Below are 72,089 nucleotides of genomic sequence, written 5' to 3'. Positions count from 1 at the left end.
TATCGCCCAGCCCTAGAAACAATGTTTTTGTTATCTTAATTCTTAAAATGAGGAGGAAAGAGTAAAGATCCATAAACGACAGGTGACTTTGATTTAAACGTATTGCAAATAAGTTAAATAAATGGTGTTTTTCAGCACCTGGGGGGCCTGCTTTGACATGATCCAGAGATTCAGTTTTACAATGGACCATTTCACTTTTAACATGAAGCATCAGGAGAGGATCACCATTCCAGCTGTGCATGGTCCCTCTCCGCCCACACACACACACACACACACACACACACACACACACATCCTGGTTGATTTCATCAGGCCCGTTTTATGACCCAATAACTGTGTGTGCACTGTCATAACAGTCTTGTATCGCATTATCAAAAATCACAATGGATGATGAGCTAAAATTAGCTTGAAATTTGGACCTGATTGGATGGCTACATGCCAGCTACAATTGGCCACACTAGCAGTTGATGGTAGATTGAACCATAGACTAATGCATGCTAAATTCAGTGGACATCATTTTGAACTTGTCGACCTTCTATATTTGAGAGGTCTTTTGCATTTGAACTTCAAAGAACATTTGGTGAAAACAAAGAAGAAAATGGAGTCTAAATGAATATGAACCCTCCTCCCTTCAGCAGCCTGTTAGAGGCTTTCTTAAGTTTCCAGTGATGCCGTAAGCCAAAGAGAGGCACAGGCAGAGCGAGAGGGGCTTAAGAGTAGAATTTCCATCTCACCTCCTATGTGGTGCCCTCACCGGGCCCAAGCTTACTCCATAGCCACATTTATCTTATTACACCAATCTGCTGGGATCTACTTCATACACTCACAGTCGGAAAATATGCAATGTGATGACATTGACAAGAAGCCACATTTGTGGTGCATATCATGTCCATGAATATAATTCCAATCGATTTGGCCTGCCAAACATCTCAGACTGGCTTAATACCTTTATATCAAATCCCTCCAAAAGCATATAATTTGTAGTGATTGCTCACACTTGCGGCCTACTTACATTCACAATGACAACCAAGCAGTGGCGTGACTCCAGAGAACACACTCTGTCTCTCTAGTGTTTCCTTATGTTGCCAGCTTATTTATTCTGCACAGTTTAAGTGGTGGCTGTGGAAAAGGCAGGAAACAAAGAGTCATTCTCAGAGCATGTATAAAGTTAATATAGAACTTTTTTCTCACTGTTCTGCTGCTTAGGGGAAAAATCTAGCCTGTTTTTAGTCTTTTTTCAGCTCACACAGCTCAAAGTTAGAGTAGAGAAACTGCAGAGCATTTACATCATCTTTTTAAATGACGAATAACATAAAAAGTGTAAGTGTGTTTCGGATGTACCGATGGATGACAAATTAAAGGAAAAACGTGAGCCCTCTCCCCAGACAAAGCAAAGTGGCTCTTTTACAGTCAAAAGTTTTTTTAATTCTAAAATATCTTTGCCATAATAGTTATTTGCGTTTCAAAAAAGATGAAAAACCTGTTCAGTCTATTCATTCAAAACATGCTATCTGTAACGAAAATGACTAAAATGACTCGAGAGACATCATCGTTAATAATTAAAGCTTCAGTATCATTACCCATGTTTTTATATCAGCGTTACAATTATTAAGATTAATTTTTAAGCAAAATTGATCATGTGTACAAGTAATGTACGAGGGCTCTGTTGTGCCCCAAATGATCAAATGCAAGTGTGCATTGTTGTTCTCTATGTTTAACATTTTGTTGTTTTGAATGGCTGTGAATTGTTACTTGTGTATTAAAATTTTGTGTAGCAGTACTCTGTTTAGATAAAAAAAAAAAACAAAGCTTAAACATTTAGAGATTTTATTGAGCATCAGTAGTGCAAGATTGTGGTAGCCTTTACTACAACTGATGCTAAGAAACAGAAAGCTAAATTGGTCTCTCAGAGCTGGAGGGTTTGGGTTCCCCCACAAATCGTGGAGTGGCCATGTTTGTTTCTATGTCCTCTGTGAAAAAAACCACACATAGTAAGAACTTGCTTTTCTTTCCCACTATGAGTCCTGATGACCGCCCAGTGACCAAAAAAAGGTAACCTGATCTGTTTCTATTTGAACATCCCTCAGTGTAGCATGCAATTTTCGAGAGAAAGGGTTTGAACATGTGCACCAGCATGAGTCCAGTAGCTGTTATCTAAAAAGTCCGTGCAAGAGGTCACAACAGTCCCTGACCACATCTTCTGGGATACTTTTAAAGTGAAGACATCCAAAGTCACAGCCACAACAGCCCATAATGATCACAGCACATCAGGGCACAGTATCTGTGTGTGTAGCTGAGACGTCTGAATGAAAACCACTGATTTATGTTTCTTGCCACTGTATTTGTGTGATTTGGCAGCTTCAACTTTTCCCAGACTTGGAAAGTCAATTAATTCTCATTTGCAGCCTGGACAGAAGCTAGGGAATATTTAGATCAATCAGAATGATTTGTCTGGCATCGATATGTTGAAGGAAATGGAAAAGGTCTTCTTGCACAGATTAAACAATAGCATAATTGGTGAAATTTGGCTTTATTGTGCTAATATGAAACAGGTCCATTCTTTGAAGTCTGTTAAAGGACTTAAATAAATAACGAATGTATATTCGTTGTAAAAGAAAAAATGAGCATTTTCCCCCAAAACACACATGTTTTGAAGAAGTATTTATTTATTATTTATTTATTTAAGTATTTATTTATTTATTTTATTTATTAGAAGTATTTATTTCAAACTTTTTATGGGTGCATTATTTAACCGGCTTAGGTGACATCAGATTCATAGCCATCAGGTGACATGAACAGGTAACATCAGATTTATGGCCTGAATTATTCAGAAGGCATATAAAGGTACAACTTTGGTTGAAGTATGTAGTAGAAATATTCACAATATGTAATTCACTTCACAGACTGTATTGCTTTGACAACAGACAATCAAACAGGCTTCCTCATGATATCAGTTTTATTTCAGACAGATGAAGGACAGAAGCTGCTGACTCGATCTAACTTTTGTATTTTATAAGAGACTAAGCAGATCACTCAGCTCTCTGCCGTAACCATGTCTATTTACTCATCATTATGTTCAGTAGCCATTAAGCAGAGAACTTGTCATGCCGTCACAATAGTTTTTTCCTGTGTCTAATAATCTCATTTAAAGGCTTGTTTCTGTGCACTGATTAACGTATGATTAATTAAAGTACGTCTCCCCGAGCCCTGCCATGGCTGAATGTATGACTGCCTTATGAGGAGGGGGGTGGGGGCTAGAATGACTTCAGGGTTAGAGAAGTCAATGGCAGGCGAACTGCTTCAGCTCCCATTACATCATTCTCCCCACATGCTGAGCTGGGACTCAGTGATGTCACTCAGTTTATTCAGCTTCCAAGCCATTTGTTTTCCTATGAGTAGCTCTTTTGTTTATTTTCATAATTCTGAAGATCACTCTATGCCAGTTTTACATAGACTCTAAAACTCAATTAACCTAATGTGTCTTGCGTTCTGCGGGTGCTGCTGCAAGTCTCAGAAAAGTGCCCATTAAAACACATTTCTGACACTTTGTTTGCTTTGCAGAGCTCAATTATCAATGCACCAGCACCTTTTACAGGACCCTTGGCTGCAAGGTTTTAAGAGCTCCACGAGAGGTTAGATCTGTGATTTTTGTAGGACTTTCCAGAAGGAACCTTTGGGGGCGCTAAACACCTTTACTGCTGCCAATGTCTCCAATTACATAAAAAGCTAGAAAGAACCCAGAGATATAAGATATGTTCACAGAACAACAAGTTTGCTCTTGTTGGTACCAGTTAGCCGCTAGATGATCTATACTGAAATAGTGCAAGTTAAATATATGCCAAGTGCATGAAATGAAAGTATAGATATGGTATCATGACCTGCCTTCAGGGATACTCCAATAGCAGATGGATTGGACTCAAATTTTCTGGCTGTCTTGGCGGCTTAGGATGTCAAACTGATAAGACACTGTGACTGTATCCATACATACACAATAATACAACATAATCATGCAAAGAAGAGGGAAAAAAAGTGCACTTCCTCATACCGGGCCTTTACTTATTACCTCACCCCGAGGTAATTGTTAAACTCTGCAGGGATATATTTTGAGTGAAGGCATCAGCATCATGCTATAAATTCTACCTATGAGCTGTGGAGGGAAGAAAAGAGACTGAAAGTCCAAGTTCAGTGAAAGTGCAGGCTGAAGAAGGGCCCTGGAGCCAGTTCTGGGTTTCATCTGATTTGTGGTGGCAACAGTGGGCCACATGCCGGTCATCTCAGATGTGTTTTGGATTGAAAATAGGATTAATGTGCTAAGGTGTGATTAGAATGGTTAAACACAATTAATTGGAACAGACTCCAGTCGCCAGGGGAGCTGGGGTGGGGGTAGGAGTGTGAGGTGTATATGTGTTTGTCAATGGATGTCAGGGTGTTTCTGGATAGATTCCAGCTGAACCTACTGAACAAAGTGCGCTAACTGTCCAGGATTTTCCATGTCACTCCTTCTGTATGTGTATGCGCTTTGTGTAGGTGTGTGTCCACGAGCGCACAAGTGCCTTTTCCTTTTGCATTTTCTCATAGCCAACTTGTCTCAGCGCAGATTGAACACAGCTGAGAATGTTGGTCTAGGCCTGCAGTGCACCATCCTGGGGGAATAGGCAGGAACCGCAAGGCTGGACTTGGCTAGCTCTGCGACGGCTGAAAACTGCCATGCACCCAGGGCAGGGGTCCAGGTGGATCGGCTGGGGAGAGGGGAGTAATTTGGGGGTTATTTAAAATGATCTATTAAACCCCTGAACTTTAATCAGGGTTGCTACTATACTGACAGCCATGATTTACCTACAAATCAGTAGGACGGGGATGGGAGGGGATGGATAGGCTCAAAATGGGACCACTTCATCTGAATTATTTTCTAGGTCACTGGGGTTGGGGCATTAACATTGATGAGGCCCGAGGAAAGAGACCAATAGGTCTTAACAAATCTGCATTCCTTTCCAAATCCAACAGCTCAACATCATCCACGTCTGGCTGTTGACAAAGAAATTGCTTTATTATCCTTTTCCATCAACATATCCTTCTGGTATTAAAATGTCTTAGCTGGGAGAGGGCTCAGCATGGTGAATAGGAAACCTTGGTCTTGTCAGCGAAAGGCAGAATACCTCACACGGGGAGCAGACCTCACTTGTTTGAGTTATGTATAAATACAAGCCAGTTCTGACAGACACCTAAAGTCAAACTGGTTTACGGAGGCCCAGTGAAGCCAGAAAACAGAATCGAACTCTCACAGGTCATTACCACTGCCTGGTCTGTCACTGGGGTAATTGGAAAACCACGGGGGTGTGATGTAATCCACCGCTAGATTACAGACAAGTACACACATAAATATCCAATCATCACAGTACAAGGACTGAGACAAACCAATGAATGCATAATTGTGAGGATAGTGAACCTGTGGGCAACCCGTTTCATAAAAAGGTCTTGTCGGGTTAATATCTTCTCTGATCAAACGAACCTCAGCTTTGGAAGACGTCCACTTTACAGTCATGACCACCAAGAACCACCACGACCGCTGTTTACTGTTGAAATATTTGTTTTTTCCGTGACTTGCTTCCCAGGCAAACAATTTTTTAAAAACCCATGTAAACATTCAGTAATACTAAAATCCAGACTGTGTATGAAGCAGCCCATATGTTCTACCTACACTTGTTGAAATAGCTGCATATTCAAAATTTTTGTGTATTATTTCAGCCCTGCTTTTATCATCTCTTGAAGGTTTGTATAAACAAGATTTTACATTTAGCATCAACCATGTCTACCAACTACCTAACTGGTGTGCTAGAAGAGGAGCTTGAAGAAGCCTCATTTCTCTCAAAGAGTCCAAATGATGAAAAACAGTCTTTCCCAGTTCAATTCAATTTTATTTATATAGCACCAAAACACCACAACAGTCACCTCTAGGTGTTTTACATTGTAATGATAAAATTGTTTTTCTCGTTTTATATGAAGAAAATAAAGAAAAGTCCCAAACTGACTTAGCTTCACTTCTTTATGCCTTTTTCCTTCCCTGTAATTTAAACCACCACTACTCTCCAAACTTCTTAGGCAGGATTTATGGTCCTACATTGGTGTCTGCTTACTAGGATTTGGATACACAGAAAGAGATATGTATGCAGCAGCTATGGAGATGCACTTGTGCACAGTTTTTCAAAAATGGACTAGTCCTTCAGCGCTGCTATAAATAGTAGGGGTGCAACGATACACAAAATTCACAGTTCGGTTCGGTTCGATACTTTGGTGTCACGGTTTGATATTTTTTCGACACAAAAAAATGTTCATGCTTTTTTAATTTGTCATTTATTAAAATTATAAATATATATTTTAACTCAAAAGCACAGTTTTTAAATTTAATATTGCTGAAACAGCAAGTAATAAAAAAATAAATCTATCTGATCGAGAAATCACTCAGCTTTGGAAAAGAGAGTTTATTACAGAGAAATGTCTCTTTCCAAAATAAAAGCTATACTATACGCTTCTTCTGGGCTATATTCTCAGCAGCATATTAAACATATCAGGTCCCCATATGGAGAATCCTGTGCTAACAGCTGTCTAAATGACTCGGGTAAAGTTTGCAGCATGCGTGCTTGTTGTTTTTGTCTGCTTCCACTTGTCTTTGCACTAGGATGATGTCAGAGTAAATGTGCAGTCATATTCATTTTGTTCCCACTAGTGCTGTCAGCGTTAATCTGAAATGACGTTAACACCACAACACGGCAAATCTCCGTTAACGAGCTACCGCGGATCGTTCCGTACGTGGGGCTGGACGGCGTCAACACGTTAACAAGCAAACTGCGCTAATGCAGTAGTTCCCACCCATGTAATTGAGCATTGCATGGCAGATCCGACATACTGTTTTACTTTTGTCCATGACGCACTTACCTTCAGGGTCATACGTCACATGAAGACCAAAATAGTTCCAAAGGCCAGATCTGAATGAGGGTGGGGGAGGTTCAATTTGCCATGTTGCAACGAGCTTAGCTTCTGTCTTGCTAGCTTGCGCTGCGCTCAGTGGATCTGCGCTTGACAGTGCAGCCTAGGCGGAGTAGTCGAACGCAGATCCACTGAGCTCTCAACAGACAGCATCGTCAGAAGAAAAGTTGATAAAATAAATAAAAAATTTTGTATTGTTCGATACATATGCGTACCGAACCGAAAGCACTGTATCGAACGGTTCAATATCAATACGGGTATCGTTGCACCCCTAATAAATAGTTACCAAAGCGGTTTTACTACAAGCCTTAGTCACACACATTCATACAAGCTCTTTTTTCTATACATAAATGTCTAACACTCATATGGATGCCTCAGGGGCAACTCAGGAGTCAGTATCTTGCCCAAGGATACATCCATATGTAGACTGGAGGAGCCAGGGTTTAAACCACCAGCCTTCCAATTGGTATAGGACCTGCTCTACCTCCCAAGCTAATGGAAAAAGAATGATTCTTTTCTTTGTTCTGTGATCACAAAGAGTTGGTAGAGCAATTTACTAAAAGAAAAGAAAATCATATCTTCTATTAGCATGAACAGGAGCAACAGCAAAGTTCAATAATAAGAAGGAAAGAAAAAGAGAAAGAAGAAGAAGGATGGGGAAGAAAAACAAAGAAAAGCAGAAGCAAACAAACAAATGAGGAGCACAAACAGAGGATATAGTGAAAAGCTTTTTAACAGTGAGTTTTGTGTATTATGACTAACCTAACGTCTTAGCTAGATACAGCTTTGAAAATATAAAATCAAAACAGTTACTTCAATCACATATGATTTTATCATTTTTATTACTTTTTTATTAACTTATAATTATTTTTAATTAATGTAGGATTTATATCTTACAATATAAAGCACCTTGGGGCAATTGCTGTGATTTAGTGCTATATAAATAAAAATGAATTAAATGATTTCCCTTTAGCCACCTGTTCTGGTTGTGAAATGTCGATTTGTATCCACTTTGATTAAGGGCACACATGCGACACACGTTTGTCCTTTTTGCCACTAATAATGTTATATCTTAGCTGTGTTGTGTTTCTGTCCAGTCTTGAAATGTTGAATTGAAAACAACGAATTTATTAAACCATCTGTCAAATTTGTTTAAAAAAATTAATCAAATTTTAATTTTTGACTTTAAATTTAAATCATATTTGCTATATTTGGCATTTAAGAAAAAAAGCTAAACAATTTGTTGTGCAATTTATTTATGTTTTTCTTTAGGAAAATAATCACGCAAAAACTCTTTTTCAGATATGATACACTCGGCATCAAGGGGTTAAAGTTGTATATCTCTCACAAATGGACATCTATGACTGCCCCATTTTTAGGTGCCCTTTTTATTTGACACAATTCAATTGGATTCTACTACAAAACAAACATAGCATTACATAACCAAGTTCAATTCTTCAGCACTGCCGCTATAACAAGGTAAGTTGATGATGATGATGCTGTCTCATAAAACTATACAGAGTCAGGCAGCTGGATCTAATAATCAGCTGCAGAACCCCGTAAAACCTTTATAGGTCCCTGCACAAGGGTGAAGGGAAGACTTTGGAGTAAAAATCGGGATGAAGACAGGGAAGGCACCAATAAATCTTCAAGGATTAGGATTGAAAACAGGGATCATACGTCTACTGTCAGAAAGAGTCAGATGTGTCTTCTGTCATAGTTGCTGGGTGGTTGGACAGGGATTGTGCAAAATGTACAGGCTGCCCAGTCTGATATGTTCAGCCACATATGAATGTTGTAGAAAAGTACTTCTCTTGGGCTAAAAACACCCATCACAAAAAATGAGATGTAATGACAAAAAGACAAAACATTAACCAGTACCTCAGTTCAAACAGCCTTTTTGTACTTGGAACAAGCTTTCACAGTGAAAGAGCCGTACTTTATGAGAGCGTTAGCTGAATTAACAAATTGCAATGCAAACGAAAAACATGTCTACAAGTAAAAACAATCTGATATGTCTGTCAGACTTCCAGTACACCCTACCACCCCTTCAATCTTATTGGAATTTTAGATCCGATTCGGTAACTTGAACTGAGGTGTTTTTCCCTATTAGATTTATAACGTCCTGCTGTTTCTGAGGGAGCCGAACACTAGCAAACTGCAAGGTTTTTGTAATGGCTGTGCCCTGACAGCAGAGTAATATCCACTGTCAGGAGAATTCAGGTGCAACAGGACTTAAAGGGAGGCTTCGCTGATGCCTGTCTGTAATTGGCCCAGGTCATGGCTGTCGTTTCACTGCAGATGACCCAGGTATTATATATTATTACAAAACAATGACTTCAAACCACTCATAAAATGAAGTATCAAGGGTATTTCTCCCAACCTTTACTTCTGCGGGCCTGGATTTTGTAAAAATCAAGATCCCCTCCCTCTTCTGTGTGTATACTTTTTTTCCCCACTGCCTGTCTTTTTTGAACATTAATTCCCAACAATGGTCATTTTCATGTGAGTGATAGCAGAGCAAGTCAAGACTCTCAGCATATGGCTGAGAGTCGGAGACCAGAGCTTTGAGATCGACTTAGCTTTAACTATTATTTCTGAGCAGAATCCAAAGATGACCTGACTAATGGATGTTCACTGGTATGGCCCATAATACAGCCCAAGGCTCTTTCTCTCCTTGCTCACTTAGATGACTATCAAAATAATATCCCAGACTTGGCATGTGGTATCCTGAGTTGCTGCACTGATGTCCTATGAGCCTGAAAGTGTTTGCTTTTTCATGGAGAGCATTAGCACTTGCCAACTGTTTGCTTATTTCAAGATAATCCACCTAAAAAAAAAACCCTGGTTGAAGAGAAAACGAACCTTACAAATCTTATGGAAGCTAATTCATAAAACATATGTTAACATGTCAAAATGTCTTAAAGACTGAGGAATCTTAATGAGGTATTTGGAAATGGCCATCAGGACCAAGTCAACTTTCATTTGATTAATGCTGTCTTTAAATGACCTTCTCCTACCATGGTCACAATCCAGCTGTGTATGAGTATGATATGTGGACTATTCCTGATAACTCTGCTTGTTGAAAAGCTTTGGTTAAGTGGATAGAAAAATCCCAGAGAAAGCTATCGTATATCTTTTGGAAACTGGACCTTTGTTTTTTTTATACAACACTTAATCCCTTTTTCCATTATGAGGCTAAGGCATACACTTAGTTTTCTTCCTTGAGCAATACATTTCTTTTTCTATACATTTCTATAGGAATGTCTGGGATTCATGACAAAAAAATTTAATGGATAACAACATTTAAAACAATATTTATTTAACAGTGCGTTTTCTCCTTTACAGGTCCAGGTGGAATTATCAACATAGCAAGGCGGGTGCAGGTAAGGCGAGCAAATTTGATGTCATGGGACAGCAGTTATAGCATAATGCATAATGAAGCAAAAATGGTGTCCAAATGCAAATTAATTAATTAATTATCCCCATTATGTTACCCATTCACCTAATGAGCAAATGATCCCCAGTTCACTCTCGAAAGGAGACAGAAATCAGGGGAGGCGTCCTGCAGAAAGAAACATGCCTGCATTCAATTTTTTAAAAATAATATTCAGAGTATTATCCTAGATTTTACAGAACTGTCATAGTTAAACTGCTTCCAGTAGGAAATCAGTTTATATATTTGCACTTTAACATAGTCCTCTATTTGGTTTTACATTAGATAAAAGATTGGATAAATACTGGAAATTCTAATAAATCACACTTTGTTTTTCATTCCATCATAAAATACTCTGTAAAGTAGCATATTTATCATGGAGTAGATTATATCATGTATTATGTTTCATGTTATGCCGCCATTAGAATCTTGCAGTTGGAATCCACTGTATTAGGTTCAAACTTCAGTTTAACAGAACGATTGTGAAGAAGAATCTTTATATTTTGTGTGTTTTATATGTATATGTAGTGGCCACTGGGATCAGAAAAAAACAGTTTATATACTAATTAATTTTGTTCATATGTATCCTTACAAAAATATCAGATTGCCAGCTGTTGATCTCTGCTGAGCTTAAAGAGGGAGGTCCGTCTTTAAGATGGTATTTGTCTGTTTGTAATTATCAGTTGGATCTAAAAATTTAAACTTAATTTAAACTCATACCAAAGCGATGCATTTATGAAATGCAGTAACTATAAGAACATTTTGCAAATTGTTAACAAATAGGGCTGTTGCATTTTAGCAGAGCAAACAGAGCAGAAAGCCTTGCAAAGAACAGTTGCATTTGTGGTGTGTTATTCAACAAAGGTAAACACACACATCGCATCTGGCATTATGACATTCAGAATGCATAAGCTTTAGATAAACAGTCCTATACTGTAATGCATTCAGTTCTCGGCTGCCTTAATATTTCACTGCTCCTTTGAAGCTTTCCTGAGCTGTAAGGCCCTTATCTGCCCTAATGCATAGGTAATCACATGTGTCAGTTCTCACCACTTCCCCTACTGACAGGCCAATCGGCCAGCCACTCCAAACATGAAATACATCCTTTTTAAAAAATAACCCCCCTTTTGGCTTTTTTTCTCCTCCAAAGCCTGTGATGGACACACAGGGAGACTGTGTGACACTGATGGCTGGGTGAGGGCATCATTTCCATGAGTAAAATATCAAGCCCCTGTCAGACCTGTCAAGTGTTCCCCACACAATCATCCAAACACGCTCACACATAAACTCAAAGCATGCTAGGGAGCTTGTGCAGCACCCGTGTCAACAGATATTTTTTTTTATTCTTGGATTTTTCTTTTAAGTGCTAAATGGATGTGGCTCATTTGAGGAAAGAAAGCATTCATATTCGCATGTGTGACAGTTGAGGGGCTCATGGGATGCTCCTCTTTGCTCTGTGCCAGGCACTGTACTGTCAGGCTGGCCGGGGGCAAGAGTGGACAAAAAAGAAATGGAAGCACTTAGTACCGGGGCGAGTCTTTTTCACTGGGCACCACTTACAGGCACTCCATGAGTTAAAGAGGTTTGTAGAAGAAAACTCATCTGTCTCTTCTGTTTATGTTTCATTCATTCTGGCAGAATTTTTTGAATTATTTGGGGTTTTTTATATGCTCTACACTGTATGTCTTTGCGGTCTTTGCTGTATGTCTGTGCAGTATCTAGCGCAGTCAAAAAAGCATTTGCCCCGATCTTGGTTTCTCTGCTGTTTTTGCAGATTTTCCACAATAACATGCTTCAGATCATCAAAATTATAATAATAATAATAATAATAATAATAATAATAATGATGTTGAAAAATTAACCACTTTATTTTTCTTCAAAAGCTGAGTTCAGCCATTGTAAAGAAACATAAAAACCTTGGACTTCCTAGGAGTGACTGACCTACCAACATTACTCCAAGAGCCCATCAACAACTCATCCAAGGGGTCAAAAATGGTGGTGGTAGTGTGATGGTCCTGAGAAAATCTTGAATGAGAACGTCCAACATCAGTTTAGTATTATTTATATAGCACCAAATCAGTTGCCTCAAGGGGCTTTATAATGTAGGTTAAAGACCCTGCAGTAATACAAAGCAAAGCCGATGACCCCCTATGAGCAAGGACCTTTGGCATGCAGACTGGAGCAGAAAGACAACCATTTACCTTCCAGGTAGTAGGTTACCTGCTCTGTCACCTGAGCTACAGCCACCCCAATGGTGACAGTGGGAAGGAAAAATACTCCTAGGTTCAGGGAGGGGTGGCCATCTGCTGCAACCGGTTGGGGGCTTCATTCCCTTTATTTCCACGCAGTCGTGTTATGTAGTAGCAGGATAACGATCCAAAACATACCAACATGCACACCTCTGAATGTCCAAAAATGAATATTGTGGGGTGGCCTAATCAAAGTCTGGATTTAAATCTGATAACAATGATTTGGCATTATTGGCATCACACTTAAAAACCCTTCAAAGTGGATGAATTTAAAAAATTCTGCAAAGAAAAGTGGGCAAGGGTACCACAACCAGTTCTTTGGTTTAAGGGGCAATTACTTTTTTAAAATTGTTTGAATAACCCTTTTTCTTTAATAAAAGTATATTTTGATTTTTTTTCAGGTTATCTATTGTCTAACATTATAATTAGTTTTCTGTTTCAACATCTTTGCACTTTGCAACAAATATTCCAGACATGTTGCTAATGTCAGTATTGTCTTTTGTCGATTCTGTTATGCAAAGAAATAGCCAATGTGAACACAAAACTGATTCTGACTGATGAGCTATAACATTTAAGTGGGAGAAATATGCAAAACAACATGAAATAAGGAAGGGGACAATTTTACTTATTTTTGCATTTTATTTTTCAAGTTTTTGAAAAATCAGGAATTTAATAAGATAAGATAAGATAAGATAACCTTTATTAGTCCCACACGTGGGAAATTTGTTTTGTCACAGCAGGAAGTGGACAGTGCAAAAGTTATGAGGCAAAAATTAGAATACAATAAGAATAAATACAGTACACAACTGTACAGAATAGAATAAAATAAAATACTATGTACAGTAGAATAAAATAAAATAAATATACAATAAGATAAAAATAGAATACAAATACAAATACTATATACAACTGAGTAAAAATACAACGATGACAGAAAGGATTATTGCACTTAGTGTTATTATTGTTATTGTTGTTGTTGTTGTTGTTATTATCATTATTATTTGCATTGCAATTGTGTGCAAGTTTTGTTCTGGCACAGAGTAGAAAAGCACTATATAAGAAAGAGTTCATTTACCATTTAACATCTGGGTTTTAAGTACAGTCCACAAATTTTCAATAGGGTTTCAAGGAGTTTAATATTAGCCTGCTTTAGCCATTCCAAAACTAGTTGTGATGTGTGTTTGGTAACATTTAGTTGTGTTTAAGTTTCAACCATTTAGCTGCTGATTTGACATGAAAATCTGGAGATAGTCCTCTTTATTTATTATTCCATCCACTTTCCACTTTGAGCATTATTTTGCTGCCAGTGATATCGCTACGATATCACTGGCAGCAAAATAATGCTACCACCATTTTCACAGCAGCTATAACTATCTTGAATCTGAAAGCCTCACCTTTATTCATCCAAACATACCACCTGTCATTGCAGCCAAAGAGCTCCGTCTTTGTCTCATCTGACCATAGGCTTTTCTCTAGAAGGCATTTGGCTTGTTCGTATGGGCAGCTGCACACGGCATTCATGCCCATGAAGAGTATATGCAAAGTGGAAAAATGTACTTTAACCTGTTAGTAAGACATTTGGCTAATTCATAACATCAAATTAGAATAAAATTCTAACAACTGTCTAGTCTCCTGAAAACTTGACAGTAAGAACAGTGTTGAGTCAGAATACTAACCCAGAACACAGAATACACTGTGAGCAATATTGAGGCGTTTTCTTATTTCTCCCAAAACAGAGGCTTATGCTTCATTTGTCTGCTTCACGTAGGTTTGACTTGAATATTAATCCAGCAATTACAATGGAGAAACAGATATCTATTTTGTGCACCTCTGCTTTGTCCCTTTCCCTCCCTCGGCTCCTCTGTCCATCCATCCACTGCTACACCCCACCCTCCTACCGTGCTGTATGCTTATGGGAATCCACTGTAAAGAGTGTGATTAATTTAGATTATCAGTTGGTTGGGGCTCCTCAGCTGCCTACTTTTGATAAATTTGCCCTGCATCCTGAAGGCTAATAAGGAAAAGAAATGTGGATATTTCTCCTCCTTATTTGAGGATGATAGTTGCTGATGAGTTTGAGGGATAAGGAGAGGAGGATGTGGAAGAAATTGGGCTCTGGGGTTCTTTCTCCAGCCCAGCAGGAGGCAGCAAGGCAAAGCTCAAATAACAAATGAGTTTTGCTGAGGATTTGGCTAATCATCTCAGGCTGCCTCCCCAAGACAACTGGACTTATCAGAGAGAGGGAGAGAGAGGAAAACCCAGCACTTGAACTGTAGACCCTGGGCCCTAATTAACAACGACCACAAATGAAAAGCAGCTGTCTGTAATTACATAATTAAAGTGCCTTTGGGGGGAAGAAAAGCATAATTTCTGCAGCCATCGCCATAAATCTTGTGCTGTCCAAGTCCATACATTTAACATGAACTTTTCCCGAGCAGGTTAATGCATTACTCATATAAAAAACACACGATTCCTTTGTGTTTTGCTTGGACCTGCTTAATAACAAAGAGTATACCATCTCAGAGAACTCATTGAGCTTAAACAACTGACACCTCCACTTACCTCCATGTGTAAAACTTTCACTCCTTTTTTTTGTCTTTTCTCCAACACTAACTGGAGTGAAGCTATTACCTACTGTTCCAAAACTGACTGTTGCTGGGATAAAGCATGTTGAGGAAATCAATCTTGTGAGTTGCATGACTGACAGAGAGAGGAATTACAAGCCAGCTGCTACAAAGCAGGAAATTTAACTAAGGATTTCTTTTCTTTCATGTATTATTCTGTTAGTATGAGAATTTAATTTGACAATAGCCACCTTGGTAAATGGCCTGTATTTGTATAGCGCTCTATGAGCTTGAGCTTGAATGATACCCTGTGTGCGCTGGAGGGGGTGGGGTGGGGGGGCAATCCTACAAACACATTCTCATTTGAAATTAGCAATGAAAACCTCAAAGCGAACATTTGGTTTTACTTAGGATAATTCCCGTGAAACTCAAGTCAGACGGTAACTTTTACCCCCAAAACACCACAGCCACCAGCAGACGAGCAATTAAGCAATTACACCCATTTCACAAAGTAAGCCATAAACACCTCTAAGTGTATTATGAATAGACTCAGCACGTTCCGCTGGAACCTCACCGTGATCTTTTGTCAGACACTCTAGGGAATGATTAATAGTTTAATTTTTGAAAATTATTGAGACACACAAATAATTTGATAGAAAGAGGGGCTATTACCACATATTGTAATAGAGATGTTACAATGATGAAAGCTTTAATTTGTTTTTAGAGCACTTACAGGGGTTAGAAAAGCCACCTCGCTCCCCATCATCAATCATGTGTCACTTAACAGAAGTGTTATGTTATAGGGGAAATGCAAATATGCTGTCTTAAATGCATGCTGTCGAACAGCTGGCTTTTTCAGGCTCGCTGAATCTCTGCTTACAGTTTTCGCTATAAAGAAAATTACAAGTAGTCGTCTGGCAGAGGATTTGTCCGTGCTGAATAAAGACCGGGATTGGCAGGAGGCACGACACTACTCTCAGGCAGTATGTAATTAAAACAGACAGATTTGTCCAGCTCTGCAAATCAGATACTTAAAGATTTCCAAATGCTAGGAAATATTGGAAATATTGATACTGAAGATTGGCCTATTCAAATTCATCAATGAATATGCTGTCTCTGTGTTAATGTTGAAAGTAAGCATATGCGGGATCACAGAAAACGAAACCAAATTCAAACCTTGCATGTGCAGCACAGTGCATGGCAGAAGTACTTCAACAGGATTACAACAGTGCTGCAGTTCAACGTCGAGGAGTGGCCTCAGCTGGGCAGCGTAGTCTCCTCTGCTCCCTCTGTTAGTCAGACCTCTGTCTGTTTTCTTTTCTACAAACTGATGTTTCATTGTTTGCTAGAAAAGTTCAAAAGGTATCACGAGGTATGAAGCTGAAACGGTTCCTGCGTTAAACATAAACACTGGCAGAGCCAAAATCTAAAGCAGATTTAGCAGTTTTATTTCTCATTGGTCTGTGGTGGTTCAAAAACTGCATGTATCCAACTGTACTGTAAATGAGGTTTCTGCGCCTGTTTTTCTAACTGGCCTTGTTGACACATCAGTGTGCTGCTACAGAAATGCAGACCTGATTGGGACCATGAGTGTTCCAGTGCATTTCAAGCGTCTTGACAGACTTCAGGGTTAAGATGTTCTGAATTAGATTTGAATTACAACCACTAAATGCCCCTGTCAAAGCTAATTACAGCTGACACTGGCCATGTGTGCTTGCTTCACCCACTCTTATAATGGAGGCACAGAGCTTAAACAAAGAAATATTACAAAGGAATCGCCCCAGAAATTGTCACAATGTAAAAGGGTAATAGGGAGGTATTTCTCAGCTCAAAATGCTAATCCACAGTCAGTCTCTGGCAGTGGCTTGGCAAATAAAAGGCCTGCAGAAAACTCCAGTGGAGGCAAGATTTTCTTTTTTTAAGTTAGTGTTGAGAACAACAATGGCTTTTTTTGTTTGCATTTCATCAGTTTAAGTAACCACAAATCACATCGCTTCCACTATGAGAGGTTTGCGTAAAGATTTATACATAAGCCTCAGACGGAGGACTTTTCTCGATACAGCAAAGTGTCGTTCAGTGACTGCAGATGTTTAAGCTCAGTCTTCCTGACACAGTAATTGCCTGAGGAGGCAAGGTAACCTTAAACAACAGTCAGCATCGCTGAGAAAAATGAAAGGACGATGAAATAAATTAAAATTCTTGAGTGAAATGGTGAAAATAAACAGAATGCCTGAAATAGCACCATGAGTCCACAGAGAGGGACTCTGTCATTCCTCAAGGGCCTGGCCTATCAGAGCTAACTGCGTGTGCAGGCCAGCACTCCGTCATCCACACTTTCTCACTTAACTGACAGCTCAGGTGTAAAAGTTTTACATTTAGAGGACCAAAGCTCCCCTCCTCCACCCTCCTGCACCTCGAATCAGGACCATGCCAAATCAGAGCTGTCATTCGAACCAGCTACAATCAACGTGTTTGCACCCTAAAGGAAATTTAACTTGGTTCAGTTTCAGTTTGAGATCAACAGACTGTGTAGTGTGTGTGCGTACATGTATTAATATCTTTGTGTGGACCTAAAATTGGAATTTTACTATACTGGTGGGGACCAAAGTCCAGGTCCCCACAAGTTTGAAGGCATTTTTCAAAATGTGGTTTTAGTGTCAGGGTTACATTTGGGTTAAGGTTAGGTTTATGGTTAATGCTAGGCATTCATTTTTGATGGTTAGGGTTAGCATTATGTCAATGGGATGTCCCCACGAGGATAGCAAACCAGACGTGTGTGTGTGTGTGTGTGTGTGTGTGTGTGTGTGTGTGTGTGTGTGTGTGTGTGTGTGTGTGTGTGTGTGTGTGTGTGTGTAGAGAGAGAGAGAGAGAGAGAGAGAGAGAGATGTACTTTTAAAAACAATTAAGAGAAACACCCAAATGAATATGATTACAATAACAATGGATGATTTTGGTTTTAATGGAAGGGTTTTCATTTAACAGATTTTCTGATGTAGATTTTTTTGTACATTTTCTTTAGAGAGGAATTTATAATAACACTGTGTGGCCTTGAAAATGTTTGGCAATGTTATTTGTGAATATTAAGATGATATGACGCAGGCTTGGTTGTAGTAAACCCACACGCTGCGATCCTGAACTTAACTAAGACCCCAACACTTAAAATCTAGTGTCTCTAAATCTCCTTTACATTATATCAACAGTGTGAGTGCTGGCTGATCGGGACACATTTATGTTCATTATATTTTGTTTTTAGTGGAGAATAAAAAGTTAAATCACTTCCACCTCTGCCAACAGAAATTTCAGAACGTTTTTTGAAACAGAATTAATGCCTTTACGTCATTTCTGTACAAGCATGTTATTGTTTTCTCTCGAATATCGTTTTGGAGACCGGCAAGGTTTATTCATGTTTACAATGGCTCTCATGAGCTCTGATGTAATCCAACTCTAAAAAACAGGTCCACCAACACCTCGTTACTGGCTGAGGTAGCCCTGCTTTTGCCTTTGCCCTCTGAACCCCACAAGGTGCCCATTTCGTGACACCAGCAGGACCCCTTTTTTCCAGAGCCACCTCCTCACAGTTGAGCAGCCTGCCACAGAGCTGTGCAGCTACCTCCCTGTCTCTCTGTGCATAGGTGTGCATTACATACACAAAGTGCAAATTAGGTTACTGAACAATATTCACAGAGCTGGATCTGTGAGTCTCCAGCCAGAACTCATGCAGCATGTTTAAGGAAAACAGTTACAGAGCCATTATTATCAGGGGTGGGATTAGAGCGGGATTTGGCTGGCCATAAATATATCACAACTTCATTAAACATGGACAGCACTGGAGCGGGAAAATGAATGGATGGGGGATTTGAGACGGGTTGTGCAGGGGGCCTCTAAGATTGGTGTTTAAGATGGGGTGGTGGGTGGGGGTTTGGACAAGGCTTAGCTAATTCTCTTATTCTGGACTTGAAGGGGGGTTGATAAGAGCATTGCAAGGCATGAAAAGACTTTCCATCTGAAAGCACTTCATTAAAGGCCTTCCCGTGCTGCAGCTTTGCCCCGGCTGCTCTGGGAAGGCATTAAACAGCTGAGAGTGAAAGCTGAGTGGCTGGAGCCAATTCAGCCCAAAGGGGAACCTTGATTTGGGCCATTTATGCCTCATCATCGACTGCAAGGGTCTCAGCTTACACCACTGGAGGACACTCACCGTCTACTAAATTAGTTTTGATGCAGTCACAAACAGTTCAGAAAGAACAGTGTCAAAAGATATAAAGTATATAAAGTATATGAAACATAATATAGAAACATTCCTACTTTTATGATATTTATAGTCACATTTGTATATTAACAATTTAAAGTTATATCCATGAATTTTGGAGAAAATCACAGTATTTCGATTAACACATGGTTAATCCCTCTCTTAAACTGCATGTAATTGGCTATAATTGTATTGATCTTGCTCACAATTTCAGCCCCGTAAATTGTTTGTCCTAATTCTGTAAAAGTGACACATACACACACCAGCACACAAGTATGTAAAAGTCACCCACTACAGTAGCCTTCATTGGGCTTCAGAGGTCACCCAATAATCAGCCTGAAAAAAGCCTTTATTCTTTTATTTATTTGATTGGAAATTTATTACAAATTTATATTATATTATATTTATTTTATTGTTTTCTTGTTAACTTATTGTTTTGTAATAACCCTATCTACCACTAACCAAGAATCCACCCCCAACCAGTTGTGGCAGACGGCTGCGCCTCAGGTTGAGGTTTTTCCTTCTCACTGTCGCCAAAGTGCTTATTCATGGGGGGTCGTATGATTTGGGGCGTTTTCTCTGTTTTGTATCATTGTAGATTCTTTGCCTTACAACATAGTCTCACTCTCGCTATGTGACATACTGCCCCTTGCTGTGATGTGTCAACATGCTGGGAACACTCTTTCTGAGTAGAGCTTTAGAGAAGCATATTGTTCAATATCAAAGTGACACACAAGGCAAAATTCCAAAGAAAGCAAGCATACAGTACCACCAGGCTTTCACCTAGAGGACGCAATTTCTTGCCTCTTGGATGAGGACTGTTTCTAGACACAGTGTCGTCTGACTGTTTTGTTTTTTTTAAACTGTGAAATGGGTAACTGGTTAGGACTGCACTCCTGTCCTAGTTCTGCATTTTACTGATGCTTTTTATTAGGTAAAAGTGTTCATTACTGCTGTTTTAGTGGATAACTTTCTGTTTTAATTGTGTCAGAGCCCTGATGAAATGAAATATTGCATACTAAAACTATGCAAGGAACATACCACCCAGAATATCGCTAGAATGTGAATGGCTTCTGTCAAAGGTCTCACGCAAACACACTGCTGCAAATCAACTCAATGTTGAAGCTCTATGGGGCCAGTACAAGTATTTAGAAGAAGGAAAAACCCTCTTTAATAACACTGTAATATTATACTTGGGCTCCTTATTTTTTCTTTTCAAAAAGTGCATGTGTCATATTGGGCTCCCGCCTACAAATAGGAATTGAGGGTATTTCACCGCAATATTTCTATCTGGCTCATGAACAGTCAGTTCAAATGGAACCCAGGTTTCATCCTTCAGTCCCAAAATGGCATGGTTTTATAGAAGAAAAACACATGAGAGGAGTGTTTTAGATATCAGATTATCATCAAGAAGCAAAAGATGCCCTGGTATTTTGTTGAAGATTTTGGTATTAAATCTCTGCTTCAAAGTGACTAATTATGCTAAGTCCTGATTTCATGGTCACAGCTGTACCACATTACCAATCACAACACAGCTCGGCGTATACTGTCACAGTTGCGCTGCATGGGGAGATGTTGAGGCGTATCTCTGTTGGTATTGATGTCACTGAAACACTCAGGAGAACCATCTGGATGCAAATTTCCATCAGTCACCACAGCCAACATCCAAAGACCAGGGGTTTATCTTAAGTTTTTATATTTGAAGTAAAAATTTGCTGATTGCTCATCACCTCATTTCATCCCTGTCTTTTCACGGTTCATTTCTTCACTCCGTCACTGCAGGCAACATGTGTTACTTGACAAACAAGCCACTGGAAGCATTACATATATGCTGTCTATTTCATCCAGTGGCTGAATGTGTGAATGTCCAAGAAAATACATCCAACTGAGCATGTCAGGAACAATTGTTTCCATGAATGATTTTTGTTTTATTAACAACAATTTAGCCAGTTGAGTAAAAATTGTTGAGGAAAAAATAAGATTAAAGCCATGCTGTCTCCTACTTACTGTAGTGTGTCATTACATTCCATAGTAATATCCTGCTGCACAACATGTCAGCAACAATGGGCCACAGCAAAGCAGTAAATATAGGACGTGTTAAAAAAAAGTGTTTGACACTAAGTAGTAGCATTGCTAGATACACAAATGTGTTTAGAAAATGTAATGATGCTAGTGGCTTCGAAATGTGGCATAGTCAACCCAGAGACCAGAACAAATCTCTGCCCATGGCATATTAGGGTAAGGGGAGGGTTGTAGTTATGGCAACTCACTGTAACTGCCAGTAATTACTCTGAGTCAATGATGAGAAAAACAAACAACCTTTGAAAAACGTAAGTACTCACTGTCGGGGTGACCATCACGTTCTTTATTTACATTTACATTTCATGAAGGCACATGACCTCTCGCATTTACACTTGTAAGAGTGATCCAAATTACTATCTGATTCATAGAGTCCATCTACAAGTTGCAAGCTTGGTGGATCGATCTCTGACACCTCCAGTCCTAATGCTGTATCATCAAGATAAACAACTCTGAGTTGCTTACAGTACATTGTGTGTCAATGTTAGTTTGACAGTTGACTTCTGAATTCAGGTCATATTTATTTATATAGTGTTGGGAGTGGTTTCAGGATTCTTAAAGGCCTTACAATATTAGAGCAAAAACTCCAAAAATCAGATGGTTCCCTAAAAAATGAAGAAAAAATGAAAATTTCTCCTTTTAACAAGAAGAAATTTCAAGCAAAACCAGTGAAGAAGATAATGCCATGATACAACCTCAATTTTTTTAAAACAAGTTGGAAAATATATCATTTAAAAATAAAAAGGTCAATTATAAATTTGATGGAAGCAATAGATTTTATAAAATCAACATTTGGCAGTGGCAAAGATTATCTGCTTCCAGCAACTCCCATGCAGGATCTTAGAGGACTGCATGGCAGCAAATCGTGCGTGGGTAAAAACCTCTTTCCCCCCTCTGTCCGACTGAAAAGTGCACATGGACAGACACATTTCCAGGACTATAAATCCCACTTTAATGAGAGATGGACACGTCCTTGAGACAGAGAGAGCTGCAGTCTACAAATAAGCCAACAATAGCTGACTGCTGTCACAAGATGGCAGTAATGTAGAAGCTGGGTGCAAACAGGTGAGGAGTTTGTGACAGCAGTGTCCAAGATGAAAGGAGAGAGAGAATGATTTACTTCGGTACATTTTAATATATGTCTATTTTTAGTTTTGAAAAGGCAAGCACTGCTTGCCTTGCTTGTCCTGATGGATGCCCATTGAACCTTCATACTTCAGATTTTCAGAACATCTCTGAGTCATGCCACCAACAGAAATACTCGGATGATTGTTCAGAAGCTGGATATATTAGCGATAGGAAGTAGGGGCTAGTGGATTGATCCAAATATGAATACCAAAATGATATTGTATCAGATCGATACTAGCACAATAGGATCCATGCTTTAGTTTGTTTGTCTTTAAGTTCAACACACTGCTCCCACTCATCGGTGTTATAGTACTCATGTTTGTGCTTGTCTCACACAAGCACACTTTGCTCTACACATTCCTCCATGCCTAGGTGTCTTTAGTTGTCCCGCAGTCATGTGACTCAGTGGCACTGAGGAAGAGCGCGCAGCCTGCAGTGAGAAAGCATTGTGTAGGAATACTTTACAACTGCAAACAGTGATGCATGTTGGAAGAAAATTCTCTGCAGTGGCAACAACCTCTAACATATAAAAAGACATGACAGAGTATTAAAAAAAAAAGAAAGCTTTGTCCCAGACCCACAGGCCAAAGCACACAGAGGTAAAGAACATCCAGGGAGCTCATATAGGAATGAAAGTGACGTTTGAGACAAAGGTCACGTCTTCAGCCTTACTTAACATTTATCAGACAGATTACCTGTGAACCGTGATTACATGTCTATTCAGGCAAAATAATATGATTAGCCACTGAATTAGGTTAAACAAATTGTTTTATTATTTTTCTTTACCTCTAAATTAACTAAGAAAAATGTCTGAAAGAGTAACCTTTTTGTGTTGACTGTCAAGTCTGTTTTATTTATATGGTATATTAAAACATCAGAAGCTGACCCAAAGTGCTTTAAAGACAGACACATTTATATTTACATTTGAAAATTCGTTTTAAAATACGTGAAACGCTGAAAGGTGTGTTTTCTTTCATTAACCTACGCTGACAAGTGCTAACATTTTTTATATTAAAGTGTGTTCAGAATTTGCACATTCATGATGATTCATCTCATAAATCATGACACGCTGCTCAAGTTGCCTTTACAAGTTAAAAGTATTGGTATCAGATGATCTACAGTACTTTTCTACAGTACCTGTTTTTAGGGTCCTAAAAACCCACAATAGTACCATCACCATGTGCAGCAAGGTAATGTGGCATGTGGCAGTAAGTACTATCGCATTCATATCATTTTGAGCTCAAGCAGCTTTGTGCATTCAATCACTTAACCCTGTAAGACCCAACCCATCAAAAAATAGCAGAAAAAATTCAGATTTTTTGGAATTTATTAACCTTTATTTAAAAAATCCACAAACTTTTTTTTTGCTATATCATGTTGTGTATGATATATTTTAATTATATATTTTTTGATGCAGTGGATGTTTCTGGCAACTTTTTGTTAACAACAATGTCAATTTTAGACAAAGAAATTGTCTGTAACATTTTGAAATTATGGCAAGTATTGTTCATGTTGATGAGAGAGGTCTCACAAACTCATGTATTAAATATGATACATAGGGCATTATAGGGTTACAGTAAAATCAAAGTTAACTTTCAGGTCTCAGCGCTTAGGCCATAACTGTACACACATTTCTCTTCTTTGGCTTCCTGTGTGTTGTTTTTTCCTGATTGTCCAACTCCTTGGTGGCAGAGCCCCTGGTGTCGATGAGGTCCGCCCCGAGTTCCTGAAGGCTCTGGACGTTGTAGGGCTGTCTTGGTTGACACGTCTCTGCAATGTTGCGTGGAGATCAGGGGCAGTACCTGTGGACTGGCAGACCGGGGTGGTGGTCCCCATCTTCAAGAAGGGGGACCGGAGGGTGTGTTCCAACTACAGGGGGATCACACTCCTCAGCCTCCCCGGGAAAGTCTATGCCAGGGTGCTGGAGAGGAGGGTTCGTCCGCTAGTCGAACCTCGGATACAGGAGGAACAATGCGGTTTTCGTCCTGGTCGCGGAACACTGGACCAGCTCTTTGTCCTCTCGAGGATACTTGAGGGTGCATGGGAGTTTGCCCAACCAGTCTACATGTGTTTTGTGGACCTGGAGAAGGCATTCGACCGTGTCCCTCGGGGCGTCCTGTGGGAGGTGTTGCACGAGTATGGGGTGTCTGGCCCATTGCTACGGGCCATTCAATCCCTATACAACCGTTGCAAGAGCTTGGTTCGCATTGCCGGCAATAAGTTGGACTCGTTCCCGGTGGGTGATGGGCTCCGCCAAGGCTGCCCTTTGTCTCCGGTTCTGTTCATAATTTTTATGGACAGGATTTCTAGGCGCAGCCAAGTGGCGGAGGGCTTTCGCTTTGGTGGCCTCAGAATCTCATCTCTGATTTTTGCGGATGATGTGGTTCTGTTGGCTTCATCGGGTGAGGGCCTCCAGCTCGCACTGGAGCGGTTCGCAGCCGAGTGTAACGCAGCGGGAATGAGGATCAGCACCTCCAAATCTGAGGCCATGGTTCTCAGCCGGAAAAGGGTGGAGTGCCCACTCCGGGTCGGGGATGAGTTCCTGCCCCAAGTGGAGGAGTTCAAGTATCTCGGGGTCTTGTTCGCGAGTGATGGGAGAAGGGAGCTGGAGATCGACAGACGGATTGGGGCTGCGGCTGCAGTAATGCGGACGCTGCACCGGTCGGTCGTGGTGAAGAGGGAGCTGAGTGTAAAAGCGAAGCTCTCAATTTACCGGTCGATCTACGTCCCTACCCTCACCTATGGCCACGAGCTGTGGGTAGTGACCGAAAGAACGAGATCGCGGATACAAGCGGCGGAAATGAGCTTCCTCCGAAGGGTGGCTGGCCTCTCCCTTAGAGATAGGGTGAGAAGTTCGGCCATCCGGGAGGGGCTTAGAGTAGAGCAGCTGCTGCTCCACATCGAAAGGAGCCAGCTGAGGTGGTTCGGGCATCTGGCAAGGATGCCCCCTGGGCGCCTCCTGGGCGAGGTGTTCCAGGCATGTCCCACCGGGAGGAGGCCCCGGGGCAGACCCAGGACACGCTGGAGAGATTATATCTCTCGGCTGGCCTGGGAACGCCTTGGTATTCCCCCGGACAAGCTGGAGGAGGTGGCTGGGGAGAGGGAGGTCTGGACCTCTTTGCTTAGGCTGCTACCCCCGCGACCCGACCTCGGATAAGCGGATGAAGATGGATGGATGGGATGGATGTCTATTCGCCTCTAGAGTTGAAGATGCATTTTACTGAGAAGCACGACAAACCCAATTAAAAGTCCTTATGAAACATGTAGCCACTCTTATTAAAGGATTGGTGCTTTGAGCTGTGGAACAAAAACCGAGACACACTCACGGAAGCAAAACTTCTTTTGATATTATTAATGATTTGTGACAAATAGAGATTTGACATCAGAAAGTCTAATGTCTGATTCAATGAAATGTCTTGTCGAACGAATACTCTTGTAGGAGGAGATCAAATTTGATTTTTCCCTCTTGTTTGAACGAGTGCACAATTAGCTGAAATGTAGTGCGAGCGAAATGCAGTGACAGGCTGTGATCTGAGAAAACGAAGCCAGAGCTACCACCAAAGCTGATATGGTTTTCATATATTATTATCTGCATAATAAGTTTTTTTCCAAGAAGAGTTGACTTTACAAATGATAACACACACCTCTGATGGTGTGAGTACCTCTTTCCATCAGCCAACCTAATATCATACTTTTACTCTGTGATTCACCCCCTCTAGTTCAGCTAGGCTCATATCATATTTAAAGTCACTCTGATTTAGTCCCCCCTGTTGATGGCATATTTCTCATTTATGTTAAATCAAAGAGATGTGGTGTCAGACCTAACCACTGCTCATTACCATCATCACAGGAATACAGGGAGCAATTTACCTGTGGAGATGTGGTAATGCTGAATGAAAATAGGCCAAGCAGGAGCTGAAATGATGTTTCTAATTATGTGGCAACTCTCCCACTGCTCCCATGCTGCTTCTCAAGCCTCCAGTGCCCAGACTTCATTTCAATATTTGCGTCTCATCAGACAAAGATAAAGGGGAACAGCATTTCAAGGTTAGAGGTCCTCCTCCAGCCTTCAAATACTGCTTTGGCAGAGAATGATGAGTATCCCCATGTAGCATCATGCACACAAACAAACAACAGCAATCGCAGTATTGCAGAAAGGTGACACTGTGTTAATTATCTGCCTAAGCAAGCACTGTCAGCTCCTTTTCCTATTTGCTAACACTGACTAAGGCTTCAATCAGCAGCTTGATTCTTATTCACTTCTGGTTTGCACAAGTTTTTATTATGACAGCCGTCTCAGCTCTTTAGGTGTGATGAGAAAAAGCAGCGAGCAAAGGAGAGTGACAGAATTAGCTGAAAGGTTCAGCTAATTCTCTCACTCTCCTTTGCTTGCTTACTGATGTCAGCGACATGCTTGAAAAAGTATAGGACAGGGATATGTTTACTACCTCTTCTCTTAGGAAACAAGCTTTATTTTTTTTTTACCAGCATTTCAGAACTTTCTGTCACGATTTGTAGAGCCAAATCGTGTGGAAAGAGTCAGGAGTGGACCCAAATGCAGGCAAAGGTGGATGATCACAAAAGGTGAGCCTTTACTGAACTGAGCTGAACAAAGCTACAAACAGAGAAAACTTACCAAAACCTAAACTGGGAAAACTAAGAATAAAGTAACGCGAACCTGAAACTACAACTAGCAAATCTGAAAACGCGAGGGGACTGTGGTAAGACAGGGGATGACAAGTAATCAGACATGACGAGACCAAGGAGAAGGAAAACTGACATAGGACACGGACTTTCAAAGTAAAACAGGAAACATAACACAGAGGACACAGGACTTGACAAGGGGATACAGAGCAACCATAGAACACAGAGACAGAAGCCAGAAGACTAGAAATGATAAATAATGACAAAAACAAAGTTCAATAATAATACAAAACTCAAAACACTGAGTCACTGACCCAGGACCGTGACACTTTCAGAAGGGGCCTCTGACAATTATGTTTAATTTTTTCAAAGTTGTATTTTCAGTTCCATTCACTTCAATTTTAATTATATAGAGGCAGGGCACAGTTATCTGTGTCGGCTGGTTGGGGAATGAGGGGGAAAAGAACAGAACTAAACAGAGGATGCATAACATACTGTGGGAGATAAAAGTTAAAGGCATATAAACACATCAGGTGAGAAACGAGCAGAGTGAGAAACCCTCAGTGAGAGGGCAAGTCCCTCAGCAGCTCAGGCCTATTGGTGCGTGGAAGCTGGAAAGTCCAAGTTCCCAGTCAGAGATGTTATGTGGAACACCCAATCAACTCAGATTTCCCAACTGGAAAGTCGAAACAGATCAACAAACCTTGAGATAGCAAACCAAGATGGTGGCACTGAACATATCTGGTGGTAAAACTGTAAACTTTTAATCTATACTGTCACTCTTGTGTACTTTTTTTTCTCATTAAGTAGCCATATTTTTTTTTAAACTGCGTGTTTTACACACACACTTGTGGATACACTGTAAGCTGAATGCAAATAGGGTCAGCTTTGTTGAAAACAGAGTTGAGGTGGAATCAGGGGTTATAGAGGGGGAATGAGCAGGGTTAATGGTGAGTTATTGCCTGTGCTGATAATGTACAGACTGCTGCTGTGTCACATCAGCGATTTATTTTAAAGTAAAATCAAAGGAAAACATGAATAAATATGCAAGAGGAAGGAAGAGGAGGGAGGGCTTGCCTGAACAGTTTTTTGGGGATTTTCACTGTAGCCTGCTGCAGTGCTGCAGAGTCTGTCACTCTGTACAGTTCTACTTCCAACCTCACCACGCTGTGGATATCGTCTACTCTGAAAGCTCCGTGGAAATCTGGGACAATTGAATATGAGACTGTTTGACCACAGACAACACCCCCGCACCCCTGCATTTTTTCTCAACTTAAAAGTACATCTGAACTTGTGGACTAAAATCTAAATAAGACTTCCTTATCTAAGGTTAGCATACTGGAACATCTCCTTTAATGAGGTTAATCAGTAACAATACTGGGTATAAAAAGAGCAGACACAGAGGCTGGCTCCAGACATTGTGGAGAGGTTCCTAACATTAAGGGAAACCGTTTAGCAGTAAAAGAAAATTGTTCTTAATTTGAAATTGTAAAAAATAAATGATCCGGCCTTCAAAGCACAATATTCTTTTTTTTTTAAATGAAATAAATAAAGCTGATTTTTTTTTTTTTTACATTGAATGAACTGTCAGCTGACTGACTTTTGAATTTTTGTTTTTGTTTTTTTTCCTTTCTTGGACTGTTGAAGATATAATGTTCCTGGAAACCTCCTTCTGGAATGTGCATCAATGTAGATTGGACCTTCTACGCTAAGAAGCGTGTTGACTGGTTTATGCTGGTAATGATGTGAACCATGGGTCCGATTCCAAAAACAGCTGGAAGGTGTCTCAAATGTTAGGAAAAACACAATGCAATGATTTGCAGATCTCATAACCCCATATTTAATTCACAAGAGAACGTAGAAAACAGATTAAATATTTAAAGTGAGAAAATGCAGCTTAAGGAAAAAAACAGCATCAATGTTTCCCACTTTGTATCCCCTGTTTAACAACAGTGTAGGAAGTGAGGACAGCAGCTGCTGCACTTCGGGGGAGTCTGATGGAGGATTTTAGTTTCTCAGCAGTCCTGGCTCTTTTTGGTTGTATTTTTTATTTCAATGCAGGCAGGGCAACCCATGTCCCTTGTGCTCAGAGATTTATCTAAATTATATTGTTGGAATAGTTAGATGTACTGTAGATGATGAAATCTATAAAGTCTTTGCAATTTTACTTCAAGGAGAAAACATTATCCTGAGCGCCTCCAAACAATAAGAGAACAAAAAAATGAGATGAATGCATACACCCTTCATGCTGCATGATTAAAATATTTGTTTTCATTGTCTACAAACTATTGCAAAAGCTAAGTTTCTGAAAACTGTAAACCGCAAAATAGCTTTTTAAAAGCTTCACTTACAGAGACCAAAAAATCTGTTTGGTTGTGGATGAAAAATGCAGAGAAAAAAGCTTTTTTTTTATGACTCAAACTTTATTCGATTTTAATATACAACCCCCCCCCCCCCCCCCCCCAAAAAAGATAGCAGAATGGACATTCCCAGTAACAACAACAGAACAAATTGAGAATCAATGCATATTTCCATCCCAAAAAAAAAAATGATGCCAACATTTCACATAGACCAGATTACAGCTATCCTAATTAGTCCGACCTTAACTACTTTAGCCGGATACGTCACTGACCTGTATGTAAAAATTAGTTAGCCCACTTATCATTATAGTCGTCCAGTCTATTTAGCAGTCTATATGATAATCTTTCGTAAGCTGCCACTTGTCCCAAAGAGATATACCACTGAGAGAAGGTAGGAGTCGATGAGGCCTTCCACTCTTTCACCAGCAGCTTCCTCCCCAGCATAATCGCCGTTTGTACCCAATGAGCAAGAGAAGTGGATAAGTGACTCAAAGCTAAAGGGTCTCCTAATACATAAAGACTGTTCATAAATGGGACCCCTTGACCTACAACCTTCTCTACTACAGTGTGAATATGAATCCTATGAATCCAATAATCTTGGACTTTGGAGCACCCCCAAAGCAAATGTAAAAGTGTGCCACTTCCTTGCTGGCATTTCCAGCATGCATCGTCAGTCGCTAGACCCACCCTATGCAACCGTGAGGGTGTCCAGTATACTCTATTTAAAATCTTAAATTGAACCAATCTTGAACGCAATTCGCGTGACATTTTTTTCAGATTCCTGAGGATGCCATTCCATTCCTCCACTGTAAAGTTGAGATTTAAGTCCATTTCCCACGTTCTTTTGAGGGACAGTGTTAGGATCAGAAGCTAATAAAAGCATTTTGTAATAAGTTGATGCCTCTTGTCCACGCCCAAAGGTTTTTTTTATTTCCCCCAGAAAGTCGCAGCTTGAAGACTCTAGAGCGGCTCTTCTAGAGCGGCTCTTCCTCAACTTCCTCCGACCACAGGTACAACATGCCCAGGACCCACTACAGTTTGCATACAAGGCGGGTGTCGGAGTGGAGGATGCCATCCTGTACCTCCTACACAGAGCCCACTCACACCTGGATGGGGGAAAAGGCACGGTCAGGATACTGTTTCTTGACTTTTCCAGTGCCTTTAATACCATCCGGCCCTGTATGCTTCAGGAAAAACTGAACAGGATGGAGGTGGACCCCTGCCTGGTGGCTTGGATCTCCGACTACCTCACCGACAGACCACAGTACGTCAGGCTGAAGGACATCACGTCTGACACTGTGGTCAGCAGCACAGGAGCACCACAGGGAACTGTGCTGTCCCCTCTTCTCTTCACCCTGTACACCTCTGACTTCTGCTACAACTCTAAATTATGCCACATTCAGAAGTTTGCAGATGACACGGCCATCATGGGGTGTATCTGGGGTGATCAGGAAGAGGAGTACAGAAGTCTGGTGAGGAACTTTGTCGCATGGAGTCACACAAATCACCTGCAACTCAACACCTCAAAGACTAAGGAACTGGTTGTGGACTTCGGGAGGTCCAGAGAAGGTCCACTGCCGGTTCAGATAGAGGGGGAGGAGGTGGAGGTGGTCAACAAGTACAAGTACCTCGGGCTGTGGGTGGACAATAAACTGGACTGGTCATGAAACACAGAGCACCTGTATAAAAAAAGCCCAAAGCCGACTGTACTTCCTCAGGAGGCTGAGGTCTTTTAACATCTGCAGGAAGCTCCTGAGGATGTTTTACCAGTCGGTGGTTGCTGGAGTACTTTTCTATGCTGTGGTGTGCTGGGGGAGCAGCACAGCAAAGAGGGACTCATCCAGGCTGGAGAAACTGATCAGGAGGGCTAGCTCTGTGGTCGGCATGAAGCTGGACACTCTGGTGACAGTGGCAGAGAAAAGGACATTAAAGAAACTGATGGACATTATGAACAATGCCAGGCATCCTCTGCACACGGCCATAAACAACCAGAAGAGTCTGTTCAGTGACAGGTTGCTTCTCCCCAAGACAAGAACTAACAGACTTAAAAACTCCTTTGTCCCACACGCCATCAAACTGTTTAACTCCTCTCTGGAGGGGAGAGGGAGGGGAAACAGGAGGACAAAGGAGGGGGGAACAACTAAGCTGTAGTGCCTCTTCACCTCACTGTACAATACCTTGTGCAATACTTTTTGTAAATAGTCAACAGTGCAATAGACTCAATACTTGAAATGTGCAATTCACTTGTATTTTTATTTTTTATTCCTATTTATTCTATTTATCCCCTTTGTATATTTTATTTATATTTGTCTCTGTATTTATATATGTGTGTGTGTGTGTGTGTGTGTGTGTGTGTGTGTGTGTGTGTGTGTGTGTGTGTGTGTGTATATATATATAACAATTCTGTAACTGTAACTTCGGTCGTTGCTGTGCTTTTTGGAAGTCGAATTTCCCAGAGGAACCCACCCGAGGGATTAATAAAGTTCTATCTTATCTTATCTTATCTTATCTTATCTTATCTTATCTTATCTTATCTTAGCTTAAAGTGAACTTTGCGAATGAACCACATGTATTGGCCATCAAATGTCTTAGTTGCAGGTATTTCCAAAATTCCTGTCTAGGTAAATCAAATTCTTCTGCAAGTTTTCCATATGATTTAAATATACTGTTTTCATAAATATCCCCCAACACTGTTATACCTCTCTGAAACCAGAGCTTCCAAAAGAAGGGTAGTTTAGCAATAGAAAGTTTGGGATTATACCAAATACCAGCAGATTGGTTAAGATATGGATCAAATTTGAATAATTTGGACATTCTTTTCCATACTTCTTTCAAATGAGAAAGTACCGGATGTGATTGGATACGGGGGGACAAATTAGTTGATAAGCTATATAATGGTGTAAATGGCGAGCAAGCAGTACTTTCAATAGAAAACCAAGGAAGCGCTTTCTCAGGGGGTAAGAACCAATGTGCCAAATGCATAATGATATATAAGTAGATTAGGCATCCCTAACCCACCTCTGTCCACTGGTTTCTGCAGTTTTCTCAGATTCAATCTAGGCTTTTTATTATTCCATATAAATGCCTTACAGAGCTGGTCAAATTGTTTGGTGTATTTCAAAGGAACATGAATTGGTAGAGCCTGCAACAAATAATTGAACTTAGGTGTACATACCATTTTGATTACGTTTACCTTTCCCCACATTGAGAGATACATCGGAGCCCAACGATCAATATTAATTTTCAGAGCGCTGAGTAAAGGTTCAAAATTTATCTTTATCAGGTCTGACAAATGAGGCGGGAAGGTGATGCCTAAATACTTAATGCCCTCCTGAGGCCAGGAAAACATACCGGTTTGAAAAAGTGACCTAGGACAATAACTAGTTAACGGAAGGGCCTCTGATTTGGTCCAATTCACCTTATAACCAGAAATAGCTGAAAACGTATTTATTATTGCCTGCAAGGAGTTTAAAGACTTTTCTGGGTCTGATATAAAAAGCAAAATGTCATCGGCGTGCAACATCAGTTTATGACAGTCTCTCCCTATACTGACACCTGGAAAATTGGGCTCCCTACGAATAGCCACTGCCAGCGGCTCAAGGGCCAGAGCAAAAAGAAGTCGAGAGACGGGATCCCCCTGCCTGGTTCCTCTACCTGGTTCAAAAGAAGGGCCTATTATTCCATTTGTGAGTACTGATGCCTTGGGGTGTACATATATAAGCTGAATCCAATTAATAAAGCTTTTTGGTAAAACCGAAACACTCCAAAGTGGCGAATAAATATCTCCACTCGACTCTGTCGAATGCCTTTTCGGCATCCAGCGAAATCGCAGCTATGGGAGAATGGCTGTCCTGAACCGCCCACATAATGTCAATTAACCTCCTAATATTATCAGCTGAAGAGCGTGAGCTTATGAAACCAACTTGATCTACATGTACAAGAGAGGTTATTACCCGGTTTAATCGATTAGCCAGAATTTTAGATAAAATCTTACTATCATAGGAGGTCAGACTTAGCTTTTACAGTCAGTGGGGTCCTTATCCTTCTTTAGGATAAGTGTAATGATGGCTTCAGATAGTGAAGGTGGGAGCCTACCCTCTTGAAAAAAGCTATTTATTTCTATTTTTTCATTCACTTTAAATTATATAGCACTAGATCGTAACAGCAGTAGCTTTGAGGCACTTATGTTTACTAAAACAGCTGTGCACATGTGTCTAAAAAACAAAGACGAATTTCCTTTGCTTATTTGTATGATTTAACCATTAAAATCGGTGGCAATCCGGGGTACTCTGTTCTGTTTAGTTTATCTATTTCCATCTATTATTATTTCATCTCTGAAAGACAGAGAGAGGAGGACAGAGATTACTTTCTGTTTGACTTTGCAGGTTAGTTTTCTTTTACTGTCGTGGACTTGAGGCGAAGAGAGACATCAGACTAGAACAGGTCAAGCTTCGATAGCTTGTGGGACTCTGGAGGCAGATGACAGCTGATGAGAAGCAAGTGGAATGCTAAAGCAAAAGCTTGGTGAGAACATGCAGCAAGATTTTTTGTCATTCTTAAAACTACAGGGTGGGCCATTTATATGGATACACCGTAATAACATGGGAATGGTTGGTGATATTAAAGTCCTGTTTGTGGCACATTAGTATATGTGAGGGGCAAACTCCTCAAGATGGGTGGTGACCATGGTGGCCATTTAGAAGTCGGCCATCTTGGATACAACTTTTGTTTTTTCAATAGGAAGAGGGTCATGTGACACATCAAATTTATTGGTAACGTCACAAGAAAAACAATGGTGTGCTTGGTTTCAACGTAACTTTATTCTTTCATGAGTTATTTACAAGTTTCTGATCACTTATAAAATGTGTTCAATGTGCTGCCCATTGTGTTGGATTGTCAATGCAACCCTCTTCTCTCACTCTTCACACACTGATAGCAACACCGCAGGAGAAATGCCAGCACAGGCATCCAGTATCCGTAGTTTCAGGTGCTGCATCACAGGTGACTCCTCCCATCCCATCATCTGTTTGATTCGTTGCCCTCCCTCAGGTCACCCACACCTACAGACTCACAAACAGCTACTTCCCCTGGGCCATTTAGACTGTAAACAACCACCATTCCACACCCCTCCAACCATCAATCTCAGCCATGCTCTGAGTATCCTTCAGGCCACTCACATGCAGACTGCTTACTCAGACCAGAGGCGGAGGCAGACATTTGATACACACGGGGCTTAGCCCTAAAGGGTAGTAGATTGAGATTGAGAAAGGTTTATATAATTATTTAGCCTTGTTGTGCAAACAAGCTGCAAAACTTAATAAATATAGAATTTGAAAAATAACAAACCTAAAAAGAAACACTAGGTACGAGATACATGAGGACCTGTGATACGCTGATACTTTTGGTAAACAACCATGTGACTAACATGTGTGTCTCACCTGCTCTTGTTCATCTCTGTTCTGTCCTCGTTCTCCTCTCTCTCCCTCTCTGTTCCCCCCTCTCTCTCTCTGTGCTGACAATCATCAAATATACAGTTGAAACCAGATATTTACAGACTCTTCGGATAAAAACACTTTTTTAATTGTAACATCAAATCAGACTAAATGTTTATTTTTTTAGATAAATATAAAAAACATATTTGTTAACTTTAAGAGTAAAGAGATAAACTGTCTGTATTTCTTAATTGCAAATGGCACCAAATTGTATTCAAACTTGAGCCACACTTATGGAGCTCCACAGTTCTTTTCCTGGTGTTTTGGTTGACATCTCTTGATGTTCCCATGTCAAAGAAACAGCCTCTGTGTTTTGCCTTATATGCATCCACAGCTGTGCCACCAATTTACTCACATGGACTCTACTAACCTATCAGAAGCTTCTTCAGCTCAGAATGGAATCTTCTGCAGTTTCTTATTAATTAACAATAAACTTAGAGCTTCTATTTTTATCACTTTCATCAAATTTAGGAGCACATATACACTGTCTCTCTGTATTCTGACATTTAACTAATTCAAAAGATATTTCAATATTTATTTATCCAAAACAAAACAAGTTTACTCTAAATTGATGTTGTGCAGTAAAAAGATGTTTTTGTGTTTTCCATAAAGTGTAAATATCTGGTTTCAGCTGTGAATATACTGCTGTGTATTGAAGTTCCTCTTGTTTTGCATAGAAATATACTGAACAACATACAAAGCATAATATATAAAATAACATCTACCAGAGTTTTTTCTTTGAAAGAAGCTCCTTATGTCCATTCTTGTATATCAGTGCATTACTGAAACCGATTTATTTAGCCGTGGAGGGAAACAACTGAAAATATGAAATAAACACACGTGTAAGCTAAAACTCTCTAAAGAAACAGCATTGTTGTTGTTCGGCTTTTCATTTGTTGATTCACTTGAAGAGCAAGTAACGTAACATGGGTCAAGTGATCACTTTGATATCTTTCATGATTCACCGTCATATTTACATTATTTGTACAGTACGAATGATTTGCTTTGGTACCTGGTCGAACTTCAGTTCTCCTCTGTCTGCCTGGCTGCGTTTCTCCAACAGCGCACTCGCAGGCAGCAGCTGCCCCGCCCCCTCGCTCGGTCACTTAGTGCCTGAGCTCGGATCATACCAATATTAGGGGGGATTCACGCACAGTCGTAAATTCCCACAGTGTGCACTATGTGCTTCGAATATTGTGTGTAGTTTTTGTTTTATACAGTTGTCAGCCAGGCATCTAACTATGAAAAAATTACACTCCAAAAGACCCCGGGCTTCTGAAAAAACAACCCGGGCTTAAGCCCCATAAGCCACCCCCCCGCTCCGCCCCTGACTCAGACCAAGTCCTTTGCACTAGATTTAAGCACTTTGCAACTTGTCCTTTTAATGTGCTCCTTTCTCTTGTTTTGTATTTATTCTTGTTATTTATTCCTGTTGTCATACCATTTGTATTTGTTGCACAGTTGGTGAGTAGCACCAACAATTTCATTGTACAATAACAAAAAGGGCTATTCTATCCTAAATTACATTTTCATGCAAATATGGAAAAATCAATATTTCTACAGGCTTTTTCATAGATTGTAGCCTGAACTGTGCTTCACAGGTTGACAAGCCTTTTTCTCTGAGCTGCTCCTTTGGGGGATTTCCTTTACAAACTCACATTTTGACAGGTTTATAAGAATGTGTTAGCCTTTAAGATTTTATAAATTCCAGATAGGAATGAACATCTCAACATGGGAAGAACAACAACAACAAAAAAAGACAAATTGAAGTTTGAAGTTTCACTGACACATTGGTCTGACTGAAAAATTACCTGCCTCTAAGCCGGTTTAGTCCAGTGAAATGTGACCCTGATGGTGAACCTGCTTTGAGTATTCCTGTTTGGTTCCCAGGGGGTGAATTAACTGCTGTGGTATGTTGTCAGGCACCTGAGATGGAGCCAGTATAGTGGGTGCTGTTGATGAGTTTCAGACCCGAGTGGCTGTACCTCCATACAGAGCTGAATTCAGCAGCTTAGACCCATCCAAGCTCAAATCAGAGGACAGACTTAAAAGTGATAAATGGCCTACGCATTTAGAAGACCTTAAAAAACCAACTTAAATACATTCACAGTTGTTTCATTTCTGTACATTATCTCAAAGGAACGTTTATGTTAAATCAGTGTTTGATTATTGCCTGATGGTTTGTAAACCATCTATGAACATTATCTTTATAAATCCGTGGTTAAGATTATGCATACCATCTACAATCAATATTGGATTATAAGGGTTTAACTGCTGTTTATACTTGTTCCAATATTGAACGGTTATCCTTTCTGAACTTAGTAGATGCAGTTTGAAACAGTGTAGGTGTGATAAAGCATAAAGCTCATCTTTGTGTCACACAGTAACAGTTAATCATTCATTACAATGATTGAAGGACAAAAACCAAAGTGGAAAATGATATTTCAGGCTGCACTCGGCACACAATGCAGATCCCACAAGAAAGTTCTCCAGAGTCTAGAAAGTGATACCTGAACTGTTTGAAGGAGAAAAAGAACAGTAAATACACCATTGAATGTATAAATGTAAAAATAAATCCTACAATACTTTCTGGAATGATCATCATAGGTTTATTTTAAACAGAATATGATTAGTGACACGTTTAACCCCCTGGTTCTCAAACTGGGGATTATAACAAAGATGTTCAGTGGCTGAGTGGTTACTTAGAAGTATTGGCAAAATTAACTTCAGTCTCAGAACCTTTATCAGAATATAAAGACAGCATATATAAGATACCTCACATGTGGGAAAAAAAACAGTAACTCTGAATGAACAATGGGCTGTGTCATGACCAGTTGCATATTAAAGATCAAGGAACTGACCTCACAGCCCATTGTTCATTCAGTGGTGCTAGTTTCAGTCATTGTGCAATGAACTGTTTATAAGGTTGGGGAAACCTGGAGTCAGCTGAGACTAAAGAAGTCACTTGGATGAGTGAAACATTTCTCTCACTAAAACCTAAACCAACTAAAACCTGCGTCCAGATGAACAGAATCAACTTTTTGGCAACTTTGTAGAATATTATATTGCTTTGCAAGTGGGCTGTGGGAGAGCAGCAAGGCTAAATGCTAACTGCTAGCAAGGTTTGGACAAGTTTTTGAAAGGACTGCTTCACCATGATGGTTCATGAAGAAAGCCAGAAAGGCTCTCTACACATTTATAAATTCATTACAAACAAAAAGAAAAGAGGAGTGTGACACTGACCAATATATCTAACTATTCAAATCCAGGGTCTAGTTTGGCTATAGTAGCTGTAACTACCATTAACAGAACATTGGTATTTGGTGGTGATAGTGTAACTGATTGCCCATTAATTATAGCTTGACCTATCAACATACTCAACCTGATTCTGTGCAGGGTTCCACCTGATAGAAAAAAAATGAACTCCACAGAATAACCATACCATTATTTTTATTGTAGATATAACAGGCTACAATTATAAAAACATGGGGGGGAATTAAAGGTATTTGTGACCCATAAGGTGCAGACCGCAAACCACTGCAGCACGGTATTACAGTATGACTGAGTTCTATTCCAAAGTCCCTTAAATATATTTGCTGCAGGTTGTGATGGCCCATAATTCCTCATACTGATAACAGTTCACTCGATCTGTGTAGCTCCATTCTGCTGGTGTTCTGCTGCATGGTGAACAGGATGTTCGATGTTGGCTTCATGAGACCAATATCTTGCTGCCAAGAGTTCTCTCTTTACCCCACTTTTCACCGTTTAACATTTAACAAAGCAATGTTGGTTTTCTTACACTCCATATTTGATCCTTGAAGGAAAAACCCACCTTAAAAAACACCAATAATGCTGGATACGGTGACATTTGCTTTACAAATTTACAACCAATCAGCCAAATGCATGTGGCCGACCTGACATAGAGATCTAGTGGCTGCCCAACATAAAAACATTTGAAACTCTGATGTCACGGTGGATGTAAAAAAAAAAAAAAAAAAAAAAAAAAAAGAATTTTCTGACAGTCATTCACAGAAAATGTAAACACTTTGGAAACTTGATTGTAATGAAGCATTGTAGAAAACCTTACCCATTTTCCAAGATTGTCATACCATTCATCACAGTACCCACTGATATCCACTGTAAGGTCTTAAACAAATACACGAGCACACCGTAGTGAGTCCACGTCCACCTTCAGCACCATAAACGTTAAAGCACTTCTACCACCACAATATGCTGTTTGTTTATCTTCCCTGTTTGTTAAACTGCACACACCTCGCCGAGACTTAAAATTCACTGACTCTGTAATCAGGCGTCAGATCCATTAGTCTAAGCTCGCACTAAAGCAGAGCCATTAGGAACACATGTTGGAAACTGACATGTGGACCCTGCATCAACATTTCCATATCAGTAATAGCACCTGACATTTCAAAATAAAATAAAGTATTATTGAGACAATGTATTGTTTTAAGATCAGGAACGCTTGATGTAATTAAGAAATGACAATCATAGTTTGTCAAATCCACAGTACACAATGGTGAAGTATTACAAAGCCAGTATCAGTTAATATATCAGTACTGAAAGTTTGCTGTTTTGGTTAGGCTCTACTCTACCTTGAAAAGGACAATTTGTTGTTTCCACAGACTTTATGTAATCACATCAATTAAATGGAAAATTACAGAGTGAGCTGTGGACACAAAGCTGCATGGGCTAGATACTTTGACCTACTGGAGGAGACCCACTTTAGAGTCTCCATAGTAACTCTTGGAGTTTGCACAAAGGACCAAGAAGTGCAGTGTTTGCTCGTTTATAACAGCTGCAGAAAGAAGACTGCTGCTGATGCTGAAGGTGTTCTGATAAATCCCAACTTGAAGACCAAACAGTGTTACTACAGTAATCTATATAGTTTGACTTCAAAGTGTCACTTTTTTCATGATTGGTGTCAAAACATTCTAATTACATCCACGGCGAAAACGAGCAGTAATTTTACAGGCAAAGAATTCACAGAAGATCACAGACAATCAAATGTAAACAGTTTATGGTCCAATTCGTTTGAATGACAGACCACTTTCAGCCTACACTTGAAGAGCAGACGTGCTCATGTGAGCTGCTTCTCACAGGCATGAGTAGATTTTTCCTTTAGGTTCTCAAAAGGTTGGAAGTTTGATTACATGTGCCAGCCTCATTTCTCCTCCTGTGGTGGGCTAGTTTGCATTCTGTGACAAAGCAGGATTCAATTCAAAGTGTCAGTTTAACTTTACAATTCATTTCCAAACACATTTAAGGCAGGATATCCGACACATGACATCCAGACATTTTAGCCCCAATTACAGAGATTCTTCTTACAGTGTATTTGTCAGGTGAGAGCCTGCAGGCACGGTTTTATCTTTCCTCTCCAATCGTCTCATTCTCTCATTTTAAACATAGATTTGTGTAACACCAGCAACTGAGACAGCAGCAAACCACAAGTTAGTCCTTAATAACATGGCATCATATATACACACACTGCTTTTTCCTCCATTGTTCAGTCCCTTTCACACTTTGACATGAGGTAAGGTATGGCGCCCAAGTGCAATGCTCAATTGTGCTACATGTACAAAAAGAAAAAAAAAAAAGAAAAAAAAAAAAAAAGAAAAAAACTTTGCCAGTAGAAGAAAACATCGTCCACTCCAAATAATCCAGGGCTACCTTAATTTCAGCACTCCCACACACGTCTTCATCTCCATCTGAAAAGGATCCTTGTTTTCCATCGGTCACACATAATACAGTGGGCGTGGCACCGCGAGCGATTTCACATTTGTTTTCTTTTTTTAAAATAATCCCTCTTCTGTCCCTCCCAGAGTCTCACTGATGATTAGTGTGTTCAGCTCTGTGTGTTTACTACAGAGTGAGGAGTGGCAGGGTGAAACTGATAGCCCACAGTGTCTCTAATGGGGGAATGAGAAATCACAGCCTGGTTTTCATAGTTCCACTCTGCCTGCTTGAGAAATAATAACAGATTGCACTCTGACAGTGATAAGCTGGAAAAAGGTGGACTGAAGTGTTGCAAAGTTTCACATTTACTCTTCACGTAGTATTCTGTTGGACCAAAGGAAGTGAATGGGAATCTGGGAAAAAGAAAGAATCAGGTTGCTGCAACAAACGGGTCAACAGAAATTTGGAATTTGTGGCCATATTCAAAACTACCGTACTGCAGCAGCTATCAGTCTGAACTTCGTTTGGGTGTTTGTAACACAGAATACTTCTGCCCTCTGTTGTTGATCGAACCCTTTCGGGCACCCAGTCAGAGCCAGTTCCTGTCCTGAGTTCTCAGGTTTATGTTTTCTCTAGTAACACTTAGCATGGGTCAGAGTTAGAAAATGTCTGCAGTGGGTCTTCAGTCAGCCAAGGACACTGGAGCCAATCAGTGACATGATTTATTTAGGAATAATCTTCAGTTTAATTACGGAGTTTAGATCAAAAGCAAGAACATATACATTCATGTTGATTTGTGTATTCAGTGTGTCGCTGAAGATGCTGTGAACAACGCTACTCAGGAGGCTACTCCACTGACTCCACTAACCCTGCCAGTAAAACAAAACAAAACTCCAGGCCAAAAATCCAATCCTGCAGCTAAATGCTTTCACCAGGCATTTTCCTTTTCAGTGTTCCCCAAGTCAGTTTCCACAGACCCACTCTAAACAATGACCCACCTTGGTCAAGCATCATAGCTAACATTGTCCGTAGCCCATACATGGCAAGTCATCTGGATTTGGAGACGACTACAGGTAATGACCGAGCCGTCCGAGTACGGGCAAACGCTGGTTTGGAAAATGCACCCGTGCAGGATCTGGCATGTGGTTTTTGAAAACGGCGTCAAGGCAGGCACATATTTGCATACAGAGTGGAGGACTGAGAGCCAATCACGAGTGGTACTCTACACCCACGGAGATGCATTCTAATGACGGAGTGAAGTGGGCTGTCCACTTTGGATCAGAACACTGAATAGCCTTGTTAACATCAGATACGAGCAGGGCCTGCGATCTAGTCCGTGCACACGCTGGTTTCCTCCCACAGAAGGCACTAAGATCTGAGTCACATCTTTGATTCAAGACAAGCGACGCAAATCATTATGATGGAACTGGAGATTGGCTTATTGTATACTGAAGATCTGATGTAGACGGCGCTGTCAGAGTGCACTGAACTGAACTTCAGTCTTGTGCAGAAATGAACACTGAGAGGACGGTCCTTTGAGGTAGAAGACCTGTGTGGAGGATTTTGTGACCGATTAGATTTCAGATCGCTATACTAACAGTTCAGGTGTCACACAGGTAAAAGTCTTTTCCAACCCTTATTTATGAAGACAGAACTGAAGAGTTAAGTCAAGTATTTTCACCGCCTATTTTTTGGAGCAAATTTAAGAGTGCAATCCGATTACCTCTACAAGCACGTATCCTCGTGTGATCAATCAATCGTCTGTTTTACCCCTGAATTCGAAAGGAAACTCTAAATTGTTTGAAATGAATAGATGATGAAACTAATTTATGTGCAGAGAAAACAATTCCTATCCCCGCCCTCTAAAAATCATCAAGTGCCTCAAGTATGAGAGGGGAGAAGAGTCGACCACACAGCTTTCCTTTACAGCTCTATAGCAAACAAACAAGACCAACAAACTAAACAGTTAAAAAAAAAAAAAAAAAAAAAGGAGGTCAAATAAAGAGGTATTATAGTTACAGTGCAAAAAAGATGAGAAGTTCAAGCTTAATACAAAAAAAAATTAGCACCAAACAAAAAAGAAAAACAAAGACAAGAAAATGCATGCAATTAACTGAGGTATTCAAGTGAAAAGGGCTTATTTATGAGGGCGAGGGGGGAGACATTTAGCAAGAAGCAAAAACCACAGACGAGGCTGGTATTCTTACCCTCGGGAACTGACTTCATTCTCATAGTGTCACATCTACTATAGCTTTGGTAGGTAAGGGATGTGAGGAACACTGTTGAAATGAATTGGTCTTGTTCACAAAGACGGTCTGAAAAGATTCCGTGTCACACACGAGTATCCAACTCATAGAAAATTCTGCAGCATATTGAACGGGTGAGTTTCTCTTTTTTCCTCGTATCAAAACTGGATGATTTGCTGTGGAAAGACATCTATTGCGCAAGACTGACCAAGTCGACTCCATCCACTCTTAGCATCGCTAAAACCAAATCGCAGAGATAATGCCTTAAACATCTCACCTGGCTGTCGCACTACATATAGCCGTAGACTTGAAACATTTATAGAAGCCATCCAGTTGTCTCGGTTTATACATAAGCTACAAGAACATGCAACCTCAAGTGCGGTTAGAAACTAGTTTAAATTACAGTAACTGGGAATGTTGTAATTCCTATCCGTTTTGCAGGATGACGGTGAGCCTTAGCATCTAAGGCCGATAATATCATTTATGCATTTCATATATATTTATATACTTTGCTACGTATATGATTTTGGTGTCAATCTGACCACACCATTTTAAAAATAACAGATCCTAATGGAATAAGTGCAAAACTGATCAAGAATACATTTCAAGACAGATTAGACAGAAATGCCACCAGGTGTTCGCTCCAGTGGTATCTGTTAGCCACGTCTGCCGTTAGCATTTTACAAACCGCTTTAAAACTGACTGGCACTAGTGCACAGGCTGAGGGGTTTAGCGTTTTTTTTTTTTTTTTCTTCCTACATACACCTCTGATTGAACTATGTACAATCTAATACTACACAATAAGCATAAGCCTCATCTCACTGACACAAGGTTAAAAACAGATGACAACAAAAAGAACAGTGGGGAATTGACACTGTGACCTGACCTTTTTTTTTTTTTATATATAAACACCTTGCTATACGTTAATAAAGCACTCATGATTACACAAAGCAGAAAGGAAAAGTAAAGATTGTGTTTGCGCAAAAAAAAAGAAAGGTAGAATATCTAATGTGAAATAGGCTGTGATATCAGTCTTCTTCAATTGTTGTGTCTGCACACAGTGTTCCCTGGGTGCCGTTGTTGTGCCATCACAGGCTAAAGATACAGGGCTAGTATCGTGCTGTGTTCGGAAGCCGACGTTGCTCTGTCGGCTTCGGTAACTTAGGTGCTAATGTTGACAGCTCAGTAAGAGAGCTCAATTGTTTTGGACCTGAGGTTGATTGGCTTTGAGGCTGCGCAGAGCTCGTCGCGCCGCTGCCGACTTGGCAATCCGGTAGCTGCGGCCAACACCTTTAAACTTGCCCTTTCCGACGACCTCCACCGTCACGCGGACTTTCCCATCATACGTTCTTTCTGCAGGGCTGCAAAGACAGGAGCGGGAACAACTGTTATTCTGAGTAATATACCAGCATTCTTTGAGTTGAATATCACACGTCCAATAAGAAATGATTCAAAAAGGTAGGGAAAAAAGGTGATTATATAGAGGCTTAACCCTTTAAAACATGAACCATGAAATAACTCCCAGAAATCTTTAATTGTTTTGATAACAGTGTTTGTTGAACCTTTACACAAAATATATCAAATTTGAATCTGCATATATGAGTATTAATTTGTATCACATTTGCTACATTAGCCACATTTTGCAATTCAGCCATTAAACATTTATCATGCAATTTATATCATTTTTTTTAAGGAAAAAGAAAAGTCACGCTGATGATGTAGAAGTCTCAAAAACACACAAAAACCCTTGTAATCAAATATGATACGCTTCCAGAGATGGAGTTTTGCATAAGTAAGAAGATGTCAGAGACCAGTGTTAGTCCAGTATGATTAGTATACCTTTTATATTTTGATCATTATGCTAATTACACACTGTCCAAAAGTTTAATACCACTAAATTCAGCTGCCCTGAGTTAATAGCATCCACCAAATCCTTTCTTCTGTTTCTTTAATAGTTGATCCCATCTTAAAGAAAATATAATTATTTTGTTATCTATAAATTTGTACATGTAAAGCTGTTATTTACATATATTCCTGAACAGAAAAAAATACTTTTAGTGGTGGAATATTTTGCTCGATTAATGTGTGATGATATTTAAAAATCCTTTTGAAAGACACAAAATAATTTCCTTGTTTTTAAAATCACAGCTGGCCTAATAAATTTAAAGCACTGCACTTTTGCCCCTGTATGTACAGTCAGTGTAGCGAAGCTGTGCTCTTCATGTCCTACCTGAACTTTGCAGTTTCTGGTTCCATCTCGAGCAGCTCTCTCACAGGAGAGCGTGGCACATTGGCAGAGAATTTCTCTGTAATTGGTGAGGGGATGAAGATTGGTGAGGTAGAAAGAGATGGTATCATGACGATTCAATTGACACAACCACAGAAGTGGCAAATTATCATGAATGTTTGCAGTCATTCAAGCTCTCTGCATGCGCTGCCCATCAATCACGGAGGATAAACAAGAAACACAGAAATAAATAGAGAAACATGCTTCCACTCTTTCTCACCTATAAGTGGCCTCATCATTGGATAATACACTTGCCACACAGTCTCCAATGACATCCTGCTGTCCATGTAAATTGCTCCAGCTAGCGACTCAAAGATATCTCCCATGGCCTTAGGGACTTCAATGTCCTCCTCCTTCTCTTCGTCTTCTTCGGAGCGTCGCAGCTGGAGACAAAAACAACAAAGCTGTGCGTCAGCTGACACACTGACAGCTGTAACACCCCCAACCAGTTACAGCTGCCCCTCCCTGAGCCCCTTTCTGTCAGAGGTTCCTTCCTGTTAAAAGGGAGTTTTTCCCTTCTCAATGTCTATCTGCACTCTGACAGGTTGCACTGATGGCAACACAATAACCAGATCCCAGTTAATTACATATGGAGTCCAGTACTGTTCCCAGTCTGAGGCTTCTTATATAGTGCTTTTCTACTCTTAGCACTCAAAGACTTTTACACAACTCATTCACCCATTTGCACAAGCACTTTCTTCTATGCTCTCTAACATTCACATGCATTTATTTCCGATGGATGCACCGGAGAGCAACATGGGGTTAGCATCTTGCCCAAGCAGACAGGGATCGAACCATAACCCTTCCAATTAAGTAGGTGACCTGCTCTACCACCTGAGCTGCAGCCACCCTGTGTTAACTCTATGCTATCAGCCTAATCTTCTTCTGTGTAATGGGGACATTGTGAGTGACTTTCCTGTAAAGCTGCAGAATTTAAGCCTCTGTCTGTTTAGCGTTACCAACTCACATTAAGTCATCTCTCCATTGCTTTTACAGCTTTTTCTGTCTGATTTGACCCCCAAATATGTTATTTTATTGTTCAGCTTAGGGCGCTCTGCAGAAACATTGAGAAAGGATTAAGCCAATGACTATGGTAGGAAAGAGTGTGCGAGTTATTGCTTAATTTCTTTCTCTCACTTTTTTATTTTTATAAATGCGTTCTTGTTTATATGCCTGCTGTCCCCTAAGGCATAAAAGTCCTTAAGCACAACGAAAGGAGATTTTGGTGCCAAGCTAGCCTTTTGCAGACGAATGAAACCCAAACGTTGGAATATGAAAACAGCTTAATAAAAGCTGGCAGCCTCGTTATTCGCGGCGAGCGGTTCTTGAACTTATTTCAGAGGGCAAAGCTACAACAACAAAGATTAGGCTTGTTCCTGCAGAAGCGATAATAACCACATTCTTCAGAGAAGCAGGACTCACCTCAGAGTCCATGCCTTGCATTTCATTCTTCTCCAGCTGAAACTGCACAAAGTCATCAATGACGTGGAAAAGCTCTGGCGAGATGGCCTTGAAGTACTTGTGATAATCGTATTTAACAGCCAGAGAGGCAAAGATGGTGTTGTTGACGAGCGCTGAGCGCAGGTCGGTCAGTACTCCAGGAGAGTGCTGCCGTGGGTCTTCGTAAAGGTGCTTTGTTATGAGGTAGTCTAGAATTGCATCGCCAAGAAACTCCAGCCGCTGGTAACAATCTAAGAAAAAGTGAAAGAAGCACAGATTTGTCAACTGGAGATGCACAACTAAGAATGAAGGACAAAGTCAGTAAAGCATAAGGTTTACTGACCTGTAATGGTGTTATAATGGTAGGAAGCGTGAGTGAAGGCTTGCAGGAGATAAGCCTTGTTCTTAAAAGTGTAGTTGATCTTTTTTTCAAAGTTCTCAAAGCCAGATATGAGGTGGTTGAGAGTTCGTTCTGCATCTGGATGGTCCAGCATGCAGCGGGGTGGGATCTTGAGCCAGCCGTAACACAGGTCTGCGACTTGAGTATGAGTGTGAACCTGTGCCGCTGCTCCAGTCGGTGGACCTCTCTCCAATGGTAAAACCTGTTGTCGTTTTATTAAAAAATAATAATAATAATAATAGGAGAGAGAGAGAGTTTTGCCTTGCATTCTTTAAAACGTTACTTTCAAACAGTGCCATGTCTGTAAAGCTTGGGTCCTTCCAGATTTGAGCTGATGCAAGTACTCGGTCCATAATTCTCAATATTTTATGCATCACAAAAATTAACATCATTAACATCACTGCAATGTTTTCCTGAACAATGCATGTCGCCACTCAAACTCCATAAACTCCATGTTAGGACGCAGGGGGAGGAGCTTGCTTAACTTTGCGATCGCCTAACTGGCATGTTCAGTAACTGACATGTATCTGAATTATTTATAATTAATATAAAAATATTATCAAATATAATTAACTATTTATTTGAACTGAGTCAGGAACATATAAGACCAAAAGTGAAGCGTGTTGCAAAGCTGAGGCCAACAGCAAAACAATGAACAGTAATAAAAAGTTTGTTCTGAAAGCTGGTAAAGTACATCCTAATCAGTATTATAATTCATGTATTAAGTTCAGGCCCAGGTTTAGTTTTTTCTATAGTTATTAAATAACACAGTAACAAAGTATTTGCCACTTTCCACTGTTACAAAAGTGAAATCTAAATTTGAAGAAGCCACTTTCATCTGTGGTTTTCACTTTGGACTACTCAGGTTCTCTGCAAATGCTAAACAAGCCTGAAAGAACAAACAGGCAAAGGAAAAAGTGCATTCTCCAAAATCGGGGAACTCTTTTATAGATGTTATAATAAAAAACTTAGGGAGAAGCAGTGGCAGGAAATATTCCACATCATGTTTATGCTCATCAAAAGGACATGTGGTTTTATTAGGATTCTCAATTGATTCATTTTTGTGCGTGTTCATTTGTTTCTGCATTGCGATGCATTCCGAGCTCACCTTGAGGCCCAGTGAACACAGGAACATTTGTGCAGCTCTCTCTCCACAGCTGGTCAGGTAGCAACCTAGCAGAGCCTCGACACAGTCAGCGATGCTCTTGTCTGCGATGCACTGCTCTGTATGCAGGTCGTAGGATATGGACTGCTTACCGAGCTCAGTGCCACAGTTCTCTTCCGATGGATTCCAAAAGCCTACCACAAAGTCATCCTCCTCACCGGCCTTGCTGGGGTCCAGGTAGCACATTGCATCCCACGAGCTGTAGTCAAACTCCTCAGGTGAGGGCCCACTGGGCACCTGCTCTGTGGGGTAATGAGCTGCGGTTGGATGGGAGGGCTTCTTGGGGGTCTTCCAATCATACGGAGATTCCATAGCTGGTGAGGAGCCTGAAGCTGGAGTAAGATTGGGAGGGAAGCCACTCAACGAGATCTTCTTCCCAAATGCTCCAGATCCCAGCAACATGTTGTCAATGAAGCGGATGTGCTCCTTGTAATACTCAAGATCATCCTCCATGTTCACTTCATCTTTTGGCTCATCTTTCAGCATCAACTCGCCATCTTCATCTACATCCTCGCCCTCGTCATCATCCTCATCATATTCGTGTCCAGATCGCCCGTTAGCCAAAAGCTCCTCTTTGGCCTGCATGAGGGAAAAAAAAAAGTCAATATAGTCCAAAAATCAATAGTTCATATTTCTATAGTATAATCACTGAAGTCTCTTCAGCACAAATTACTTTCTCCTGGGAGTAATTAAGTAATGTACTGCATTAGGTTTAACAAAATTGTTCTGTGTCATGTATGTAATACGTTACCTTTTTAAAAATAATAACTCCAACACTGATCACACAACAAAGAGAAGAAACGCCTCCAACGCACACAAACATTTGAGCACACAGCTCATTAGCATGAATGTAATCTCATTGATATGCTGTGGAGCCAATGAGAATTGATAAGGAATCAAATCGATAACCAATAACAATAACGTAATCAGGTCTGCTGAAGCAGGTTTCCAGAGGCAAAATTTATCAAAATGCAACTTTAAGTATGTGAGCTGTCATTCATAGCCTACAGTTTAATGTGTGTTTAGTGAAGTATGCATATATAGACTACACATTGACATTAACAGACGATATGTCCTAAGCATTATCAAAAAACATAACTAAACTCTTAATAAAAGTCTAATTGTGCACAGCGACTGTGTCTTGCTCCATTTTGTGAGTGTTTCTGTAAAAACACAGAGGAGACTGCTATCTGAACTAAATTAGAAAATGAGCCTGTCTCAGTGTTTTACTGCTTTTTATTGTTAAGCATTAGTTTTATTGCAATTTATTTCTGTTTTACATTTTCCTGCAGTTATTTCTGGGACAGTATATCATTCAACACAAACACAGTATCGCAGGCCTGTTTTCAGCACTCTGGATATTTCCTGCATTCACACAGCATTAGTCCATCTCGTTTGTTATGCCACTTTTAAGCACTGTTGATGCACATAATGTGCCTAATTAAAATCATGTGGGGCACCAGGTTACTTTCAGTTCAGCATAAAGTTGAATTTGTCTTTGGCCTGTTCTCTTAGCAACAGACTTTCATAGATTATTGGTACAATCTGGAGCAAAGGCTATACAGCATTGTGTAATTTCCCACCTCCATATGTGGATGACGAAAAGGGATGCCAGGGATGAAAAGTATATAGAAAGCTAGCACCACACGAACCATGAACAAACTGTCAGGTGAACATCTAATTTTATGGTATGTATCATCATCATCACTTCAAAAATAGATCTCCTTAAAATGTTCAATGACTGGATGTTTGGGCATATGGTTTGATTCACTGAAGGTTATTATCTAAAAGGAAAAGATTTTAGTCTTTTCTGTTTTAGGTTGTTCCTTTTTAGCTCACATCTGACCATTAACTGTGTTTTATTTCAAGCTGTTTTTCCCAAGTGGTGTATAAAAGAGTGTGTCGAAGGATTTTGGTTTTTAACCTTCATTATGAAAAACATTATCTGAGCTCCAGGAGTTCAGATGAGAGTTCAGACCTGTTCGACATGCAAGCACACAATCTCACCACGAGTTGCAAAACACGGAGAAAGTCTGCCCTCTACTGGCCCGTCATCGTCATTACATGAAACAACCTTTGGAAACTCCTCAGCGAACACACCGATCGACTACCACACAACAAAGAGAAAAAAACAGAGCGTATAAAGCTGCAGTAATCCACTGACCTCCTCTGAATTCATTCTGTCGGTGCTGCTCTTGTCCTGGTTGACCACATATCCAGGAGGCAGCCAGTTAACTGGAGGGTCGAAGATGGACACCACCATTCTGCTAGGAAGCCCTTTCTTCTTTCCCAGACGGTACAGGTTACAGTTGCTCACCTGGACATCAGGCAGAGTGTGAGTAACACAATGAAGTCATCTTGTCTTAATGGACACTGTGACATCAGCCAAGCCAGGACACAGTGCAAAGATGAGTTCTTAAACAGGTTTGCAGCTGTTCCCAAATGACACTAATCAACAGACCAAATGCTAATGCATCCAAGTCATTTTGTGTCATTTGCCTTGTTGTAGACAGCGATGAAAGTGTGTACATCTTCAGCCGGGCTGCATTCCATTATATACTGTTACTGTGTACACACATGCACGGCCTGTACCTTACTACTGCCACACGGTTCAGAGAAATAACATGCGTCTCACCTTCTTGCTGCGCATGTAGCTGAGACGTCCTTCGTGAGCATCAGGGTAGGTACAGAACAGGTATGTAGTGATGGCATGCTTCAGGAAAGAGTCACCGAGCATCTCCAGCCGCTCCAGGTTGAAGCCGTCGCTGGCATTAGACAAGGTCAGGGCCTGCAGGATGAGACCGGGGTTGGGCCCCAAGCTCTTGGGTGAGTTTGCTGCGTGGGATCCATGCTGGGGACGAGCACAGACATCAGAAGGTGCTGTGAGAGTGTTGGGACTCGTGGCTGCTCGGCTGCAGACTGAGGTAGCTTTTTTTGTGTGGTCTGAAGTCCTCCCCGATGTACATTCATCACTAGGCTGTGGAGGACTGGAGTTGGGCTTCTTCAAGGTGTGAGGGGGCTGCACAAGAACTGAGGTAGTGCTTTGTACTGATTTGGAGCTCTGCAGCCCAGCAAAGCTGAGCTGGGAGCATTGGCAATTGTCACATTGGGGAAGGTGCTCATTTTGGTTGCCATCGTCACAGCTAGCAAAGAAGGCAGTGCCATTAGTTAGGTTCCTGGTGCAGGGGGCTTCTTCAGAATCTAAAGCTTTGAAGTCCTCCTGCTCAGACATGGAAGAGTGCTCACCACTGGGAAGCATTAGGGAACTGGGATCAGGGCTTATAGTCTCTTGGTGCTTACAGTGACTGGCACCTTCCTCGCTGCAGGACTCAGGGCAGGATATGAAGGTTTTGCTGTCAATAGACCTTTTCCAGCCGAAGTCCAGGTTTGGATATCTGCCACATACAGAGCATCTACATGTTAGCGTGTGCACACACACACAAGTTGTTCACAAACAACAAATCCTAAAAGAGAAGATTTGGTTTTCTTAACTAAGATCAGACATTAACACTAACTCATCAAGTCCCAATGGGACACTTTGGTCTGGCCATTCTTGTGGATGTTACTTTGACATGTGCCACCCACATCAGCATTCTAACAACTTTATCATGCAATCAACTCGTTTTACTGTGCAATAGGAAAAAATGTGCAATTTTGAGGACACCAACATTTATATAGTCCTTTCCTAGTCTAATAAGTCAAAAGGCTTTACAATCTAACCAACAGTCACCCATTTTCTACACTTGCACTCCAATGAACAGTTTTAATTGTGTTTGTGTATGAATCTTTTGGAAAGTGTGACGCAGAAATCTGTTATTCTATTGTGTATGTAACAGCAACCTGAAGTCAGGGGGGAGGGTCTGGACTCCCACTCCGGCCTCACTAGCTGTCTGAGCTCTGAGCTCCTCAGCAGTCAACAGGCAGTGTAGGCGGTAAAGAATGCTGGGCAGACACACTGCTTTTCTCCACAGGGAGGCTGGAATAGGGTGGATGGCACACAGTTCTGGGACCAGGATCTGACGACAAACAAAGCACATGAGACTGGGATTGTCGGAATAAACAGCAACTCACAACAAGACTTCGTCTCTGGCACTCACTGGTCTAATAATTCCTGAAAGCTAACAGATCACCATCAACCCTGTCCACACACATGATCATGCCATATTAAATAATGCATCTTTGAGAATAGTATTCTTTGATATAATAGGTTATAGAAATCAGTAATAATAATAATCATCATCATCATCATCAATCCATCCTCTTTTCCAGTTCAAATTCACAGTAGGGCTGGAGCCAGAGAGACGAGCGTTTACCCCACAGCCAATTCAGAACCAGTATCTGGACTGTGGGAGGAACCCCGAGCACAGACACAGGGAGAACATGCCCACTCTACACAGAAAGACTCCAGCTGACCAGTGGATGGAAACAGGACCACTGTACTAACCAGCAGTAAAGTGATATCTAGAAACGTTCTTTAAAAACACACAAAAATGAAATATGAGCATGTCCCATGTTCCTTTACACACAAAATTATACTAGGTTTCCTACACTGATGGATATCTCCTCACCCTACAATCTAACAGAGGCAGCGAGTACCTGTTTGTTCTGTAAACTCTCCCACTTGGCCTTCCTCTTCTCTGCACTGCTGAGTGGCAGGGCTTTGCCCTTCTGGTTTAGGTGTCGAGGGGTTAACAGGTTCAGTCTGCGATGGGACAAGAGAGTTGGAAAGCCTGGTCACCATAGTGAACATTTAAATTTATATATATACGCATAGTATCAAACAAGCACCCCCCCAGGTTTGCCTTTTTCCTCCTGACCTTTATTCCACACTTCTGTGGATTACATATTGACAGTTCTCATAAAAGCTAGCATGTAAGCATATTCACACTTGGAAATTGCATTAATCTGTTTATTGCCTTTCATGAAATAACCAGTACAGACTCCACTCTTGGCTATAACATTATTATTCAGGAAGGGAGGTACTTCCTAAAAATAAAAATTGCTCCAATTCCTAACAACACAATATTTATGCAAAGCCAAGTGGAATCGCATATCTGCTTCTGTGCTTTTCTGTGTTTTCTCACATGCCTGAGAAAACTGTCCTTGTCCACATAATTATGAACCTGGCTCCAGATTTGGTGCCACTGACCTGGAGGAGGTGTGGTCTACATCCAGGAGCGGCTGGTTAAGGTTTGACAAGTCCAGGTTGTACTTTGTTTTGTAGTACTCAGCGAAAGTCTCATACTCTGGCGAAGGAAACTTGCTGAGTGGTGTCAGGTCTGCGTACACATCAGCGACATAGAAGCGATGAGGCTGGTCGAAGTTGCGATACCTGGAAAGTAGCAGCGAGGCGATTATCACGTCGTTTGGCTCAGCGTATACTTCATACAGCTGACACGTTCACACAAAATCAATCCAGTACAGACACGTGCCGCTCCACTACCTTGGAATGATGACAGCATCCTGGTAGTCCTCCAGCTTAAAGGTGAAGGGGTTCTGCTTTGTGTACTGAGTAGTAGGAATGCCAGTGCGGGCCTCAGACTTCTCAATGCCTTCCATAAACTTAAAATCCATATCTAGTGTGTTGGAGTCTCCAACTGAAGAAGCCAAAGGAGAGAAGGAAAGATGGTTAACGAACATTTTAACACAGGTGGAAATGAATTTACAAACTGAACTGAGCACTCACCAACATTCAGAGGTAGAACACAGTAAGCAGAGTCAGCCATTGTGGGCATGAACTCCAGTGCAGGTTTCTCCAGGCGGAGAATATGGGAGAAAATGTACTGGTGGAGACGAGTGATGAGGTCGAGCTGGGCAGTGGTGAGCGTGAAGCCAGACTTCTGCAACTCGATGGAGATGGTCACCTCACCAGAGCGAGTGTACACCGGGAAATGGGGAATCTGGATCAAAGCAAAGCTGCTCGTTTTCACATGTATAACACGTCTACAGAATAAATGCTGAAGAATATTGTGAAGCACTGAGGTACTCAAATGTGCCGAAGCAACGTACTCGAGGTATGGGTTTGGCAGTCAGTATGCCGAAGCACCTGGTGGTGTCCTCTGGCGGGTAGAGCTTTCTTCTACGGAAATTGAGCTCATCAGGGAGGGGAGTGGTGAGCACCATCCCAATCACATACAGGTAGTAGCTCTGCTCCGGTACTGCATAACAGTCACACAGACACTCCGGTATCTGGAGATGGCAGAAACGGGACACAAGATTTTTGCACAGTACTGTATGCTCATTGAGTCAGCCCTCATGTTTCTCTATCCGGGTTTGCCTTTACTGCACTGGCAGTGCGTTTGGGATGAAAACTCATTCAACATTAACCAGTAACATGTTTTCCATATGGTAGTGCACTGCGGATCAAAATATGACTGTACTTTTCTTGCATTCGTAATTCCTTCAATCATAATTCCAACCACACTGGATGAAGTGCACCGTTCAGATACCGTTCACCTGCTGATTATTTTTTCTAGGCCTGCTACTTGTGTTGACCTCCACTTGTCCAGTTTCCTTCCTTTTTTAAAGGTCACCATGTCATATTTTGGCAAGTTTACAGTTTGCTAAACTAAAGCAAATAGTGTGCTTTAGCAACAGGCTGCTAGTAAAGCATTTAAAGATACAATGTAAAAATGAGTCTTTGCTAATGTAAAAGTCAGTGTTAAATGGCTTAACTTGGCTCTGAAAATGTCAGGCACTGAAACTGGACTGATAAGTACGAAAGCAGCCAGCATCTAAGGTGTTTCACAGTTTTTCTTTAAAGAAGTCTGGAGTACTACTGCTAAAGCCTACTTTAGAGGAAGCAGAATACAAAGAAATGAGGGGAGCACAGTGCTGTATATGCCAACACATTTACTTACTGGTGCGATATAGCAAGGTTCTGCCAATCCAGAGAGTCAGTGATGAGTTTGGATACAGCCAGTTGACCCCCCCCCATCCCCCCATATCACCTCAGATTTTTGCAGCTGAATTACTTCAAAAACAGTCTGTAAACTGGTTCAGCCGTGCCCTCCCTGCATCAAATGCCTGCCTGTAATGAGCATGACGTACAGCTTTGGGGTAGCACTGCCTTCTCTTCGTAGAACCAGGCCGGCCTGGGACACTGGTCTCCTCCTCATCGTGAAGATCAAGCTCCTCCTCGTATTTTACCGTCTCCTTTCCCACGGGCATCAGGTGATCATCCAGTTCACCTTAGAAGGAAGAGGCAAAAGATGAAGCAATGAAGACAAAAATAACAAGATTAGTCTGCAAGATTGTTATTGTGGTTTTACCTATTTTGTGGAGTTTCTCACAGCATACTAGTGCAACTGCCTTCTCTGCCACTCTTGCACAATTCATCACTGGACCCTGTAGGTGCAAGTCAAAATATCAATCATCCTTTAGAAATATAAAAGGAGCACGTCAAAATGTTTACACTGGCAATTTTGAAAACTATAACAGCCTTCCTTACCTTGACAGGAACTCGCAGAGGGGAGTTTATAGGCAAGTAGAGAGTGGACTGGAAACATCCATCCCCCATCTCCACGGTTTTACATTTTGGTGCTAGGTGTGTGAATGGGTCGCTGGGCAGCCGAGCACAATACCTGAACACCAGGGCAGAAAGACCTTTTCAAATATTTATGGCAATATTTTGATAGATACAGAGCTCTGCTGGTTCTTTCTCACATCTCAAAGTGCTTTACTGTTTTTTGCCACTTGTACCCAGGAATCATGAATGAAACACACACACCTCGAGGAAACTCACACTGGCACAGAGACAACATGCAAACACTTCATCTCTTTATTACAAACTTAGTGCTGATGCGATGGCGATTGGACTGTGTGTCTGACACTTTCACTGGATTGGGAACCCTGTACTGTCTTCAGCTATACTGACATGTAAAATGATGAGTGAGAGAAAAAGAAGCAGCAGTATCATGTATATGTTGGCTCCATGCAAGCAGAAACCGTGGGCAGCAGTTCACATGGATTTAAAGTGACAAACAAAAAGAGGCTGTTTGGAGCAACCGGCAGTCTCGATCAATAACAAAGTATTTGAGCTGGAAAGAAAAACATTCTGAAAATCAGAAACCACACCTGTTAATGTGACCGATGGCCGTGTTGATGGTGACTCGAGGACCTCCATCCTCAGACCGCAGGACATAGGGTGGTAGAATGTTGTCATCATCCATCACCTGTTCCACTTCAAACTCACTCACCTCCACTGACTTGGAGCACTTATTCCTTAAGATCTGTTTGAGAGAAAATTAGGTCATTTGGCCCCTAAGCCAACAGACTAAGCATCTCAGTCTTGTCAGATAAAGAGAAAACATTACTTTTTCTATGGCCTTGTAGGTACTGAGATCTTCTTCAAAGGCTTTGGTCCTCCCAGTGTCAGCCAGCATGATGTAGTTGGAGACAGGTGCCCGAGCTCGGCCTTTGGACTGGACGTAGGACCTGTACTCTGTAGGCAAGTCAAACCGCACCACCAAGTTACACTTTGGAATATCTACGCCTTCCTCGACGATGCTGGTGGCAATCAGAAGGTTAGTTTCATGAGCCCGGAATTTGCGAAGAACCTGTCAGAGAAGGAAAAGGGGTCCTGAGTTCAGGAAGTGATAACAACAAAACAACCAAGAATTTAGCACGGTATCCACACATCTCTCCATCGTTCATTTTCAAAATCCAAGTTTTCTTTTATATTCAGCACAATTTCTTCCTGTAGTTATCTTATCAGATTCAGTGGCAGCGTCTGAACCCGGTGACCAGGTGCACAACATTTGCGAAAAGCACCTGACCCAGAAAAGTCTAGAAAGAGAAAGTGTTGTTGCCATGGTGCTCACTGTGCACACAACCACAAGTGCTAGCTCACAGGATTAGAGAAAACCATTAAATAACTCCAAACACATTTTTAAGACCTGTTCCAAGGTCCTCACAGGTCAGTGGGGTCAGAATGACTCTTTAGAAATAGTTACACTTGACTTTTCACAGAGTGCCACACCACTCAGAAGCTAATATGGAGAGAGTGTGATGGCTGACATCCCCAAGTTATCTCTCACTTACCTCCTCTTGCTTCCTGAACTCCACCTCCATTTGTTTGTTGCGTGCCTGGTTCTTGCCAATGCTGTGGCCAGTGATGAAGTTGCTACTTATATAAGCAAGCTCTGGGTCCTGCTTCCCTGCCTCCTTGATAAGACTGGAGAACAGAAAGAGTGTCAGTGATAACTCACCAAGGACAAAAACATGCAGCCAGTCAAACAACAGACGCCATCTTTCCAAACTTTTATGATTTATCACCAACTACCTGCTGCACTGACGATTTAGAGGGCGCGTTCATTCTCACCACATGCCTCTATCACTCAGCCACCAAAGTAAGAACAGAAAGGGTATTTTGGTACCTTAAGATGTAAACTCAATGGCTCTAAACACCGGGGATTTTTTTAAAATCCCAAAGCTACGATCATTAAGCTAGCCAGTGTATCTTATTTTGCCTCACTGTTACTGCTTTAAAAATACTTCTTCTTTTTTTAAACACCTCGAAAAATTGTAAAAACACAGACGAATTTTATATGATATCATCCATTTAGGTCCACTAATTACAGACTATGACAGGCAGATTAACCACGAGTCAGTGCTCTCTCCTGCTGGTATTACTCCAGTTTCCTTCTGATGTCTGCAGCACTGACTGACTGACACACACGAAATAACACCAGTCTCTAAGCTGAAGCAATTATTCCTTGAAGTCCTTACCGATTGAGGACAACAGCTGTATAACGCCTCTCCACAAAGATGATTCCACACAGGATATTTGTGAATGGAGAGGGAAAGTTAGCTTCAGGCCTCTCTTTGGCTTCCACCTCTTCATCCTCATCTTCATCCTCAGAGTCGCTCCAGGACACATAGTTGTCCTGGTTGCGGTTGTTGTACCACTCCACACTTTCAAACTGCTGCCGCTCAAACGGCTTGTATTCGTGCAGGATCTCAAGCAGCCGTAGGACCTTTGGCGTGACAAACTTGAGGTCCAGGCAGGCGGGGGAGAAATGCTCCTCACAGAGAGCGTGCACTTTGCGCAGAATAGTGTCCGTGAAGAGTAGAAATTTGCGGCTGAGTTCCTCCTGCTCGTGTTTGATGTACTTCTGTAGCTCGCGCACCATGATGCCTGCTGCCTTATCTGCACACCAGGGCCCCAGCACCTGCAGTACGGCCCGGCAGTCATTGAGGACCTGGACGGGAAGGGCACAGTATAAACAACAAGTTCACAGAGTAGGCTGTTCTACAGCTCACCTTTCTACTTGTAATTTTAGAATCTTTTCTGGGGACATTTTTCCATCATCATGGCTGGATAGCCACCAGTAAAAATCTCCCAAATAAGCATGGCAAATTACAAAATCTTCTCAGGTATACCCAGTATACCACATTATGACTGTTTCAGCAACCTCCCTTATATTGATAATAAAATTATTATTCCTTATCCAGGGATGATGACCATTATTCTCTCACTGATGAATTCAAAAATACTGGCAGTTGTACCCTTCAGCCTTCTAGTATGGTATCAATTTTGGCATGGTGACGACAATACCACAACATTTTATGGCTGAGAGGTAAAAAGTGCGGCGAAGAATCCACTAATGGTGCTGAAATCATAATAGCTGCTGACTGCATCGGCCCGATGAGTAGTTACATTTCTCGGGAGGCGCACATCCACCTATGTCTTAGATTTAGTGCTGAAGAATAATTCAGGCATTACATCGATGGTTAACGCTCAGGGATCAGAAAATGCATAAAGCAACAGCCTGATGAGTCCAACACATGGGTGTACAGTAAGGTTGGGCATGGACGTATATATCGACTATCACCGACAGGCTGAGGCTTTCACCCATCGTTTTTACAAGAGCAATTTATTTATTTATTTATTTGCCCATGAGTAAGTTTTCTAATAATGTTGGTTGAAGCTAAGAGAAGCAGTCAACGAAAAAAATAATGACACTATTTTAACAGCATCCTCTTCTAGCTGCAAACAAATGCAGCAATTCATTTACTCAAACTCATAACAGTAAAAAAGAAAGGCAGTAGCCTACGTTCAGAAAAAAATTAAAAACATTTTATTTAAATTAAGAAAAAACCCACAATGGTGAGGAGGGAAACAAAGAGAAACTGCCTTCTTTTTTCCACTATAACCGTGTTTACAGGCCGTTCCAGTGTTTGTCTGACTTACACACTCGACCAAACAACAAATACAAAATTAAACCAAAAGTTAAAAATAAATTTAAAAAAAGTTAAAAAAAAAAAAAAAAAAAAACGCCAACGTAATGTACAGTCTTCTGTGCAAGTTGGTGCATCTCAATTAAATAAATAAATGAATATTCCAAAAACTATATTAATCCTGAAAGAAAGAAGAAAAGAAGGTAAAATATTCCCTCCAAACAAAACAAATTCTGAATGCGCAAATCAGTCTGTGTACGATTACATTGGTCACCCATCAAAAACTGACCTGCGTGACTATCGCTGGTTATTGGACTGATGGTTGTTGGTTGGAAAATTTTGACATATCGCCCAACCTTCGTGTACAAATATACAAAACCTGCAAAAACGATGCTGGTCTTTTCTGCGGTTAGTGAGAGGCACAGAAACCACCTCCAGAGTATGATGAAGTAAATAACCGTAGGATAAATAAAACTGAGATGAAGAAACACTAAATTTTAAAAGGCAGAAAACCTTTGGAACTCTGACCTGTTTGGAGATGAATGTGGGATCACGGTCCTCCTTGACCACAGATATGTTGCAGTCATTCAGGAAGTGAAGAGCTTCATTGAGTTCAGCCTGCAAACGGGAGGAGAGGCCACTCTTGTCCACGTAGGAACCGCAGTCCAACACCACTTCTCTTGGCTGAGAGGCGTATCTAAAACAAGACCCTGTATTGTGAGCATTTCACTGCCACCATTACTGGTTTTCAGTCTAGTTTCACATGTGTCACATACAATGGTGTGAAAAAGTGTTTGCCCTCTTCCTGATTTCCTATATTTTGGTACGTTTGTCACATTTAAATGTTTCACATCATCAAACAATTTTAAATATTAAAACAAACACAAGTAAACACAAAATTTAGTTTCTAAATTAAGCTGTTTACCATTAAAGGAGAAAAAAAATCCAAACTTACATGGCCCTGTGTGAAAAACTGAATGCCCCCTAAACCTAATAACTGGTTGGGCCACCGTTAGGAGCAACAAATGCAATCAAGCATTTGCCATTGGAGGAATTTTGACCCACTCATGTTTGCAGAATTGTTGTAATTTAGCCATATTGGAGGGTTTTTGAGGGCAATGCGTCCCAAACGGATTCATGTCAAGACTTTGACCTGGCCACTCCAAAGTCTACATTTTGTTCTTCTTAAGCCATTCGGAGGTGGACTTGCTGGAGTGCTTTGGATCATTGTCCTGCTGCAGAACCCAAGTGCTTGAGGTCACAAACAGATGATTGGACATTCTCCTTCAAGGTGTTTTGGTAGACAGCAGGTTCCACTTACCAAGTCTTCCAGGTCGTGAGGCAGCAAAACACCCGTTCCTATTTAGCGCTTTTCTACTCTGAGCACACGTGTACATTCACACCAGCAGTTTTTTCTGTGCTGTTCCTAACTGCTTTCTGTCTAAGTGGTTTTTAAGCAGCTCACTGAGCATTTGTCAACAAGCAATCTGTATGAACCATTTCAGTCTGCTTTTAGACCAAATCACTCCACAGAAACAGCTTTAGTCAAAGTGGTAAATGATCTGCTGGTAAATGCAGACAATGATCGCACTTCAGTTTTATTACTGCTGGATCCAAGTGCTGCGTTTGACACTGTGGATCACTGCATTTTATTGGATAGGCTTGAACATTTTATTGGAATTACAGGAAATGTTTTATCATGGCTGAGATCTTACCTGCTTGGGAGGTCTCAGACTGTTAGTTTCAAAAATGATCTCTCTGAGACCTGTGCAGTGAGGCATGGGGTCCCTCAGGGGTCCGTACTTGGACCATTGCTGTTTTCTATGTACCTGCTGCCTCTTGGTGTTCTTTTACATTCTTTTAATGTAACCTTTCATTGTTACGCTGATGACCTGCAGCTTTATGTTCCTTTAACCATTGGAAATTGTGCTGAAGTCTCTAAACTAGAATGCTGTTTATCTGCAATTAAGGGCTGGTTATTGGATAATTTCTTGCTCCTAAATACTGATAAGACAGAGTTGATGGTCATTGGGCCACACAAATTTCAGCACTTGTCCCAAAATTTCATCTTGAAAATTGATGACAGTGTCATAAATTGCAGGAACAAGGTAAAAACTTGGGCGTGTGGTTCGACATGGTGCTCTCCTTCGAATCTCATGTAAAAGAGATAACAAAGACCGCCTTTTATCATTTGAGGAACATTGCCAGAATCAGACAAGTTTTGTCAAGCGACACTGCGGAGGTTCTTGTCCATGCATTTGTGTCTTCCCGCATTGATTATTGCAATGCTCTTCTTTCTGGCCTACCAAAGAAAAGTTTTAGAGGTCTACAGATGGTGCAAAATGCAGCTGCTCGCATTTTAACAAGAACTGGAAATTTGAGTACATTACCCCGGTTCTGAGATCTCTGCATTGGCTACCTTGTCAGGTTCGAGCAGATTTTAAGGTCCTGCTGCTCACCTACAAGGCTTTAAACGGATTGGCACCTTCATACCTCTCCGACCTTTTAGACCTTTATGTTCCATCTCGTGCTCTACGATCTCAGGACTCTGGCCTTCTAAAAGTTCCTAGAGCCAGAAAAAAGACAATTGGAGAGCTTTTTCTTTTCGTGCCCCGTTTCTGTGGAACAACCTCCCTCAAGATATTCAGCAGGCATGCTCTGTGGAGGTTTTTAAAACTAAGTTGAAGACACATTTGTTCACCTTATCCTACATGTCTTAATTATATGGCTTTTAGTTTTTAAATTTTTATTGTTTTTAACTTGTATTGTGTCTCTTACCTGTATTGCTATGTATCACTTTTATTTCATTTATCCCTTTAGTTGTACAGCACTTTATTTGAAAGCGCTTTATAAATAAAGTTATTACTATTATTACTATTATTATTATTAACAACAACAACATTCACACGCATTCCGATGCATCCATCGGAGGGCAAACATGGGGTTAGTATCTTGCCCAAGGATATTTGGCATGCAGACTGAAATCGAACCACCTACCACCCGGATAGTAGGTGACCTGCTCTACCACCTGAGCTACAGCCACCCCACAAAGCTACAGGGGTTCAGATATTGACTCAGGTGGTGACTCCAGGGTGTCTGGAGTCATGAACACTGACCTTAACTGAGCCAAATGAGGCCTGCAGTCCTTTGGTTGTTGCTGTGGGGTCTTTTGTGACCTCTTGGATGAGTCTTTGCTGCATTCTTGTAATTTTAGTCGGTTCACCACTGTTCCATGTTTTCATTACTTGTGATGGGGTCCCACAGCTTTAGAAATGGCTTTTACAACCTTTTCCAGACAGAGATCTCAATTACTTTGTTTCTCATTTGTTCTGATGAAATATTGGATCACGGCATGATGTCTGGCTTTTGAGGATCTTTTAGTCTACTCCACTTTGTCAGGCAGGTCTAATTTAAGTGATTTGTTGATTGAGAACAGGTGTGGCAGTAATTAGGCCTGACTGTGGCTAGAGAAATTGAACTCTGCTTTCCAAAGATGTGATACACCACAGTTAATTTACATTATAATGAAGGAGTGGGGGTTTGAATTTTTCCCCCCTTAATAAACATCTTCATTTAGAAACTGCATTTTGTGTTTACTTGTGTTATCTTTGTGTCTACTATTTAAATATCGGGAAGGGCGCAAACACTTTCTCACACTATTATAAATAGGGATGGGAATTGATAAGAAATTAGCGATTCCAAATCCATTGTCGATATCGCTTATCGATTAGATTCCTTATCGATTCCCATTGGCTTCACAGAGTCAGCATCATCTCTACGCAGCATATCAATGACAATATATTCATGCAAATTAATTACATGCTGTGTGGTCAAATTTTCCATCTTTGTTGTGATCAGTGTTGGAGTCATTATTGAAAAAGTAAAAAAGGTATTACACAGAACACTTAAAAGTAATGCAGTACATTACTTAATTACACCCTAATGAGTACATATGTGATTTTTCTCTTAGTATTTCAGTTTAGACACAAAACAAAGATGAAAACCAGCACAAAGACACTTCAAAGTGATGGTCACAGTGATTCTACTGTGGAAACACGAACTGGTAGAAACGGAGGCTGCAGCCTGACTGCTCATTAGTTTGTTACCTGTTGAAGTTCAGCAGCAGCTGGCTTCACCAAAATAAAAATAAAAATAAAAGTAACATCTATATTCAGGTTATAGACCACTCCACTATTTTCCTCCTCTCACATGTGAACTGAAATCAGCTGATTGTAGTGAGAGCTCAAGAACCGATAGGCACTAACAATTCCAAGCAACTGGACAACTGGGAACCAGTTCTTGTAGAGAACCCGATTCCCATCCCTAATTAGAACCCTAGCCCTATTTTTTGTTTTAAAAACAAAACACAAACAAACAAACAACAAAAAACAGACACACAGTAGCAGCAGTAGGGGTGGGTTTTTATAATCGATTCATCGATTAAAATAGATTCTGTCTTGGATAATGTGAAAATCGATTCATTAAAATCCTGAATCGATTTTTTAATATAAATTTATTTTGCCCGAAACGGCAGAATCTCAGGTGAAACCTCACAAATTTTCAACAACCACCAAACAGCTAAAACGGTAAATGAGAGCAGGAACACGACTTCTGCACAAAGACGTAAACACAAAGCGCGGACCCGCGGATCAGAATCAGTGAGATGTCGCCTTTCTCACCCGACAGCACGGACACGGACACGGTCGGGGCTGAAAGCCGACAGCTCGCTGATTCTGATGTTTCGGCGGGTCCGCGCTTTGTTTTCACGCCCTTTTACGCTGATTCTAAAGCTGTAAGTTTTATCTCTCTCCAAACAATATTGACTGAACCAGCAGCAAAAGAAGATCCAAACTATGCTTCACATAAACATCGTCATGAATTCCTTCTTACTTTTGCTGTTTTGCTTCCACCACGATAAAATCACACTTCATGCACAGCCCTCTCTCTGTACTTCAAGAACAGTTTCCCGTCTAAAAATCTGTTTTCTGCATTATTCGCTTGCTTGTTACGCACAAGTCTACTGTTGTTTACAGGCTGTCGGCCGCTGCTTTTTTTCCCCTTTTACTTACTTCCGAAAAGAAAACCTAATTTCTGCCGTTCAATACTGAACAAATTTAAACTTTTTAAAATTATGCAACATGCAATACGCTTAGCTGTGTCTCTAATAAAACCGCTGTAATGTCAGAGGTAACGTTCATATGTTGATTAATGGTTTTCTTTCGTTTTTGATGTACTGCAGAATATTTTTATAAAATCCAGGCCAGGAAAATCACCTTCATGTTTTTCTGTGTTTTATCTTCAGCTACTTTGACACAAAGACATCTGCTGTGATGCTCACACCTTTGATAAAGTCTTGCGTGTGTCAGCTTCCTTTTAATAGATACAAAAATATGTAAATGTACTGATCTGAATTATAATATTTCTGACTCAAAATTTCCCAGATTCAAATCGAATTGAATCGGTATCGAATCGATTCTAGAAATCAGTGACAAAACCCAGTCCTACACAGCAGTATAAACCTGCAAGTGGCTAGTCGAAGCAAATTTTTGCTGAACCTCATGCTCACCCCAGCGCCTGCTATGTGAGCGCCTTAAGCCGAGGAAAGTGTCAAATGCACGCAGTTATAAGGCTTACCTGTCCAGGACCACAAGATCAGTAGCAGTCTCAGCATTGCTCTTAAGGATTCTTTCCAGATTCTGAATCTTCTGCTCCAGTTCTGATGGGTCACACTTTCCATTCAGAATGGAAGCCGTGAGACCAAGGATACGAGGAGTGCAGGAGCAGCCCTCAAACAGCTGCACACACAGAGGACAACCAGGTCACCCACAATGATTTTGCATGATTCTCTGCCACTATTACAATAAACGTAATCCCATTTCCTTAAAGACTACAATCTCACCTTCATTATCTGACAGTAAGGGTGGTCTGTGATGGCCAGGTGGCAGTCATCAAACACCACCAAGTTGATTTTCGACAATGGTAAGATTTTATTCCTCAGAACATGAAGGAATATGTGGCAAGTCATGACCAGCACCTTACAGAAAGTGACAAGGACAATGGAATAGATTATTACCAACAGTGAGTACAGGATATCTAACTATCAGATATACATCTCTATTTTTCTCTCTCTCCTGCTCTCCTTCCTTGGATGTGTATTTGGTGCCATGTATGTAATGTAAATTGTCCACAGCCAAATCTGAACAGTCACCAAACAAAACAAAAACATCTGCAATCACCCTCGCACTCACGATCTAATGACACAATTATCACCCTGTCCCAAGCAGACCCCAGTGAAATCACAGACAAAGTACACTGGAGGATTTAGAGTCCCCCTGAAGCATGAAGGGAAACAGAGTGCTGGGCTTACCATGCCCAATAAGTCAGTGTTTAAAGGTATGAAAAAAGAAATGCAAGTACAGATATTATTTTTATTATGACAAAGTAATGGTGTTTCTGAGAAAAACACTGGCATCAGACAATATTTGCTTAACTGGATGCTGTTGGCTTATTATGTGAATGTGATGACATTCAGGAACAACAATGACCAAAGTTTAACTTCCATCTGTGTTTAAATGGGACCCAGTTTCATATTGTGTACATTCAAAGTGAGTACACTGAAAGAAGCTAAAACAATTAGTTTGTATAAATATGTTAAAAGGGTGAAAAAAAGATGAACAATCTGACATATTATTGTATCCAACCAGTATTGCCCTTCATACAGTTTGTTTTACTCTCCAAGTCTGTGTGTAAAGGAAGACAAACTTGTAAGAGCATCCCAGCATGCAACTAGCATCAGCTTAAGCACACCTGATTTTCTATTATCTGTCGACTCCACCGTTGGTCAGTCCATGCTAAGGTCTCCTCCAGATCTGTATACTCTCCCACACTGAGGTCAGAGTGAGTCCTGACTGCAGCTGCTTGCTGAACTACAGAAGCAGCTGTGGAGCACAGAGCAGAGATACAGAATGACACACAGACAAAAATCAAGCACAATGTCACACCAGCTGAATCCGAATAAACAACAAGTTCACAGACATTTCTGGCACAGGTACCTGTGTTCACTAGAAAAACAGTCCTCTTTGCATTTTCTTGGTAAGGTCCACGTATTTGGTGGGAGAGCTCTTTTGTTAGAAGTACTGCAATGAAGGTCTTCCCTGAGCCAGTATTCAAGCAGACGATGGTATTGCGTTCAAGAGCTGCTTCAAGAAGTTCAACCTGTGGAGGCAGTTTCACATTTAGAGACCGCAAGCCCATAGCAGAACTAGGGACACAGTGACAAAGCACAGTGCTTTTTAAAACTACTGGGGATCACTGATCACTAAGGCTGGGCAGTTCATCAAAAATGATTCAAAACCAACATCCAGAACACTCTGATTAGTGTGATCTAGCACTATTTATAACTTAAATTCTGTTAATACTTCTACCACTAAAATATACTAAGGTGTGTGATGGAATAATTGAACGTTCACATGTCATAGTCCTGAACCTTTTTTTCCTCTGCTTTTTGAGCCATAAGCAATCAGCAAGTATTACTCAGGAAAAGGACTCCAGCATTATGAGTTAGACTGATAACCAGTACATGGAACTGGTATACATATGTGGACACCCCCCACCACCCCCCAAAAGAAAACAAAAACAAAAAAAACACCTTGGTATAAAAACAGGGTGAAAGACATCTACTACAAAAGTAGTAGATGTCTTTTAAAATTAGAGTACTGGATTACTTATGACAATTACAGGTCAATATACACATCTCAAAATCCTGAGGAATGACTACACAAGCAAACTACGATATTGTACGCTTTCTTTATCATTAATGTCCCTATATAAGTGTGTTACTTTTTTGTTTTTTTTATTGTTTTAGGGTTGTTTTTTTTAAATAAGCCATCAAACTGCAAAGACTTACAGATAAAAAAAAAAGTCTATATGGCAAAATATGGCACATTCAAATGACAATTCTGAGTCCTCACTTTCCCTTGTTAATTACAAAACAAAGGTGTTAGTTTCATTGCTTTCCATTGACAGGTTTGTGCAATTAAGTGGCCGTTCGGTAACTTGTCCTAGTCCTGTGGCTGTACCTCTGCTAAGGTCACTGAATGCCTGCTTTGCCGCTTATGCTACTTGTTCAGTTTTTTTGCTACTGGTAGAAAGATGTATGATACTTGGAGCACACTTTCATAGGATTGTGCTTTGTACAACATCAGTGATGTCTGCCTCCATATCTTCAGAAGAGCTGAGCTTTGCTCCTGACAGCAAATGTGGTCGTTTGCCTTCCATGCTCATCCTGTGCTCCGGACATTGCTCAGAAGACCACAGAGTAAAGACTAAAGATAGAGTTGACTGCACTAGAGCCATAGGAGCCCTTCTTTTTTTTTTTTATTATTTCGTCTAATCAGTTAAAACAAACATAATAATAAGACACACAGGAAATCAGCAGTAATAAATGATCACTCAAATGCTCATGAATTGTAGCCTTCTTGCCTGATATTTTCTAGGTGTATAAATGTTATCATGAATAGCCTCCTGCTGCCATGGAAGACCAAAGAAAGGCCCCATGGGTGAGGTGGCAGGAGTAACAAGCTGTAGGCCAGCCATGCTTCAAACTGGTGGAGGTGAGGGGGCTAAGGCTCCTCCAGTCGTCCACTTTATCTCATTTCGTCATCCTCTTCTTTTCAACAGTTCACTGGCAGTGGACATGAAAAGATTTTGTTAGGGTGCTGCAAATGACAGACATAACATTAGGGTGTTTTAAGGTATAAACAAGTTAAATTTAAGACTTAAGAATGGCTAAGTATATGTTGGAAAATGCAAAAATAAATAAATACTTACTGATAACAGAGACACATGGGCTAGGCAGACAAATGTTAATCTGGGCTTCATGATAAAATATATCTTCAGCTCCTAATGCTTCCCCACATTTGGCTCAAAACAGACCTGAGAAATCAGAACATTGTTATGATCATGTATTTCAAACATAGCTCAGTCAATAAGATTCAAGTAATCTATAAATGAGAATCATTTATTCTGATCCATCAATCAACTACTTTTCAACACATCTTAAACCTGAAATCGTCACCAGACCACCTGACGCTTGCCTGAAGGCTGTTCAGCCCTGGCAGCTATAACCATTCCCAGCAGTCAGCTTGGTGCAGCAAGCATTTCTTGCTGTAAATGAAGCAGTTCACATTTGCTTGCAATTTAAAAGATTACAACCTGACACAACAGGCCTGAAGTGAGGTCTTTCACATACACAAATCTAGTAAGTGTTTGAAATTAAAGCAGACCACACTGGTAACGCAAATACTGGAAGCCTTAACATTTCATATACAAGATGTCAACATGCAGGTAGAAAAAAAAAAAAGGTTAAGAAAGAAAAAAAGGTTAAGAAAGAAAGAAAAAAAGGTTAAGAAAGAAAGAAAGAAAGAAAAAAAGGTTAAGAAAGAAAGAAAGAAAGAAAGAAAGAAAGAAAGAAAGAAAAGCTCAAATTCTGTAGCATTTATAAACCAAGTGTGGACCTCTGTGTGGCTTATCATGGGACAAAGTCCACCTCAAAAATGGCCACACAGATGTAAACACACAGGTGCATGGTGCTAACTGTTTGGATCACAAAATTGAGGAAGCTAATGTGTTAACCTGCTTACATCTACACAAAAATGAAAAATTAATAATAAAAATGTAAACAATATATCACTGGGTACCTGGAAACCGTATTGACTTTTTTTTACGTTCTGAAACCGACTGCAACTTGTGATGACTAAATGGTTGCCCAGAGTTTGAGTGTGGCACACTCACAACCACTCCTGATCGCAAGGCGATTGCACAGGTTGCCTGATAAGAGGCATTTTTTCTAAAGTAGACTGACAGCAGTCACTCGCAGAGAGAGATTGTTGAAGCAAATAATTGCTAAGTTATCAAAGGGAACAGACTGCCAACATGTTGTCATCAGTCTGAATGAGTCTTTGTCAATGACCAACGCCAGTGTCACAAATGATTTAGCAGACTGACTTTATCTTGTGGGAAGTTTTAGCAGCAGTTTAGGCGTGCTTGACAATCTCATTTTGCAGCCAAAAAACAGAATATAGTAAAAAATATAATTTGCCGTTGAAAAGGTGGTGGTAAATCACAAAACATCTTTTTCTTCTGATTATCCACTTCAGGGTTGCGGTGGACTGAAGCCTATCCCAGCTGCCTTAGGGCAAGAGGTGGCTGAACATGTCGCCAATCACAGCTATGGGCAATTTAGAATCACCAGTTAACCCAACCCCACTAACTGCAAGTCTTTGGATGGTGGGAGGAGAGCCAACGCAGACTCTGCACAGTAAGGCCAGATGGTGAATTTGAACCAGGACTCTTGTTGTGAGCCACAGTGCTAACCGCCATGCTGTCCCAGTTTCATCATTAGTTGATCAAATTGAAGTCCACTTCCCAGGTTCTATATTACGTTAAATTGTTACATTAAATCCAAGGCCGAACTCTGGCATTTCTCCACTTGTCAGCAAGTGGCAAAGAGCACAATGTGTGTTGGATGGCTAGTTAGCAGCTAAATGTCACATTTCCACCGAACACCTTCAGACAACCAGTCGAGCTGATGCACACGAACTCGACATTAAATTAGTTTGAGTAAACATTTGAATACTGGTGATTTAAAAACATGTACTAGAAGAAAACGAGAACTTTAAAGTCCCTGGCCTGAGAACTGCTATAAAAGTACAACGATAGCTACTGCTAAGTGTGCCATATTACAAAAAATAACTTATTTACGTAATGCTGCCTTACACTATGATGTAAAGAACCAAACGTCTCTAAGAACCCGTTAGCATTGTACAAAGCGTTGCCGATTGAGCAGAGACTTGTACAATTGCAATGAAAACCTTTTCACAGCGGCCAAAACAGTAAGTGAACGTAGCATGCCTAGCACACGATAAATGAAAGACTGGGCCTGTGTATTGCGGCGGTAAATGGCCTGGCTGTGTGTTTTTCCTCGCATTGTCCCTGAGCTACAGGCGAATCTGACCCATGGCTTCACTTGAAATTTACAGCGTTAAATGTAGTGCAACATCTGTACGGTTACTGCGGCCACCATGCACCATCATCATGTCAGCCAGCTAGCTAACAGCTAGCGAGGCCAAACACCACAGCAGTATTTTACAAAGAAGAAACAAGCAACTCGACTATAAACTCACCACTGGATGCTTTTCTGATTATCACCTCGATTAGCTTAAACTCATTCGTTGAATATTTTAAGTGCCATTTACTCTCGTCCCGATTTGGTAGCTACTCGTCCACGGGGGACCACTTCCTTTTACCTGGGCCTCTGCTACGACAAAACATTCACGTAAGCTACGCAACCGCTAGTCAAAGAGTGGCGCACCAGTCTACTAACACGAACCAGAATAGCAGTCCCCGTACCGAGCACGAAGTGTGGAGGTCCCCCTCCGACCATCTCAGACAGGAAACCACTAACGGATTTAACTAGACCAAAGCAACACTGAACACCTGTGACACTGAACCTGACGCTGCCCAGTTTACAGGTTATTAATATTTCATTCTGCTGTTGGATTAATCGTTACTACTATTTAGACTATAAATAAATTGTTCTCCCACTAGGAGCTCAGTCTGAGTGGAGTTTTTTTTCTCCTCCTCTTACCTCATGTAGTGTATTTTCGTTGTTTTTTTTCCTATCAGCCTACCTTCTGACATGTCTGCCCAATGTGATGTTTGTGTAAAGTTGGTCAGAAGGTTCCTTTGTGAGTGCGCATGCGCCATTAGCGTGCTGCCTGCTGTAACCCCTAATTTCCCTCGGGATGAATAAAGTATTCTGATTCTGATTCTGATTCTGAAATAGGTCTGTGTGAAATGTAAGTGAAAACAGGATGCAATGACAGCATTCAGACAAGCAGAAGCCTGGCTACTGGTTTCTTTTAACAAAACCCTGACAGCAAACGTCACCAAATGCTGTGTTCTCGATTCTTACCTGATATAGCATCAAACTGTTGCTTTCACATCTTAACAAATGTTTTCAGTGGGTGAAAAGTACCATAACTTCTCTGCTTCTGAGCCATACCAATGGATGTTAAATAAAAGTAACATTAAAAAAATCTATCATTGAGGATTTGCTGTTTGTTTGTTTGTTCTGGGTTTTTTGTGAAAACAGTGATAGTAATATCAAAATTAAGAAAAGCAATGGGAAGGGACATATAGGGTTTTGGAGCGCGATGTCACGAGAGGGGGCGTGACCAGGTTGTTTGGTCGAGTCGCCATGTTAGTAGGCCAAACAAAGCGAACGTGCTGTGTTGTCGGTTGCAACGTTAGTGGTCAATAAAGAGATGCTGTAAAGCGTGTTCATGTAAACATCGTCGGGTCTGCCGTGATACGTTTACAATGGGACTTGTAACATAAACAAAATACACTTCAGCTAAATACTTCTAATTTATTTTACCAAACAACGAGGAGCCGCACTATAAGGACTAAAGAGCCGCAGGTTGCCGACCTCTGAT

The 72,089-nt window shown here is 40.8% G+C and overlaps 1 protein-coding gene across 8 annotated transcripts; it reads right to left on the bottom strand.

Annotated features, from left to right (window-relative positions):
* Positions 1-38,615: 38,615 nt before the first annotated feature.
* On the bottom strand, positions 38,616-71,415 carry dicer1 (dicer 1, ribonuclease type III). 8 transcript variants are annotated; one of them, XM_023152594.3, is made up of 30 exons: positions 70,982-71,207; positions 70,776-70,909; positions 68,422-68,526; positions 68,074-68,275; positions 66,645-66,807; positions 66,400-66,530; positions 65,492-65,626; positions 65,227-65,387; positions 60,121-60,289; positions 58,141-58,613; positions 57,454-57,586; positions 56,727-56,969; positions 56,488-56,642; positions 55,862-55,994; positions 55,683-55,758; positions 55,462-55,601; positions 54,421-54,600; positions 54,098-54,311; positions 53,855-54,008; positions 53,561-53,743; positions 53,008-53,113; positions 52,252-52,427; positions 51,047-51,806; positions 50,576-50,728; positions 48,355-48,990; positions 47,190-47,448; positions 46,829-47,097; positions 45,627-45,789; positions 45,350-45,425; positions 38,616-44,480 (listed from the first exon to the last, which is right to left on the bottom strand). In XM_023152594.3, the coding sequence occupies exons 4-30, from the start codon at positions 68,185-68,187 to the stop codon at positions 44,315-44,317; spliced, it is 5,721 nt and encodes a 1,906-aa protein (XP_023008362.2). In that variant the 5' UTR covers positions 68,188-68,275; positions 68,422-68,526; positions 70,776-70,909; positions 70,982-71,207; the 3' UTR covers positions 38,616-44,314. The 8 variants fall into 8 exon arrangements, with proteins under 8 accessions (XP_023008362.2, XP_012778182.2, XP_012778181.2 ...); XM_012922728.5 differs by having other exon boundaries at positions 70,776-70,906; XM_012922727.5 differs by having other exon boundaries at positions 71,002-71,207.
* Positions 71,416-72,089: the final 674 nt, after the last annotated feature.

Source organism: Maylandia zebra, linkage group LG19, assembly GCF_041146795.1.
Source record: "Maylandia zebra isolate NMK-2024a linkage group LG19, Mzebra_GT3a, whole genome shotgun sequence".
NCBI lineage: Eukaryota > Metazoa > Chordata > Actinopteri > Cichliformes > Cichlidae > Maylandia > Maylandia zebra.
The sequence above is the reverse complement of the archived record's forward strand: the minus strand, read 5'-3'. Positions and strand labels throughout refer to the sequence as shown.

Coding starts and splice junctions, on each gene's coding strand:
- dicer1 (XM_012922733.5), bottom strand. CDS start 68,187: ATGGCTGGCCTACAGCTTGTTACTCCTGCCACCTCACCCATGGGGCCT. Junction 60,290..65,226: donor GATCTTGTGGTCCTGGACAG/GTAAGCCTTATA, acceptor GTCTTGTTTTAG/ATACGCCTCTCAGCCAAGAG. Junction 45,426..45,626: donor AATGATGAGGCCACTTATAG/GTGAGAAAGAGT, acceptor CACCAATTACAG/AGAAATTCTCTGCCAATGTG.